Here is a 63,112-nt window from a genome sequence, read left to right on the forward strand (position 1 = left end):
CAAATAATAAAATTGTGTATAATAACAATTATAAAATTATGGAATTGTACAATTTTATATATAATATACAACAACAAGTGCAAGTTGTGCCAATTAAAAGTTAATAGAAATGAGATTCAAGTGCAATGAAAACTAATAATCTAAAAGTCCATAAAAAAATGAATCAAATAGACAGTGCATAGCTGAAACACAAAACCACCAAAAAATTGTGAAAAAATAATGAAAAAAATTTGTGAGTGGTGTTATCCAGATAGGAAATATCAATGCGAGACCCTGGGTCTGAACTTTCACCGCCAGTGCTGCCCGTCACCTGAGAGTAAACAGTGGAGGCTTACCAGAAAGCCTACGACCGCCCTTATTCAGGGGGGTCAATACAGGCTTAGTAGATCAATCGGGAGACACAGGAACACTGTTGGGAACTCCTTAACTTCCTTCCAAGATAGCCAGTCAGCAATAGTGAAGAGCACCTAAACGGCGCATTACCGGGAGACCGTCCCTGCTGAGGAACTTACACAAGACCATGCAAGCTTTCTTTATTACCAGCACTGGGGTCTGGTAACTGGCTGCTCAGGAGTGCTGTCTTCAACTGAGGTAGACAGGGCAGGAATAGTGCCCAGTGTTCGCCCAGGGATCGCCTTTCCTTCTGTGTTCACCTTTTGTTTGCGAAAAGTCATTTCTATTGACTTTTAATTGGCACAACTTGCACTTGTTGTATATTATATATAATTGTACAATTCCATAATTTTATAATTGTTGTTATACACAATTTTATTATTTGTGGTACTTCGCTAGCGCTGCACTCATATTTTTATACTCATATTTTAAAAAGATGCGTTAAACACCGAGTGATATATTTCAAGCATTTCTTTCTTTTCATTTTGATGATTATGGCTTCCAGCTAGTGAAAACCCCAAATTCAGTATCTCAGAAAGTTAGAATATTAAAAAAGACCAATAAAAAAAAAAAAAAGGATTTTTAATACAGAAATGTTGGCTTACTGAACAGTATGCCCATGTACAGTATAGTATGCACTCAATACTTGGGGCTCATTTTGCATGAATTACCGCATCAACGCAGCGTGGCATGGAGGCGATCAGCCTGTGGCACTGCTGAGGTGTTATGGAAGCCCAGGTTTCTTTGATAGCGGCATTCAGCTCATCTGCGTTGTTGGGTCTGGTATCTCTCATCTTCCTCTTGACAATACCCCACAGATTCTCTATAGGGTTTCGGTCAGGCTAGTTTGCTGGCCAATCAAGCACAGCGATACCATGATCATTGAGGCTGGATTCACATATGAACACACAGCGGCTCACAGCAGGAGGACGGTGCTTCCTCGTTCACCGTTTCAGGTCTGATTTCAGTCCGAAATTTTGGCTGAGTTCGGATCTGAAATGGTCCAAAAGACGTACAAGGCTCCTGTGCAAATCGAAGCCGCTGCAGAGATATGTGAACTGGCTCCATAGAGAGCCGATCACCATCTCCTGCTGTGCAAATTGGATGCGGGGAAACCTGCGTCCTATTCGCACTAGTGTGAACCCAGCCTAAACCAAGTGTTAGTACTTTTGGCAGTGTGGGCAGGTGCCAAGTCCTGCTGGAAAATGAAATCAGCATCCCCATAAAGCTGGTCAGCAGAGGGAACCCTGAAGTGCTCTAGAATTTCCTAGTAGAGGGCTGCACTTACTTTGGAGTCAGCACCTGTAACCATGGTGTGAAACGCGTCAGTGATCTTTTTTTTCCTTTGCTGTATGGACGGACACTAATAAACATATTTCATTGGAGTGCGGCCATCCGTATTTTTTCTTTCCTTTGCATGCACTGCCTTTGGACTTGATAAAACACAGTGGACCAACAGCAGCAGATGACATGGCTCCCCAAATCATCGCTGACTGTGGAAACTTCACACTGGATCTGATGCAACTTGGATTCTGTGCCTCACCACTCTTCCTCCAGACTCTGGGACCTTGATTTCCAAATGAAATGCAAAATTTCCCACAGTCCCTGGAGACGTAAAAATATAATTTTTAGGCAGCATAGATGATTCATGAGCTGATTATCCCATCCACTTAATCCTCCCTTGTGCCTTTTGTATCCTGACAGTGAGGTGAGTTCCCCATGCATCAAAAATCCGATAGAACGGTTGTACAGAAGTCAATCAGTAGATCAACTTCTGTATAACCACCCTGCCCTTACATGGATCGAAATTTTCAATCCATGTATGGCCGGCTTTAAACCTCACCTAAAAGATCTAAAAGTTGGGCTGGCTTCTTGCATAGTACAGTGCCTTGCAAAAGTATTCACCCCCCTTGGCATTTTTTGTGTTTTGTTGTCTTACAACCTGGAATTAACATTGATTGTTTGAGGATTTGCATCATTTAATTTACAGAACATGCCCACAACTTTGAAGATTTTTTTTTTTTTATTGTGAAGCAAACGGGCCAAAAATAACAGAAAAAGTCAATATGCATAACTATTTAACCCCCTATAGTCAATACTTTAGAGCTACCTTTTTGAGGCTGTAGAGCCACCTTTTGAGGCTATCACAGCTTCAAGTCGCTTTGGATAAGGCTCTGAGCTTGCCACATCTTACCACGGGGATTTTTGCCCATTCTTCCTTGCAAAACTGCTCCAGCTCCTTCAAGTTGGATGGTTTGCACTTGTGAACAGCAATCTTTAAGTCTGACCACAGATTTTCTATTGGATTGAGGTCTGGGCTTTGACTAGACCATTCCAGCACATTTACACGTTTCCCCTAAACCACTCAAGTGTTGCTTTAGCAGTGTGTTTTGGGTCATTGTCCTGCTGGAAGATGAACCTCCGTCCTAGCCTCAAATCACACAGAGTGGTACAGGTTTTGCTCAAGAATATCCCTGTATTTAGCACCATCCATCTTTCCCTCAACTCTGACCAGTTTCCCAGTCCCGACTGCTGAAAAACATCCCCACAGCATGATGCTGCCACCACCATGTTTCACTGTGGGGATGGTGTTCTTAGGGTGATGTCATGTGTTGAGTTTGTGCCAGACATAGCGTTTTCTTTGACCAAAAAGTTCAATTTTAGTCTCATCAAACCAGAGCACCTTCCTCTATAAATTTTGGGAGTCTCCCACATGCCTTTCCCACATGCCACTCTGCCATAAAGCCCAACTCTGGAGCGTACAGCTTATTGTCGTCCTATGTACAGATACTCCAGTCTCTGCTGTGGAACTCCGCAGCTCCTCCAGGGTTACCTTAGGTCTCTGTGCTGCCTCTCTGATTAATGCTCTCCTTGCCCGGTCCATGAGTTTTGATGTGCGGCCGTCTCTTGGCAGGTTTGCTGTTGTGGCATGTTTCCATTTGGTTATGATAGATTTGATGGTGCTCCTAGGGATCATCAAAGATTTGGATATTTTTTTTATAACCTATCCCTGACTTGTACTTCTCAACAACATTGTCCCTTACTTGTTTGGAGAGTTCCTTGGTCTTCATGGCAGTGTTTGGTTAGTGGCCCCCCTTGCTTAGGTGTTGCAGCCTCTGTTGCCTTTCAAAAAGGTGTGTGTGTGTGTGTGTGTGTGTGTGTATATGTAATGACAGATCATGTGACACTTAGACCACTTTCACACAGAGGGCGTTTTGCAGGCGCTATAGCGTTAAAAATAGCGCCTGCAATCCGCCCTCAAACAGCTGCTCCATTGTTTCCAGTGTGAAAGCCTGAGGGCTTTCACACTGGAGCGGTGCACTGCAGGACGTCAGGAAAAGTCCTGACAACAGCTTCTTTGGAGCGGTGAAGGAGCTGTATGTTTACCGCTGCTCCCCATTGAAATCAATGGGGCAGCGCTGTGATACCGCCGGCAAAATGCCGCTATTGTGGGAGGTTTTAACCCTTTCCCGGCCGCTAGCGGGGGGGGTGAAAGCACCCCGCTGGCGGCCGAAATGCGCCGCAAATCCGATGGTAAAACGCAGCTAAAAATAGCGGGGTTTTACCGCCGATGCTATATGCGGCTCGGTGTAAAAGGGGGTCTTAGATTGCACACGGGTGGACATCATTTCACTAATTATTTGACTTCTGAAGGTAATTGGTTGCACCAGAGCTTTTTATGAGCTTCATAACAAAGGAGGTGAATACATACGCACATGCCAATTATCAGTTTTTTTTACTTCTGAAAAATAGTTTTATGTATATATTTTTCTAATTTTACTTCACCAACTAAGACTATTGTGTTCTGATCCATCACATATTATTCAGATTAAAAAAACATTGAACTAAAGGCTTTAATGTAACAAAATAGGTAAAAAGCCAAGGGGGGTGAATAATTTTGCAAGGCACCGAATGTTGAAGGATAAGTTCACTTTTGGGAACATGTCACATGATCCACATGTTTTTAGGGTGGAAAATTTAACATGTGCCCACCTCTGCAGCCGCCACCCGCTCTGCTGCCTGTAGTGACAGCAAGCAGGAGATCTCCCCCCCACTTTCTGTCACTTTTTTAAAAAAAGACGTGGCCTTGGAGGGCCCCACCTGCCTGGCCGCATCATTCATTCACAGAGTTCTGTGAACGGCAAACTACAAGTACTGACAAACTTTGCAGCTGACAGCTTGTAGTTTCAATTAATTATAATGGCACTGTTGAGCGCTCTGGTAGTTCATTCTCTCTTCTTGTCAGTGTGTATCTGCCTGCCCGTACAAGGTACGAGCAACCTGATACACTGACAAGTCTGCAGGAGTCCTGCATGACAACCGCCTTCAGCAGATCGCAGGTTCCATGCAGGACTCCTGCAGACCTGCTTTACAGGCTCCACGTAAATAAAAATTATACAGTGCCTTGAAAAAGTATTCATATCCCCTTGAAATGTTTCACGTTTTGTCATGTTACAACAAAAACATAAATGTATTTTATTGGGAGATAGACCAACACAAAGTGGCACATAATTGTGAAGTGGAAGCAAAATGATAAATGGTTTTAATTTTTTTTTTTTACAAACATCTGAAAAGTGTGGTGTGCATTTGTATTTAGCCCCCCCCCCAAGTCAATACTTTGTAGAACCACCTTTTTGCTGCAAGTCTTTTTGGGGATGTCTCTACCAGCTTTGCACATCTACAGAGTGACATTTTTGCCCGTTCTTCTTTGCAAAATAGCTCAAGCTCTGTCAGATTGGATGGAGAGCGTCTGTGAACATCAATTTTCAAGTCTTTCCACAGATTCTCAATTGGATTTAGGTCTGAACTTTGACTGGGCCATTCTCACACATGAATATGTTTTGATCTAAACCATTCCATTGTAGCTCTGGCTGTATGTTTAGGGTTGTTATCCTGGAAGGTGAACCTCCTCCCCAGTCTTAAGTCTTTTGCAGACTCTAACAGGTTTTCTTCTAAGATTGCCCTGTATTTGGCTCCATTCATCTTCCCATCAACTCTGACCAGCTTCCTTGTCCCTGCTAAAGAAAGAATCCCCACAACATGATGCTGCTACCACCATGTTTCAGGCTCGGTTCACATATGAGCCACATCCATCGCACAGCATTGGTCCGGTGCGTCGCTGGTTCACCGTTTCAGGTCCAATTTCACCCTGAATTTTGGGCTAAATTCGGACCTGAAAAGGACCAAAAAAGGCACAAGTCTTTGCTGCAAAAGGCACCAGACCTGCTGCGGAGATATGTGAACCGGCTCTTTAGAGAGCCAGTCACATTCTCCTGCTATGCAAATATGATGCGGGGAAACCTGCATTCAATTCGCATAGGTGTGAACCCAGCCTCACAGTGGGGATGGTGTGTTCAGGATGATGTGCAGTGTTAGTTTTCTGCCACACATAGTGTTTTGCTTTTGGGCCAAAAAGTTATTCCTCTGTCCAGTAGTGGCTCCTCCTCTGACCCGCTGTTTACTCACCGACAATCCCATTCACTTTATTGGGACAGCTGGTGATGCGGCAGTGACACAACAAGGTGAGGGAGGTGGCGGAAGCAGGTGAGTGGATGCCCGCTAACAGGCTCTGCCATGAGGGGGACGGGTATGCTAAACTTTGCATCACTTTCTCGCTATTTTATGCCAGGAGGGAGACAATGATCCACTGGAAGTCAGCCGAACCTCCCACACTGCAATCCTGGCAAAAGGCGGTTAACTTGGTACTCCCTCTATACAGGCTCTCCTACGAGAACAGGCAATGTCCGGCTAAATTTGACAAGGTGTGGGCTGCATGGGTGGACGCGAGTGGGTGAGGAGTCGGAGAGGTGGGGGACCAAATGAAGGACCCCCCCCCTTTTCCACAAGGGGGTTATTCCCCCCCCCCTTCCCACCGGGTGACACCCGACCATGCCAAAGAAAATCCTCCTAATGCACTGGCCCAGACGCTGGCCCCCCCAGGGGAGAGGACTTGAGTACCCTAGGGATGAAATGGGCCGGATCTAGAAGGAATGTAACTGGAAATCAACACTGGTTGAGAAATAGTAGAAGAAAATTTTGTATAGTTCTGCAGGATGCTAAATATGGATATTTCAAACAGATACTGTAACTAAGCAAGATTTGGTTGTTGAAAGCTGACTGTATTGTGATACTGATTTGTTCAATAAAAACTTCCCTGTTAAAAAAAAACAGGCGCTGTCATGATGGATCTGAAATGACAGGTGCTCTTTAAATGTAAGGACTTATTCTTGCTGGTAGTTAGAATATTTAATATTTGCAAACAAAATTAAGGTTTCCTATTTAGAATAATAAGCTGTCAGGTTAGTAAAACAGCGATATCAGGACCGATTTAATCATACAGTTTTTAGTGTACATAGATTTGCAAAACAATGGGATAAAGGAATATTCCTGAACTTTGTTTTATCTCGTGGTTACTGTGAAATTGTGTGAATGCATCAATGCAGTGCATGTTATCTCAGCTTGCAGAGCTTGGTTTCATTGAAGGAGTTTATCAAATATGTAAATATTGCAGAATATACAGCCTCATGCTACATAACTAAGCTCCATTTCATGCTGAATAAACTAATTCAATAATGTATCTTAAATAGAAAACTATCTTTAGATACATTTTTACTCCAAAAGCATTCTATTAAAATAAATTGGATAAAAATCTAAAAAAATCAGATTTTTTTTTTTTTTATTTTATTTAAAAAAAAAAAGATTTGTCTTTATCCACCCTGTCCTGTGGACAGATTCTCCCACCTGAGCTGTGGATCTCTGCAGCTCCTCCAGAGTTACCATGGGCCTCTTGGCTGCTTCTCTGATTAATGCTCTCCTTGCCCAGCCTGTCAGTTTGGGTGGACGGCCATGTCTTGGTAGGTTTGCAGTTGTGCCATACTCTTTCCATTTTTGAATGATGGATTGAACAGTGCTCTGTGAGATGTTCAAAGCTTGGGATATGTTTTATAACCTAACCCTGCTTTAAAGATCTCCACATCTTTATTCCTGACCTGTCTGGTGTGTTCCTTGGTCTTTGTGATGCTGTTTGGTCACTAAGGTTCTCTAAAAAACCTCTGAGGGCAGCAAACAACAGCTGCATTTATACTGAGATTAAATTACATACAGGTGGACTCTATTTACTAATTAGGTGACTTCTGAAGGCAATTGGTTCCACTAGATTTTAGTTAGGGATATCGGAGCAAAGGAGGCAGAATACAAATGCACGCCACACTATTCACATATTTGTTTGTAAAACATTTTGAAAATCATTTATTATTTTCTTTCCACTTCACATTTATGTGCAACTTTGTGTTGGTCTATCACATAAAATCCCAATAAAATACATTTATGTTTTTGGTTGTAACATAACAATTTTCCAGGGGTATGAATACTTTTTCAAGGCACTGTAAATGCACATTTTTTTTTTGTGTGCATTTATTATTATTATTTTTTTAAAAGGCGAAGTTATCTTTTTATGAGGGAAAGCTCAAAGTGTAGTTGGGGGTTTTCTCAAATTTGACTGCAAAAGTGGAAATACACTTTAGGTTATTAACCTCTTCCTGATCAGCCACATCGGCTCCTTTAAGAGCCATAGCAGATGCGTGCCCGCTGCACAGTGGGGGACTCAATGCGTGTGGCCGCGATGTCCGCTGGCCACCCGTGATTGCAGGAAAGAGAGCCGGAACGGGGATCTGTCAATGTAAACATATATTTTTGTATTATAGCAAAAAGTAAAAAATAGAGGTTTTTTTCAAAATTGTCGCAGTTTTTTTGTTTATAGCACAAAAAATAAAAGCCGCAGAGATGATCAAATACCAACAAAAGAAAGCTCTATTTGTAGGAAAAAAAGGACATAAATTTTGTTTGGGTAAAGCGTCGCACGACTGCGCAATTGTCAGTTAAAACGACGCAGTGCCATCTCGCAAAAAATGTCCTGGTCATTAAGGGGGTAAATCCTTTCAGACCTTAAAGAGGAGTTCCACACACAAATGGAACTTCCGCTTTTCGGAACCCTCCCCCCCTCCAGTGTCACATTTGGCACCTTTCAGGGGGGAGGGGGGCGCAGATACCTGTCTAAGACAGGTATTTGCATCCGCTTCTGGCATAGACTCCCACGGGAGTCTATGCCTCTTCCTGTCCCTCCGCGCTGTATCCTGGGAAACACACAGGTCCCAGGAGATAGCGGGGACCAGTTACGATGCGCAGAGCGACTTGCGCATGCGCAGTAGGGAACCGGGAAGTGAAGCCGCAACGTTTCACTTCCTGATTCCCTCACCCAGGATGGCGGCGGCAGCTGCCGAGAATTGAGCGGGTTATCGGCGCCGGCTGCCGACATCGCTGGACCCTGGGACAGGTAAGTGGCCATTTATTAAAAGTCAGCAGCTGCAGTATTTGTTGCTGCTGGCTTTTAATATTTTTTTTTTTAGGTGGATTTAGGTGGACTCCCTCTTTAAGTGGTTAAAGAATGGTATACACAATTACTTGGAGTCTGAATTTGTATAGGAGACATCTGGATGTAACAAATATCTCATTAGGTAATAGTGGCCTCAGGCTATTTCCATACTATAGTCTTCTACTCATTCAGTTTCAGAAAATCTTCCGGTATGTTAGGAGCATGTTTTCAGGATAATTTAGATACCCTCTTTAGGCTTTATGCCACATCAAATAATTGAGAAGGCACTTACTCCCCAAAGTTTGCATCATTAAGGCCGGGTCCACACTGGTACAACACGGCAGTCGTACCACTTTGGATCCGACTTTGCCCTGCGACTTGAAGTCCGACATGCGTCGACTTCAATGAACAGGGATCCGACTTTGATCCCTGACAATACCAGGCACTGTGTCTGGTATGTATCTTTAGGGGGAACTCCACGCCAAATTTAAAAAAAAAAAAAAAAACGGCATGGGTTTCCCCTCCAAGAGCATACCAGGCCCTTCGGTCTAGTATGGATTTTAAGGGGAACCACCACGCCCCAAAAAATGGGAAAAACCCAAAAGCACCTTGCCCCCATGTTGATGAGGACAAGGACCTCTTCCCGACAACCCTGGCCGTTGGTTGTCACGGCCTGCGGGTGGAGGGCTTATCGGAATCTGGAAGCCCCCTTTAACAAGGGGGCTCCCAGATCCCGGCCCCCCACCCTATGTAAATGAGTACGGGGTACATTGCACCCTACCCATTCACCTAAAAAAAAAAAAAAAAAGTGTCAAATAAAACACGTACACATGTTTTTAAAGTAATTTATTAAGGCAGCTCCGTCGTCTCTTCCGATCTCTTCCCCCCCCCCCCCGGCTCTTCTGCCTCCTCCGCTGATGTCTTCTGCCTGTGCCGGTTCTTCTTCCCTCTCCAGGTTTACTCCGCTGATGTCTTCTCCCTCTGTCTTCTGCCTCTACTGGGTCTTCTCCGCTATCTTCTTGCTCTTTTGCTGGGTCTTCTCCCTCTGTTCTTCTTCCGATGTTGACTCGACGCTCTCTCCCTCCCTAATGCTGGGTGCGCGGTGTGCCACTACAAGGGTCTGGTTTGGGGGGACCCCATGCTGTTTTTTCAGCATTGGGGGTTCCCCTTAAAATTCATACCAGACCAAAGGGCCTGGTATGCTCCTGGAGGGGGAACCCATGCTGTTTTTTTTTTTTTCTTTTGGAGTGGAATTCCCCTTCAAGATTATCAGAGCACAAGTCGCATGCCTAAATCGGATCAGTTAGGACTTTGATCTGACTTCAGTGAGATTTAACGGGCTGAAGTAGGGGTCAAAGTCAGACCAAAGTAGTACAGGGAGCATTTTCAAAGTAGGACCAACTTGTGTCGGACCAGTTTCCCATAGGGAAGCATTGATTTTCACATGTCATGCGACATGAGCTCCCAACGTCAGAGCGTTTGTCGTATCAGTGTGAACCCGGCCTAATAATGTAAGTTGGCTAATAATAAGCCTGTAACAGCTGTTGTTCCTATCAATAATAAAGATTATGTATTCATTTCCCATTTTTTATAGTCAATTTGTAAATGGGTTCAGTTCTCTTGCTGTTTTGCCAGATGGTTTTAACGCTCTGAAGATTAGGCTATCGGCTTTGTGACATTCCTTACTATATAGAGGAAATGAGCCAGCCTTGTAAATGTATCCTCTGGAATGTGTTTGCTAACTGACCTGTAAGGCCAACTACAGTACAAGTGGTCCCCTAGTTACAAGCATCCAACTTACAAATGACTCCTACTTACAAACAGAGGGAGACAACAGGAAGTGAGAGGAAATCTACCCCTAGGAAGGGAAATTCTCTCCTGGAAGAGCTATTATGGGGAAAAGGGTATCTCACCAATCCTTGTTTCCACAACAACCCAAAATGTTCAAAATCCAATTGCCATTGGGACAGAAAGTGAGGTGAAATCTTGTGAACAGGGGCACAGACAACGAAACAAACATTGGGGAGTGTTAGCCCTTCCCTATGCTATCCAAAAAGCTTAAAAATATTTTTTTTGGCTGGAGCTACACTTACAAAATGTACCTGTTCCGACTTACAAACAAATTCAACTTAAGAACAAACTTACAGACCCTATCATGTTTGTAACCCAGGGGCCGCCTGTAACAGTAATTTCATTAGGTACTGGCAACAGAAATACCCACAGCCTAACAAAACCTAAACGTAAGCCTTGGCTGTTCTGTCACATTGGATAAAGAAAAGCTCTACTAAGGAATATATATACAGTAGGTACCACTGCTTACATTTGCTGTTGAAAATACTAGTTGCCTGACACTTTCTAACCCTAAAGAGGAACGTCAGTCCCCTTTCAATTTGCTCCTCCCTCCCTCTGGCACCGCCATTTTCGTTATTATGGTGACCGCTCAGATATGCTGAAGGACTATGCCCAGTCTTTGGGTCCTGACAGAGTCCTTTTGCCCATCTGCCTATGTGCAGGAGACTTTCTGTGCATATGTAAACATGGCAATGTTTTGGAAACTCCATAACGGCAATCTTTTGTGCATTCATGTGGAGATCTACAGGACTCTGTCAGGACCTGTATGCACAGAATCTGGGGATGCGGGGGGATGGAGCTCACAGAATCTCCATGCAAAGCATTTTTAAATGTCTAAAATATGTTTTATATTGTTTTATGTATTTTTTTTTTACAATCTATCGATTTTCGGTATGGTGCTTTTGACAGCCAATTCAGGTTTTTCGTCCGACAAAAGCTGGATGTGCAGACTATAACATTTTTGTAGGATGTGAACACAACGTCCGATTTTCGTATAATTAGTATAATCCGTATAATTTTTCCTACGAAAAAAATCGTAAGAGCAAGACTACGCATGCTCAAACAAAAGAATGCATACAAAACTGGTCAACACATTACGTCACTTCTGAAGTTGTGTTTTGTCGTATGAGAATTTTGGTATGGTGAGCAACGGTCGTCCGAAAATCTGATCGTATGTACGAGGCTTTCGTTTCTCAAATCATCAAAACAAGGGTAAGTACTGTATGTTTATTTTGGCCATGCGACTGTAAATTTCCAATTTCTTTGGACTCTACCTGAAAATAATTGCCACTTAAAGCGGGATTCCGTCCAGGAAAAAAAAAAAATTTAAAGTCAGCAGCTAAAAACACTGTAGCTGCTGACTTTAAATAAGTAGACTTATCTGTCCTGGTTGCCCGCGATGTCGGCCGCCCGAGGCCGACCCGTCCCTCGGCTCTCAGGTCCCGGCACCGCCATCCTAACTAAGGGAAACAGGCAGTGGAGCCTTGCGGCTTCACTGCCAGTTTCCTACTGCGCACGTGCGGCACTCTGTGAATGGCCCCGTGGTTTTCTGGGAACACATACAGTTCCCAAAAGGCAACGGGGCCGCTCACAGAGGAACAGGACACGCCGTGGAATAGGAAGAGGCAGATTAGGAAGACTGCCTAGCAACAAGGGTTCAGGTAAGTTTAAAAATTGGGGTTTTTTTTCAAATGTTTTTTTTAGGATTTTTGGTGCAATTTTTTTTTTTCAGGGTGGCCCTCCACTTTAACAACTTGCCAACCAGCTCGTGCCGATATACGTCGGCTAAGTGGCACGTTCCCACAAAACAACGTATGGGTTTGTTCTTCCCATTTAAGAGCTGCCGGAGGCACGTGTGCACCCGCTGCAGGGCGCAGGACCCGATGCGTGTGGCCGGGGGGCGAGATCGCCGCGGGCCACCCGCAATCTCGGGCACGAGAGCTCGAAAGGGATTTGTATGTGTAAACACACAAATCCCTGTTCTGTCAGGGGAGAGGAGACAGGTCGTTTGTTCCTACTAAGTAGGACTTAAAGATTGCTGTTCACAAGCACAAACCATCCAACTTGAAGGAGCTGGAGCAGTTTTGCAAGGAAGAATGGGCAAAAATCCCAGTGGTAAGATGTGGCAAGCTCATAGAGACTTATCCAAAGCGACTTGGAGCTGTGATAGGCGCAAAAGGCGGCTCTACTAAGTATTGACTTTAGGGGGGGGTGAATAGTTATGCACATTGACTTTCTGTTATTTTGTCCTATTTGTTTGCTCCACAATAAAAAAAAAAAAATCTTCAAAGTTGTGGGCATGTTCTGTAAATTAAATGATGCAAATCTTCAAACAATTCATGTTAATTCCAGGTTGTGAGCAACAAAACACGTAAAAATGCCAATGGGGGTTGGTGAATACTTTTGCAAGGTATACTGTAAATGTCAGTGGTCCCAAAAATGTGTCAAAAGTGTCCAATCCGTCCACCGCAATCAATGTTGCAGGACCGCTAAAAATCGCAGATCACCGACATTACTAGTAAAAAAAATAAACAATAACAATGGCATAAATCTTTCCCATAGTTTGTAGATGCTATAATTTTTGCGCAAACCAATCAATATACGCTTATTGTGATTTTTTTTTTTTTTTTAACCAAAAGTATGTAGAAGAATATATATTGACCTAAACTGGTGAAGAAATTTGTTTTTTAAAAACATTTTTGGAGATATTTATTAAAGCAAAAAGTAAAAAATATCGTTTTTTTTTTCAAAATTGTCAGTCTTTTTTTGTTTATAGAGCAAAAAATAAAAACCGTAGAGGTGATCAAATACCACCAAAAGAAAGCTCTATTTGTGGGAAAAAAAGAACGTTAATTTTGTTTGGGTACTTTGTCGCACGACCGCGCAATTGTCAATTAAAGCGACTCAGTGCCGTATTGCAAAACATGGCCTGGTCATTAAGCAGGAAAATTTTCTGGTATGTAAGTGGTTAAAAAAAATATGTATCCTTATCCTGGTTTGTTAGCTTTGTGAATTAAGCCTGATATTGTGTTTAACACTCATCACAAAGGAAGAATTAATTAATGTGTAGCACCCAGTAGTCTAGGCAGGGAGCTCTGGGTGGGCATGTGTCATATGGCCCGGGCTGCTAGGCCGGAGATTGGGCCTATCCCGGGCACATCTGGCTGCTAGGCTGTCTGGTAGCCTATCCAGAAGCAAGAGAGCAGCGCAGGGTTGGGATTGCGGCTTGCAGTCCAACCAAAAGTAACGGTTCTGCCGGCCGGAGAACCTGTTGTGGTCGTAGATAGAGGGGAAGCTGTCGCCAGTAAGGGACTATCCGTCTTATTACCAGGGACCACAGTGAGTATCTGAAGCAAGTACCAGAGCAGCATTCTCACCAGGCTGGGACGGTGAAGAATTGGGAAACTTCAGTGGGAATCAAGCCATGGACCCAGCCAGTGGAGGTGACACTTGCAGAGCAGCCTTGTGTGCTAGCGTGGGTGAAGTTTGAGAGGTATCTAGAGTATCAAGCTAGGGACCCAGTGGAGAAGCGGGGGGGTGACACATGAGGAAGATACCACCGTGAAGATTGGAGGAGCTCAAGGGAGTCAGTGGCAGTGAATCAGCGGATCTAGTAAGAGACTGGAAGCTCAGTGTATGAAAGAACTACAAGGAGAAGTTGTAGTGAAACTGAAAGAACTGTTACGCTTTGTGTTAGGAGACTGTTGTCATAGGAGACAGCATTCCTGCACGTGCCGATGTGGCTTCTTGCTGGAAGCCTTTCCCTGCACGGCTGTCCTCCTATTGAAGTCCCGGAGCCTGCTTATTGAGTTTGCAACTATCTAAGGGTATCCTGGCCCAGACCCTCTGTCCCCCCCAAAAATACAAAAAGGACTTAAGAGAAATAAAACCTCTTTTACATCCAAGAAGTTTCTGGCGCCCAATGACTTTCACCATCTTTGCATCCACTATGCCTCACAACCCACTACATACAGAAGGATGTCAGCTATCCCTGACCCTAGAGGTTCTCATCAGACCAAAGGAGGCCTGGGATCTTGCTACAAATGTTCTGCTGGGTGAGTTCATCCAAGACTCTCTTGAGCATAGACAGGTGTCTCTACTCATCAAGCTTGGGGAGATATCTATCCATCTGTAGCCACCCTCCCAGCACTGTGCAGCTTTCTGTACTTTTTTATATTGTTATAGATGTGAAAAAAAAAAAAATATATATATATATAATGTATATACAGTATCTCACAAAAGTGAGTACACCCCTCACATTTTTGTAAATATTTTATTATAACTTTTCATGTGACTACATCAGGGCCGTCTTTAAAGCAGGGCAAAAGGGGCATCTGCCCTGGGCCCCGTCATTATTGTGGGGCCCAAAGCAGCTGCCTCATACTTGCCAACTATCCCAGTTCAAATTCCCTTGTCGCTTGAAGTTTTAGTCCTGTGCTTTGTCCTGATATCTCAGTGTAAAGTTCTGTTACTAATGTTGCTCAGCTCTGCCTATTGTGCACAGATGACTCATCTGCAGTCCCTGTGTTTAAATGTAAATAACCTGCAGTGATATGTAAATAGCGGCAGCATTATTATTTAACTAGCAGTGGAACGGCTACATTGATATGTAAATAATGGTGGCATTCATATGTATATCATGCCCCCCTGAGGTCATATCCACCATCACTTCTGCTGAATGCTGCCCACTGGGGAGGTAAAGGGGCATGCTTGAAAGTCCTGCCTACAACTGTGGTCATTAAACTTATCATTAGCCTGTTCTGCAAGGCAAGCAAATTGGAGGTGGAACCCTTTTTCAAAATAACATGGTGCCACAGCACCCTGATTTTTGGTGCATGTAAATACGCACATCTCAGCAGATGTGTGAGGGTGTCAGTAACAATTAATGGTACTGCTGTCTATCTGCTAAAGGGCAGCACGTTTCTGTGGTGTCAGGAAAGCGATTTTGCATGCGTTCCCGACACACACACAAATGAAAGCAGGCTAAATGTCTGTTACATTGGTGGTCAGTGTAAATCTTCTCATTACATTGGTGCTTGGTGTACAATTCATTCAAACTAGTGACCAATGTGAAGGTCCCCTTTACATCGGTGGTCAGTGTAAATCCCTCCTTACATTTGTGGTTCCTGTGAATGCTCCTATTACATTAGTGGTCAGTGTAAATCCCCATTACACTAGTGGTCAATGTGAATCCCCATTACATTGGAGTTTTCTGTCTATTGATGGGTCCCCTCACCTCCCCAGTCCATGGTGTGCAGGCAGTGAGGAGATAATGTGCTGTAACCTTTAGCAACCAATCAGTGAGCAGTAATGATGTGCACTAACCTCTTGCAACCAATCAGTAACCTCTAGCAACCAATTAGTAAGCAGTAATAATGTGCAGTAACCTCTAGCATCCAATTGGTGAGGGATAATGATGTCCAGTAACCTCTAGCAACCAATCAGTGATCAGTATTGATGTACAGTAATCCATGCAAAAAATCAACAAGCAGAAGTCATGTGCTGTAACCTCTAGAAAATAATAAGTGAGCCATAATGTGTGCTGTAACCTCTGGCAGCCAGTCAGTGAGTGGTAATGATACACTATAACCTTTGGCAACCAATCACAATCACTGCCTGATCTGATTCAGTATACCGATTTTGAGCCTAGCTGCTATTTATTGCAGACTCAGAGCAGGTGGAGAGTGAAATTGTATGGGAGAGGGGGGCCCAAGAAAATGTTTGCACAGGGTCCAATCAATATTAAAGACGGCCCTGGACTACATTCAATGTAAAGTAGTGAGTGTACAGCTTGTATAACAGTGTAAATTTGCTGTCCCCTCAAAATAACTCAACACATAGCCATTAATATCTAAACCGCTGGCAACAACAGTGAGTACACCCCTAAGTGAAAATGTCCAAATTGGGCCCAAAGTGTCAATATTTTGTGTGGCCACTATTATTTTAGAGCACTGTCTTAACCCTCTTGGGCATGGAGTTCACCAGAGCTTCACAGGTTGCCACTGGAGTCCTCTTCCACTCCTCCATGACGACATCACGGAGCTGGTGGATGTTAGAGACCTTGCGCTCCTCCACCTTCCATTTGAGGATGCCCCACAGATGCTCAATAGGGTTTAGGTCTGGAGACATACTTGGCCAGTCCATCACCTTTACCCTCAGCTTAGCAAGACAGTGGTCATCTTGGGGGTGTGTTTGTTGTCGTTATCATGTTGGAATACTGCCCTGCGGCCCAGTCTCCCAGGGAGGGGATCATGCTCTGCTTCAGTATATCACAGTACATCTTGGCATTCATAGTTCCCTCAATGAACTGTAGCTCCCCAGTGCCGGCAGCACTCATGCAGTCCCAGCCCATGACACTCCCACCACCATGCTTGACTGTAGGCAAGACACACTTGTCTTTGTACTCCTCACCTGGCTGCCACCACACACGCTTGACACCATCTGAACCAAATAAGTTTATCTTGGTCTCATCAGACCACAGGACCTGGTTCCAGCAATTCATGACCTTAGTCTGCTTGTCTTCAGCAAACTGTTTGTGGGCTTTCTTGTGCATCATCTTTAGAAGAGGCTTCCTTCTGGGATGACAGCCTTGCAGACCAATTTGATGCAGTGTGCGGCGTATGGTCTGAGCACTGAAAGGCTAACCCCCCCACCCCTTCAACCTCTGCAGCAATGCTTGCAGCATTCATACATCTATTTACCAAAGACAACCTCTGGATATGACGCTGAACACCTGCACTCAACTTCTTTGGTCGACCATGGCGAGGCCTGTTCTGAGTGGAACCTATCCTGTTAAACCACTGTATGGTCTTGGCCACCCTGCTGCAGCTCAGTTTCAGGATTTTGGCAATCTTCTTATAGCCTAGGCCATCTTGATGTAGAGCAACATTTATTTTTTTTTTCAGATCCTCAGAGTGTTCTGTGCCATGTTGAACTTCCAGTGACCAGTATGAGAGAGAGAGCGATAACACCAAATTTAACACACCTGCTCCCCATTCACACCTGCGATCTTATAACACAAATGAGTCATATGATACCGGGGAGGGAAAATGGCTAATTGAGCCCAATTTGAACATTTTTACTTAGGGGTGTACTCACTTTTGTTGCCAGCAGTTTAGACATTAATGGCTGTGTGTTGAGTTATTTTGAGGGGACAGCAAATTTACACTGTTATACAAGCTGTACACTCACTACTTTACATTGTAGCAAAGTGTAATTTCTTCAGTGTTGTCACATGAAAAGATACAATAAAATATTTACAAAAATATGAGGGGTGTACTCACTTTTGTGAGATACTGTATATATATATTGAGTTAAAATATGAAAATAACATTATTTCAAGCCATTATAGTGCTTTAAAACCTTTGAATAAAAAAATCAAATGCCTACTCCCTTCCCTTCACACCATTTATTATCTTCTAGATGACAGGTGCAATTTAAAGTGAACCTGCACTGGCCACAGAAACACAAAGGGGGGGAACACAATAAAGCTGCTGCGTCCCTTTTCTAGCATTAAAGGAGAAGTCCAGCCTGAGCTCGTTTGGCTGGGCTTCTCCTCTGGGTCACAGGAGTCCAATTAGTTTGGCACTCCTGTGACCCGTTTTCAGCAGAGAGGGGTCTGAAGTCCATTCTCTGCTGACATCACACAGATCAGTACAGGCACCACGTCATGACTCTGGGAGTCTGGATCCGCCTGGTGCCTGGATTGATAGCCGTCTGAGCCTCTCAGCGAGCCACTGAGACGGCCGCTCCCCGCCCCTCCACAGTTCAACACTCCAGTGAGTTTGGAAGAGCAGAGCAGGAGAACTGCTGATTAACAGGCAGCAGCTCTCCGCTCAGTGAGATGAGAGACTAGAGCCATTGGCGATGTTCGATGACTCGGTTCTCAGTGCAGAGACACCAGTATCAGTCCGATGCTGCATCCACCTAGGTAAGTATGATTATGGGGAAAAAAAATAGAACAACAAAAATATCCAGAAAAACGCATTTCAAAAAACGTATGAATTGATTTGCATTTTAATGAGTGAAATAAGTATTTGATCCCTCATCAGTCGGCAAGATTTCTGTCTTCTATATAGGTAATGAGCTGAGATTAGGAGCACTCTCTTAAAGGTGGTGCTCCTAATCTCAGCTTGTTACCTGTATTAAAGACACCTGTCCACAGAAACAATCAATCAATCAGATTCCAATCTCTCCACCATGGCCAAGACCAAAGAGCTGTCCAAGGATGTCAGGGACAAGATTGTAGACCTACACAAGGCTGGAATGGGCTACAAGATTATCGCCAAGCAGCTTTATCAGAGGGTGATTGCGATTATTCGCAAATGGAAGAAACACAAAATAACTGTCAATCTCCCTCGGTCTGGGGTTCAATGCAAGATCTCACCTCGTGGAGTTTCAATGATCATGAGAATGGTGAGGAATCAGCCCAGAACTACAGAGAAGAATCTTGTCAATGATCTCAAGGCAGCTGAGAGCATAATCACCAAGAAAACAATTGGTAACACACGGCTCCCTGAAGGACTGAAATCCTGCAGCGCCCACAAGGTCCCGCTGCTCAAGAAAGCACAGGTACATGCCCGTCTGAAGTTTGCTAATGAACATCTCAATGATTCAGAAGAGAACTGGGTGAAAGTGTTGTGGTCAGATGAGACCAAAATCAAGCTCTTTGGCATCAACTCGCCGTGTTTGAGAAGGAGGAGGAACACTGCCTATGACCCCAAGAACACCATCCTCACCGTCAAACATGGAGGTGGAAACATTATGCTTTGGGGGTGTTTTCTGCTAAGGGGACAGAACAACTTCACTGCATCAAAGAGACAAAAGACGGGGCCATGTACCATCAAATCTTGGGTGAGAACCTCCTTCCCTCAGCCAGGGCATTGAAAATGGGTTGTGGATGGGTATTCCAGCATAACAATGACCCAAAACACATGGCCAGTGCAACAAAGGAGTGGCTCAAGAAGAAGCACATTAAGGTCTGGAGTGGCCTAGCCAGTCTCCAGTCCTTAATCCCATAGAAAATATGTGGAGGGAGCTGAAGGTTCGAGTTACCAAACGTCAGCCTCGACTTGGAGAGAATCTGCAAAGAGGAGTGGGACAAAATCCCTCCAGAGATATGTGCAAACCTGGTGGCCAACTACAAGAAACGTCTGACCTCTGTAATTGCCAACAAGAGTTTTTCCACCAAGTACTAAGTTGCGTTTTGCTATTTCACTTATTAAATGCAAACCAATTTATAACTTTTTTGAAATGTGTTTTTAGGATCTTTTTGTTGTTATTCTGTCTCTCCCTGTTAAAATAAACCTACCATTAAAATTATAGACTAATCATTTCTTTGTCAGTGGGCAAACGTACAAAATCAGCAGGGGATCAAATACTTTTTTCCCCTCACTGTATGGGGATGGAGGTGCAGAATGAGGCACCGTGAGACCCCCATTAGAGCACCACTCGATCACCAAAAGTCTAAAAACTGGCAACTGCATGTTCATTGTTACTCTAGAATTCAGGATTTTTTTTTCTTTTGGTGGGTGGAGGGCTCTGCCAGAACACTGCAAGGATTCAGTGTAATAATAATGGTACACTGGCTTCCTTGATGGCCATCTTTTTCAACACTGCATTTTCTGCGACCAGTCTCCAGGTTCTCTTTAAGGGTGTAGACATCAGGCATAGCAGAGAGTGTCACACATCAGCTAAATAAAGCCAGTACGAGTGAGTCAGCAGGGAGGGGACACTACCGACAATCACTAAAACTTCCAGCACAAACACTAAGGTCACCTACCTTTATATAGGTCATGTCTGCTAACACTCCCTGAAAAAGACAGTGCTGTTATAGACAATACACTATGTTCTGTACCACTGAGAAACCTGAAACAATGCTAGAGTGCTGATAAATCAAGTACGGTATATCCTTTATTTGTAGGCAGCTAAAAACTTATATGTGACTAATAAACTGCAAGGTGCAGGAAATAGAGAAGAAACTTACATCATTTAAGGTCAAGCTGATTTATAGAAATTGCCCATAGCAACCAATGCAGTTTAGAGAATAAAACTAAACACCAAGTCACTAGATGTTGCATTACATTTTATCCTTTGATTTTAAACAACTGTACAACCTCCTCATTTGTCCCTCATTTTGATCTGATCTATATAGTTGTATATAAAGTGTTTCCCAGTGCTAAACCTTTCACCCAATTCATAAATTTGTAAATTTCAAAAGCCAGTATAAAGTAATAGTAGTGGTAAAAAAGAAGACACTTGTGAGTTTAGTCAATTGTTTTTTTTTTTGTTTTTTTTTACAATTGTCCTTTAAGGGGCATGGCAGGGGGTGTGTCCTATGCCTACATACGTTTGCTAATAGGTGTCCCTCGTTCCCATCTCAAAACGTTGGAAGGTATGGTTTACATTTGTTTAAAAGCATCACCAAAAGTCAATTTAAAGTGACACTAAAGTAAATTTTTTTTTTTTTTTTTTAAATAATAAACATGTCATACTTACCTCCACTGTGCAGCTCGTTTTGCACAGAGTGGCAAAAGAGTGTCCACGATCCTGGTCTTCTGGGGTCCCTCGGCGGCTCTCTCGGCTCCTCCATACATTAGATAACCCCCTAGGAGAAGCGCTCTCCTGGGGCGTTACCTTGCGGGCGCGCTCCCGAGTCCATTGACGCTGAATGCAGGACTTGACCCCGCCCCCTAGTGGCCACGTCATTGGATTTGATTGACAGCAGCAGGAGCCAATGGCTGCGCTGCTATCAATCTACCCAATCAACAGCCAAGAACCCCCTAGCCGAGAGAAGTCTGAGGGTTCAGGTAAGTAAAACGGGGGGGGGGGGGTGCTGGGGGCCAGTCACTGCCAGGTGTTTTTTCACCCTAATGCATTGGATGCATTGAGATGAAAAAACACTTACCTTTACAACCCCTTTAATGGTGAATTCCAAGCAATAAGCTAATACGCAATTGAAATATGCACATGATCCTGGCTTTAGTGTAGCAAGGTCCTGGGCCTCTTTTAGTCTAATGAGAACTTCCAGAGCCAGGGACAGCTTACATCCTTCTCTATAGAGTGGGTTACAAGGCATGGTGGATGTAGTGCAAGATGGATTCATGGGCACCAGACACTTCTTGAATGCAGAGGTATATTTTCTCTTGAACAGAACTGTGGGAGAGAGGGTTAGGGCCAGAACACCCTTAGGTAATTGCAATGTTAACTGGCAGACTCCAAGACTTCTACAAGTAGACAGCCATGCAGGGAAAGGCATCCAGCAAGACACCATGTCTGCATGTATAGGAGCGCTGTCTCCTTTGGCACAGTCTTATAACAGTTCCTAACACAAGTTGTAACAAACTCCTTTACTTCCTTTACAATCACTTCTTGTAGATTCTCAGCCCAATGAGCTCCCAGTCTCTCTCACTAGACTCTCACCAATACTTAAAAAAGGGCCAAAATACATCCCTGGGAATTACAGACCAGTTAGCCTAACATCAATAGTATGCAAGCTCTTGGAGGGGATGATAAAGAACTATAAACAAGATTTTAGTAATGAAAACTGTATCATTAGTAGTAATCAGCATGGATTCATCTAGATAAAGGAAAGCCAGTAGACGTGGGGTATCTGGATTTTGCAAAAGCATTTGACACAGTTCCCCATAAACTTTTACTGTACAAAATAAGGTCTGTTGGCATGGACCATAGGGTGAGTACATGGATTGAAAACTGGCTACAAGGGCGTGTTCAGGGGGTGGTGATAAATGAAGAATACTCGGAATGGTCAGGGGTGAGACGTGGGGTCCCCCAGGGTTCTGTGCTGGTACCAATCCTGTTTAATTTGTTCATAAATGACCTGGAGGATGGGGTAAACAGTTCAATCTCTGTATTTGCAGACAACACTAAGGGCCTTAGTAGATGATAGGCTCAGCAATGGCATGCAATGCCAAGCTGCTGCTAACAAAGCAAACAGAATATTGGCATGCATTAAAAAGGGGATTACCTCCAGGGATAAAGCGATAATTCTTCCACTCTACAAGACTCTGGTCCGGCCTCACCTGGAGTATGCTGTCCAGTTCTGGGCACCAGTCCTCAGGAAGGATGTACTGGAAATGGAGCGAGTACAATGAAGGGCTACTAATGCCGCGTACACACGAGCAAACTTTCCGGCAGAAAATAGAATCTAAAGAAAGAACTTCTGCGCTACTAAATAGGGCTAAATAAAATGAGCTATGAAGGTGATACGTATTGGTGCTGCAAAAACAGATGTAGTGAACACTCTTCACTACTAATAGACTAAAATGTGTGCAATCGTGTCAGATTGTGAACGTGTTTCTGCGCAAACAACAAATTAATAATCAAGTGAAAAAACTGCTTATTTCAAAATACAGTCCTGACTAAGATAACACAGTTTAAACAAATAAATGCAGAGTGAAAGTCCATAAAAAACGTGCATCAAGGTGACTGAGGTGTTAATAAAATCACACAAATCATAAAATCATAAAGTATAACACTTGTGACTGGTGGGTGAACATGCGTTGCTAGGTGATCTGGTGACTGTTCGTGGAAAAGGACACCCACTCGGGGCTCCCAGAACTCTCACCTTCCTGGCACCATATGAGTGCCTGTAGCTTTCAATAGATATGTAATTGCTCTAGTCCGGTGGTGGTAGTGGCGTCCTGGACCTTCTCCGGAGTGGTGTCACTTCCTCTAATGGATAAGCTCCATATGGTGGTGATAGGAAACAAAAAGGCTCCAATAGTATAGTAGGTTTAAGCCAAGGAGTTTAATAAAATATAATAAAATGGCTGCTTACATCAAAGTAAACGAAAAAAGTGCCAAACAACAGTGGGGACAGCTTGTTTGCGATACTCGCTACATCACTTCCGGTCCGCGTTCTCGTATTACCGGTTACGTGCCTACGCGTTGCGTCATATCACGTGACTTCTTCAGGGCACCCCACGTGATATGACGCAACGCGTAGGCACGTAACCGGAAATACGAGAACGCGGACCGGAAGTGATGTAGCGAGTATCGCAAACAAGCTGTCCCCACTGTTGTTTGGCACTTTTTTCGTTTACTTTGATGTAAGCAGCCATTTTATTATATTTTATTAAACTCCTTGGCTTAAACCTACTATACTATTGGAGCCTTTTTGTTTCCTATCACCACCATATGGAGCTTATCCATTAGAGGAAGTGACACCACTCCGGAGAAGGTCCAGGACGCCACTACCACCACCGGACTAGAGCAATTACATATCTATTGAAAGCTACAGGCACTCATATGGTGCCAGGAAGGTGAGAGTTCTGGGAGCCCCGAGTGGGTGTCCTTTTCCACGAACAGTCACCAGATCACCTAGCAACGCATGTTCACCCACCAGTCACAAGTGTTATACTTTATGATTTTATGATTTGTGTGATTTTATTAACACCTCAGTCACCTTGATGCACGTTTTTTATGGACTTTCACTCTGCATTTATTTGTTTAAACTGTGTTATCTTAGTCAGGACTGTATTTTGAAATAAACTTTCCGGCAGACTTGGTCCGGCGGACCGGATTCCGTCGGACAATTTGATCGTGTGTGGGCTCCAGCGGACTTTTTTTTTCCAAAAGTCCGACGGACCTAGAAATAAAACATGTTTCAAATCTTTCCGATGGACTCGAGTCTGGTCGAAAAATTTCGCTCATCTGTATGCTAGTCCGACGGACTAAAACTGACGCTAGGGCAGCTATTGCCTATTGGCTATCAACTTCCTTATTTTAGTCCGGTCGTACGTCATCACGTACGAATCCGTCGGACTTTGGTGTGATCGTGTGTAGGCAAGTCCGTCGGATAGTCCGTCGGACCAGTCCGGTCAAAAAGTCTGCTTGTGTGTACGCGGCATAAGCTAATAAAGGGTCTGGAGGATATTAGTTATGAAGAAAGTTTATGAGCACTGAACTTATTCTCTCTGGAGAAGAGACGCTTGAGAGGGGATATGATTTCAATATACAAATACCGTACTGGTGACCCTACAATAGGGATAAAACTTTTTGGCGGAAGGGAGTTTAATAAGACATGTGACCACTCATTAAAATTTGAAGAAAAGAGGTTTAACCTTAAACTACGTAGAGGGTTCTTTACTTTGATGCCCCGTACACATGGTTGGACTTTGTTCGAACGTTCCGACAACAAAATCCTAGGATTTTTTCCGACGGATGTTGACTCAAACTTGTCTTGCATACACACGGTCACACAAAGTTGTCGGAAAATCCGATCATTCTGAACGCTGTGACGTAAAACACGTACGTCGGGACTATAAACGGGGCAGTGGCCAATAGCTTTCATCTCTTTATTTATTCTGAGCATGCGTGGCACTTTGTCAGTCGGATTTGTGTACACACAATCGGAATTTCTGACAACGGATTTTGTTGTCGGAAAATTTTATATCCTGCTCTCAAACTTTGTGTGTCGGAAAATCCGATGGAAAATGTCCGATGGAGCCCACACACGGTCGGAATTTCCGACAACACGCTCCGATCGGACATTTTCCATCGGAAAATCCGACCGTGTGTACGGGGCATTAGAGCGGCAAGGATGTAGAATTTCCTTCCACTGGCAGTGGTCTCAGCGGGGAGCATCGATAGTTTCAAAAAACTATTAGATAAGCACCTGAACGACCGCAACATACAGGGATATACAATGTAATACTGACATATAATCACACACGTAGGTTGGACTTGATGGACTTGTGTCTTTTTTCACCCTCACCTACTATGTAACTATGTAACTTATTTATCCGGGGGTGGCTTCCTAAAGTCCGGGACTGTCCCCAGAACCCAGGGACATCTGGTCACCCTATCCAAGCTGGGCTAACAACAGAAATTAATTACAGGCTGCAACTACTTCTTAGCATTTGTCTCTCCATCTCACAATGCATTGCTCAGTGCCCAAATTACTTATTAGGATCCTGGGGGAATGTATTTATATACCTAAAAGGTGTATTTTTAATGTTTTCACAGAAGATTCACATTTTTTAAATTTGCCTTGCTGAAAGTTGTGTTCGTCTAGGCTATGTTGCCAGCACAATGACAAGCTGAAATCCATTTGTTTCCAATATGCTCATGTAAGCAAGTGCAGTTAGCTAGTCTGCCACTAGGTGTCTCTGTTTCAGAATAGTGCCTGGGTATTGAAAATAGTGTCATCAGGTGCTAGGTCCCTCTTAGCTAGTGCCCTCCAGTAGTGATGCAATGGGTGAGTCAGTGCCCACATTTAAGCCAGGTTGGGAGGAGCCCTAGTGGAGTTGGAGCATGGGAGCCAGAGTCCCCCACCATCAGGCAAATGTAGTCAGTAAGAAGAGGCCCTGGACAGGGCTGGAGAACATGGAGAGATAAGCCTGCACCCCGAAGAGCCAGCTGTAGATTTTTATCGTGGAGGAGGCCAATAGGGTTGCAAAATGCCTTTTAGGTGAGCCCAAGTGTTCCCTGGAGTGAGGCTTTCCCCCCCAGAGGACCTGGAAGAAGTGTACCCAAGTCAGAGGTTACTGCAGTGATCCTGTCCCAGAAAGCCTACTTGTAAGGAGCAGTGAGCTGGATACTGACAGCCTAAGGCAAACCAGGAGGACCCTTTGAGTGAGTACTGATGATCCCGGGAGGAGAGAGACTGAATAGGGAAGGTGGCTTGCTAAAATGTACTGTGTGCTGCTGTTTGTCCACTATATGTGATTGACAAAATGCTGTCAAGTGACCCTTGATAGTATGTCTATGTAATGCCATCTTAAAGTAGCATCAGTAAAGATGAACTTCTCTTGAACCCCTCCTTTTTAACCCCTGTTTACCTGATGCTAGATTGCCCTTAATTCAGGTACCCACCCAGCAGATCCAGCATTGTGCTCATGCAATCCGCTTCTCCACTGTCACTGCTCAGGTCCTGCTCCACCTTCTTCCTCTGTGATGTCATAGGGTGAAGGCTGTCTCTTCTGGGTTTAGGCCTCCCAATGATGCGCTGCCTGGCCCGCCCCCTGATAGTTTCATGAATGGGAGTCTATGCTTCCAGAGATATGTGACGTGCATATGCCAGGTGGCTCCAAAAGCACAGAACATCATTCTAGTCTAGGCCAGAATGGAGGAAGGGGGCAGGTCGGAATGTAAACAATAAATAAAAAGGTAAATAAACAGCAAGAAAGTTTTTTTGAATTAAGTTCTGCTTTAATAACAAATTTACTGTGCATAATCCATTGAAAGTTCTGGACAGTACTAGAGTGACATAAGTTAGGGGGCCCATTTACATTGCTGCACATGTTGACGTAGATTGCATTAACACAGCACATTCTGTTTGCAAAGGCCCTTAACAAGCCTCAACACATGAAAACATGATGTCTTAGCTTATGTTGAATCACAATAACTTCTCTGGCGGACTTCAGCCGTAAAATATTCCCTCAAGAATTCAGGTTTATTACCACCTGCCACAGCCATTGCAAAGCTAAATGTTGTCACACTGTTCCGGTGTATTCTATATATTATAAAATAACTAAGAAATCCACCCATAACAGTCACAGCTTTATTGTGACAACTTCATCATGGCCTCGTTCTTGGGGGCAAAGACATAAACTGACAAAGCTTGCCAAAAGAGGTTAAAAAAGACAACAAATGATTCATGTGTAGTGGTCCAAATCATTTGATGGAGGGGGGATTATGGTATGGGGTTATTATTCTGGGGTTGGGCTTGGCCCCTTAGTTCCAGTGAAGGGAACTCTTAAGGCGTCAGCATACCAAGACATTTTGGACAATTTCATGGTCTTAACTTTGTGGGAACAGTTTTGGGGATAGTCCCTTCCTGTTCCAACATGACTGCACACCAGTGCACAAAGCAAGGTCCATAAAGACATGGATGAGCGAGTTTGGGGTGGAGGAACTTGACTGGCCTGCACAGAGTCCTGACCTCAACCCAATAGAACACCTTTGGGATGAATTTGAGCGGAGACTGCGAGCCAGGCCTTCTCATCCAACATCAGTGCCTGACCTCACAAATGTGCTTCTAGAAGAATGGTCAAACATTCCCATACACACACTCCTAAACCTTGTGGACAGCCTTCCCAGAAGAGCTGAAGCTGTTATAGCTGCAAAGGGTGGGCCAAATCAATATTGAACCCTACGGACTAAGACTGGGATGCCATAAAAGTTCATGTGTGTGTAAAGGCAGGCGTCCCAATACTTTTGGTAATATAGTGTATGTTTTTGGATGCAGAGCTCATTCAGAAAACTGGAGTCTGAATCTGGAAATTACATTTGAATGTGATGCTATACCTCTCCTGTGTGTCCTGGCAAAAAAAAACCACATTAATCATATGAAGTTCCATCCAACCATTGGCGGCTCCTCCATAGGGGAGGCCCACCCCCAGGCAGTCACAAAAAAATACAAAATAAAAAAAATTTTAAAAAAAAGGCCCTTTAAAAAAGAAAAAAAAAATAGAAAAAAATGTCCTTTAAGTGCACTGTGTTCGGGCACCAGACACAGTGCACTAAGGGAAGCATGACGTCTATGCAATCACGGGATTGCAGACGAGACGCTTCATTTGCAGGGTTTTGATCTGCCTTGTGGCGCAATGCATTGCGCCGGAATACTTCCGCCCATAGTATCACTATGGGTGCTTTGTTCTTGATTGACATCACTCTAGGACATGGGCGGTGCTTTCCCTCCAAGTTACAACGTCACTTCCGGTTTCCCTGTGCCAGTGATAAACGGGAAGTGATGTTAGCAGCTCCGTGGAATGCACAGCCTGATTGGAGCTTTTTATTCACAGCCCTCCCTCCTCTCTACACTGACACCTCCATCCCAGCCTGGAGCACGGGCAGCTATGGTTGGCAGGCTAGCCTTGCAGGATGTCCCCGAGCTGCTGGACATGAAGAAGAAGGGGGGCAGGGTGCTGGACAGTCCAGACTCAGGACCCCCCCCCCCAAGTCCTTGTCCCAGCAACTGACTCCTCAGCCCCAGCAACAGCAGACAAGTCCTATGATCAGGTGGTGTCCGGCCAGACGGTGCGGGTGGTGAATAGAGTCCTGTCTATGTACTACAGGCCATTGGGCTGTCAAATAAGAGCTGTCAAATAAGAGCCTGTATAGATATAACCTCATGGACTCTAGGGGGCACAAGGTGTACAAGGGCACACTGTGTTCCAGCAATATGATGTTCATTGATGATCTGATCATTGGTGATCAGTAATGGGATGATGATCAGTGATGCAATGTAATGATAATCAATGATGGAAACAGTGATGATCAGTATGCTGTGATTCTGGGCTATACACTCTGCTGTGATTCTGGACTATATACTCTGCTGTGATTCTGGACTGTATACTCTGCTGTGATTCTGGGCTGTACACTCTGCTGTGATTCTGGACTGTATACTCTGCTGTGATTCTGGGCTGTACACTCTGCTGTGATTCTGGACTGTATACTCTGCTGTGATTCTGGACTGTATACTCTGCTGTGATTCTGGACTGTATACTCTGCTGTGATTCTGGACTGTATACTCTGCTGTGATTCTGGACTGTATACTCTGCTGTGATTCTGGACTGTATACTCTGCTGTGATTCATGACTGTATACTCCGCTGTGATTCTGGAGTGTATACTCTGCTGTGATTCTGGACTGTATACTCTGCTGTGATTCTGGGGCTGTATACTCTGCTCTGAGTCTGGGCTGTATACTCTGTCCTGTGAGTCTGGTGCTGTATACTCTGTCCTGTGATGCTGAGCTGTATACTACTGACACTATGGGTGGAAGCAAGTGGAATACAGAGGACACAGTGGGTGGATGCTATAAGGGGTAGGGCTTATAAGTGGGAGGGGTCAAAAAGGAGGGGTGGGTCTGGTGCCCCCCCATCCTAAAACTTTACCAGCCACCACTGCATCCAACAGATTTTACTCCTTTCATCCACAAAATGCGTTAACTGAAAATATACAGTATATGAACAGTTATATGTAATAACACCAGAGATTGTTGATCCAGGAAAAATTTGATTGCCTTGGGGATCAGGAAGGAATTTTTTCCCAATTGGAGCGAATTGGCCTATGCTGTATAGGGTTATTTTTGCCTTCCTTTGGATCAGCTGTGGGTATAGGGCTCTATATATGCAAGTTTTCTATTTATTTATGATTTTTTTTTCTATTAGTTGAACTAGTTTGACTAGATGTGTCTTTTTTTCAGCCCGACTATGTAAAATCGGCACTCATCTGCAGGAAAACTAATTTTAGCTTTTAGTGCAGGTACTGCTTGCAGCCTTGATTATTGAAGGAACCACTATGCAAACATACTAAAATGCAGTTAGCCTGTATTCCTGTGTCACAAAGAAAAATGCCTGTATGATTAGGCACTGATAGAAGCTGCCATTCTTGACTCGTGCTGGGGAAATAGCTTGCTACATTGTGTTAGCTTTGCTGCCCCCGAACTAGTATGCAGCAAATGAGTCAAGGCCTAATCATAGAGGTGTTTGCTTCAAGATGGATTTTCTATACCAAACTAGGGTGCTTGAGAGCACCATCACCTTAATTCCTTGTTGATAAGGAAAGAATAATGATCTGCTTGTACTTTATAGGGGATGACGCCTCTATGCTGACACGCCCAGCACTCCAGTATTCTCATCCTAACACACCTCCGCACCTGGTTGCTGGGAGGGAGGAACATAAGACTAAAAACACCTAGAAGACCGGAGAGAACAGACAGCAAGATGAGTGACTGTACGCAGCAAGGGGAGAGCTCTGACAGCTCAGCTGGAGGCCTGAGTGCAGTGAGAAAGCCTGAGGAGGATGTAAAAGGTGGACAAAAGATGGTTGGGGACTCTGATCTGAGCAACGACACTGGAAAGGATGTAAGTGCTGATGGAGCTCAAAAAGAAGCCACACACAACAAACAGGTGATAAAAGAGGCAACAAAAGAGAAAAATCCAAGCAAACAGACTAGGAACCAAACAGACAGCAATCCTGTATTAGTAGAAAAAAAGGAGACAGCCAAGAAAGAAGCTAAACAGGCAGAAGGAGACCACAAAGTGCTTCCTGAAGAAGAGAGAACTCAGAAAGATACTTCTCCAAAAAAAGACAAAGTGACAGCAGAGGGACCTGGAACAAGTAAAGAGACAGCTAAGAAACATAAAAAAGCATCTCAAGAAAGGAAAAAACATCCAGAGACATCTCAGGACGAAGCCAAGCATAACGAGACAGCTCAGGATCCAGAGACAGCTTACAAACAAGAGAAACACAAAAACACATGCCAGGGGCTAAATGAGCTCAATGAGACAGATGAAAAACTTCAAAAAGGGGTGTGTTTGGAAAATAAGAATCGCAAAGAGACAGCTTGGGAAAAAGAGGACAGTAAAAATACAGCTTATGAACAGGGGGAAACCACAGGCACTTCTCAGGGAAAATGGAAACAAACAGCGACTCAGGATCAAGAGAGGGGCACAGTGAGCCTCCTGGGCCAAGTGAAAGACAAAAAGAGCCTTTATGGGCAAGACAAGAAACAAGAGACATCTCAGGAGCAAACAAAACACTCAGGAAACCTTCAGGAGCAAACACAACACAAAGTGACCTTCGAGATCCAGATGAGACACTCTGAAACCATTCAGGAGCAAGCAAGGTACCCAGAAACCTCTGAGAAGCAGGTGAGACACTCAGACACCCTAGCACAACACATAGCGACCTCCGAGAAGCAAATAAAACACTCAGTGACTCCCCAGGAGCTAGCACAACACATTGCGACCACCGAGAAGCAAATAAAACACTCAGTGACTCCCCAGAAGCTAGCACAACACATAGTGAGCTCCGAGAAGCAAATAAAACACTCAGAGACTCCTCAGGAGCTAGCACAACACATAGTGACCACCGAGGAGCAAATAAAACACTCAGAGACTCCGCAGGAGCTAGCACAACACATAGTGACCTTCAAGAAACAAATAAAACACTCAGGGACACCTCAGGAGCAAATATATCACACAGAGATACCTCAGGAGCAAGCACAACACATAGTGACATCAGAGAAGCAGGTGAAGCGCTCAGAGACCCCTCAGGTGCAATTACAAGACACAGAGACCTTTGAGAAGCAGTTGAGGCATTCAAAGACCCCTCAGGAGAAAGCACAACACACAGTGACTTTGAAGAACCAGGTGAGAAACTCAGATACCTCTCAGGTGCAGGAACAAGACATAGAAACCTTTGAGAGGCAAATAAAACACTCAGATACCCTTCATGAGCAAACACAACACACAGAGACCTCTGAAAAGCAGGTGAAACACTCAGAGACCCCTGAAGAGCAGGCAAAACACATGATGAGCTCTGAGGAGAAAGTACAACTCTCTGAGACCCCTCAAGTGCAAGGAGAACACATAGTGGTCTCTAAAGAGCAGGTACAACACTCTGAGACCCCTCAAGTGCAAGAAAAACACGTTGTGACCTCTGACAAGCAGGAGAAACACTTAAAGACCCCTCAAGAGCAGGCAAAACACATAGTGATCTCTGAAGAGAAAGTACAACTCTCTGAGACACCTCAAGTCCAAGGAAAACACATTGTGGCCCCTGAGAAGCAGCTGAAACACTCTGAGGCCCCTCAAGTGCAAGGAAAACACATAGAGGTCTCTAAAGAGCAGGTACCACACTCTGAGACCCCTCAAGTGCAAGGAAAGCACATTGTATCCCCTAAAGAGCAAGTGAAACACTCTGAGAACCCTCAAGTGCAAGAAAAACATGTTGTGACCTCTGAGAAGCAGGTGAAACACTCTGAGACCCCTCAAGTACAAGGAAAACACATAGTGACCTCTGTAGAGCAGGTAGAACTCTCTGTGACCCCTCAAGTACAAGGAAAACACATAGTGACCTCTGTAGAGCAGGTAGAACTCTCTGCGACCCCTCAAGTTCAAGGAGAACACATGGTGGCCTCTAAAGAGCAGGTACAACACTCTAAAACCCCTCAGGTGCAAGGAAAACCCACAGTGGCCTCTGAAAAGCAGATCCAACACTCTGAGACCCCTCAAGTGCAAGAAAAGCACATCATGGCCTCTGAGGAGCAGGTCCAACACTTAGAGACCTCTCAAGAGCAAGCACAACAAATAGAGACAGTTGGGAAGCAAGTAAAACACTCAGAGACCCATTGGGAGCAAGCATGCCTCACAGAGACATCTGAGATACAGATGAAAAACTCTGCAACCCCTCAGCAGCAAACACTACACACAGAGACCTCTCAGAAGCAGGTGGGAGACTCTGAGACCCCTCAAGAACCAGAAAAAAACAAAGAGACATCTCAAAAGCAGTGGAGACAATCCGAGACAGCTGAGGAGCAGATTATCAAAGGCACTGGAGAAAAGGGTGATCACAAGCAGACCTTGGAAGAAAAACAAATTGACATTGCTCATGTGAAGGAAATTCTTGAACTCCAGAAACTAGTTAAACCACCAAAATTCAAAGATGAAGTGGGGCCTACAGTCCAAGAACAACAGATGGAGAGCCAGGCCTGTCGGCATACTGTGGATCATGTCCCACTGGTAAAGGAACCTGATACTGATGAAGGCTGGCTGGAGCTCTGTGACAGGGAATGGGGTCTCAAGGAGAAGGCAGTGGTCATCCCTGACAACGTCAGCTGGAGAGATGCCTACAAGAAGAAACCCTTTGGAAGGAACTTTTTGAGAAGCCCAAATCCAGAAGGTATGTTGTGTTTAGTTTACTTGACCTTCCAGGCTATATACAAAGCACAGCCATTTCTCCTCTTAATTTCTGTATACTGTGAATTGGATTAAAAATGGGAGGGAGGGTAAAGGTGGGTACACACTATAAGAAAATCAGGCGAACGATCATCCGATTTGATATTTCAACAGCAAGTCGAAAATTCTCGTACAACAAAGGCTTTTTTTTTTGTTTATTGTTTCTGATCATGCGTAGTCTTTCATATCTGATTTTTCTTGTACGTAAACAGTACACATTAAACAAAAATCAGTTGTTCTGTTCAATTACGGTAAACATTTTAAAGTTTGTCCCTTCAGAAATTTTCGTTTGGAAAGTTTGAATCAGATGTCGAAAATTGTGTACACACTTTACGAAAATTGAACGCTCACGCCTCATACAGAATTTATCCTGCAATTTTCTCATAGTGTGTGCCGAGGTTTAGGCTTGAGGCAATGTATATGGTGAAGCCACCAATTACAGCATTTTAGCTTAACGGGAGGGAAAATTTAAAGTATATATATATATATATATATATATATGTTGGGAGGTCTTGATAGGCTGTGCCTGGCTTCAGGATTTTAAAACTATATTCCACAGTTACAAAGGTGTGAGAATATTCAGCAATAAAGCCTAGTACACATGATCAGAAATTCTTAAAAAAATACAGATTTCAAAGCGATTGTACGATAATTCCAAAATTATCCGAAGGGACAAACACAAATTTTTCTCGTACGATACCAGATCATACGATTTTCGTTTATTCAGCACAGTTTTCATCCGAAAATACAATACAAATACATTACATCTCTTCCAATTTTTTTTTTGTCGTGTGGGAATATTCGTACTTTAGTAACCTATTCGTTTTCAAAATGCAGACCAGCATGCAAAAAAAAAATGGATGATCATTCGTCTGATAATCTCATTGTGTGTACTTGGCTTAAGAGGTGAAATCTAGACGTTAAAGGAAGTTATAGTGAATTTTCACACATTTTGAGTAAAGCTTACAAGGCTTTCAATTGTATAGGTAAGAGTTAACACTTCTTTTTAAGTATTTAGTGCTTTGTCCTGATTGTTAAGATTTTCTCTCATTTTCCTGTCCCTGTGACACAAATACAAGAAACAAAGTGTGCAAATGTCACTGTGACAATAAGTCACAGACAGCAATAAAAATATTGTCAGAAGTTCTAACCCTCCCCCAACTCTACTTAAATGTGCTTCTATTTGTGTCCCTATTTAGGGACAAAAAGGGTCTCTTACTCTTCCTTGAACTATCCAAATAGAAAGACGTTTTGGCTGGAGTTGGGCTTTGCAGTCTTTTTAAATGTGACATTTTTACATGTTTGTTCCGGCTTATTTTTATGTTTGGCAAGGTGAACTCCAGATATGAACTTAATTATACTTTTATTGGTTTAGCTGGACACAGTGTAAGTATGCATATTGTGTACGTAAAGGACTGCTGTGAAAATCCTTGCTCACTCACCACCGCCACCAATCGCACAACGCCTTGTATTTCATCAAATTATTACAAGACACTCTCTGGATGAAGTGGAGATCATGACATTACTGCCCTGCCTCTCCTTCTCATCCAATCAGAGAATGCCTTGGAAAAATGTAAAAAAAATACATGGCATTCTGTAAATGACGGCAGTGCCGAGTGAGTGTCCCTCTGTAGTCAGTGTACAGTGGGGCAGTTGCTTGGCACAAGGCCTGGACGATTGCAGTGATCACTGTAGTACAGCTGACTACTACAGTGATTGTCAACTTCCCCAGCAGTCCCTTAGGTATGGGATATGTACAGTATATTTACATTGTGCCAAGCTGGACCAATGTAAGTATGCAATTAGGATCATACTTGTGGTTCAAGTGATTAGCCTCAGAAGCAGGGTAGATAAGCTGGTTGTACCCAAGTCGATCCATCAATCGGCTTGGGTACAACCAGTCTGTCTGACTTTTTACATGCAATTTCTCCTGACGACTGTAGCCGCTAGCAGTAATCATTGTGTTCTGCCGTCCGGGAGGGTCTCTCTGCTGGCAGAACACAATAGCGTTGCAGAAGGGATTCCCCCATCAACACCAACTATGTTGATGGGGTAATCACTCGATCTTCTTTCCTGTCCCCCCCCCCTCCGTGGGAACAGAAAAGATAAATGAAGCATCTATGGCTTGCCTAACTTCTTAGAAACTTTTGTAATAACATATCCACCATACAGCGAGTGCATTGTTTTCAGTGAGTCAGCCGACTCATAGACTTGCATTGTGAGTAGAAGTATAACACAACCGCTGTGTAGCACTGCAAAGCAGGAAGTGGTGTCTGCATATGTAATGAACAAATATGGCTGCTCCCAAGTACATATATTATTTAAAATTAAATATCGAAACAAAAAATTTACACATCAATACGCTTATTTACGATAGCTGACATTTTACACATGTACCTACCTTTTACATATATATAGTATAATTGAAAAGGTTGTGCGTTCCATTTAAAGCATATCTAAATTAGAGGTCGACCGATATGGGTTTTTCTCTGGCCGATGCCGATGCCGATATTTAGAAATCGCGGTGGCCGATGGCCGATATGTGATGCCGATTTTTTTGGGCCGATATATTTGGCCGATTTTTTTTTTTTCCTTTCTTTTTTCCCTTCATCTCATAAAATCTAACAGTTAGACCCCTTTCACACTGGGGCGTTTTTCAGGCGCTTTTGGGCTAAAAATAGCACCTGTAAAGTGCCTGTAAAACGGCTCCCCTGCAGTCTCAGTGTGAGATCCCGAGTGCTTTCACACTGAGGTGATGCGCTGGCAGGATGTAAAAAAAAGTCCTGCAAACGGCATCTTTGGAGCGGTGTATACCACTCCTCCACCACTCCTGCCCATTGAAATGAATGCGCACCGCTGCCGAAGCGCCTGCAAAGCGTTTTGGCAGCGGCGCTTCAGGGGCGCATTTAACCCCTTCCTCAGCCGCTAGCTGGGTTATAAGCGCCCCGCTAGCAGCCGAATAGCGCCTCTAAAATGACGGTAAAGCGCCGCTAAAACTAGCAGCGTTTTACCATCAACGCCTGCCCGCTCCAGTGTGAAAGCAGCCTTAAGTAATACAGAAATTTTTTTTCATTTAAACATTAAACAAAACAAACCTTCAATCAGTTCACTTGTATGTATAATTTAGAAAAAAAAACTAAAAAAAAAAAAAACTATCTTAAATAATAAATACACAAAAACAGGTAATCAAAACTTTTGGACGAAAAAAAATGGGCTAACTTTACTGCTTATTTTTTTTTTTTAATTCATTACTGTATTTTTTTTTTTTTAAATTGCGTTTGAAAGACCGCTGCGCAAATACCGTGTGACATAAAATATTGCAACAATCACCATTTTATTCCTTAGGGTCTCTGCTAAAAAAATATATATAATGTTTGGGGGTTCTAAGTGATTTTCTAGCAGAAAATACAGGATTTTTACTTGTAAGCAACAAGTGTCAGAAAAGATTTAGTCTTTAAATGGTTAAACTGAAAACTTCTCCACGGAGTTCAGTCTATTGATAAAAAGAACCTGAAAGAGATACAAATGTATCTTCTTATCAGACTTGGCAGGCTGCCCAGAGGAGGAGAGAATCCTCTCCACAGATAACTTAGGGAAACTTGCATTAACTTCTATTACAGAAGTCATTTGCAAGTCACGGCTGAAGTTATAATCGGCCTTTTTTATCAGCACAATCGGCCGATGCCGATTAAGTAAAAAACGCCAAATATCGGCCGATATATCGGCCAGCCGATATATCGGTCGACCTCTAATCTAAATGTCAGAAAAAGTCTCAACTTCCTATCAGCATATTTGTTTAAATTCAGTGACTTTGAAGCCAGACAACTAGCATTTTTAGAGGGACGGGTCAACAATGGAAGCCTCAATGTTATTATCATGACTGGTTTCCTTTTACTGCTTAAGGACCCCCCATGTACATATACTGCAGCAGGGTGGCCCTTAAGTGCAAAATCGCATACCTGTATGTGATTTCTTTATCCTGGTCTGGGGCACACGTGCGCGCCACCGGAGACCCGCTCAAGCTGTGATCCGGCGATCGTTCGGAGAGAGAGGCAGAATGGCGTTCTGCCTATGTAAACAAGGCAGACCAGAGAACCACAAGTTCTGCCAGAGGGGAAAATTGAGATCTTGTGTTTCAGCTAAGCATTTCTGTTTTTCTTACATCAAAGTATATCCCCCACAGTTAGAAAGCACCCCCTAGGGACACATTTAACCCTTTGATTGCCCCTGATGTTAACCCCTTCCCTGCCAGTGTCATTAATACAATGACAGTTTTTTTTTTTTTAAGCACTGATCACTGCATTGGTGTCACTGGTCCTCAAAAAGTGTCACTTAGTGTCAGATTTGTCCACCATATGTCGCAGTCCTGCTAAAAATCACTCATCGCCGCCATTACTAGTAAAAAATATATATAAAAAAAGTCCCTAAATCTATCCCATAGTTTGTAGATGCTATAACTTTTGCGCAAATCCATCAATATAAGCTTATTGGGATTTTTTTTTTACCAAAAACATGTAGCAGAATACATATTGGCCAAAATTGATGAAGAAATTAGATTTTTTACAATTTTTTTTTATTGGATATGTTTTATAGCAAAAAATAAAAAAATATTGTTTTTTTCTTATTGTTTATAGCGCAAAAAATAAAAACTGCAGAGGTGATCAAATACAACCAAAAGATAGTTTGGAACAAAAATATATATATATATATACCACCAAAAGAAATCTCTAGTTGTGGAAAAAAAAGGACATCAATTTTATTTGGGTACAGGGGCGCACAACTGCGCAGTTGTCAGTTAAAGTAACGCCGTGCCATATTGCAAAAAATGGCCTGGTCCGGAAGGGGGTAAAACCTTCCGGAGCTGAAGTGGTTAAACATGTAGGCTCCAGGACTGTCACCCTAATCCCTGACTTTCCTACCTAGTAGGTCATTGATCTGGGACAAGTACTGTATGTAGGATGGGAATTCATCCTTGTCAGGCTTCTCTGGTTGGATGCTTCCTCCAGTGCTAGCTAGTAAAGTGAGGATCAGGATGACGGCTTTGAAGTCTGCAGCTTCACAAGTTGTCTATGACACCTTCCATATTTCTGTGAGAAGCTCTTTTTGGTATACTCTCCTCCTCCCCCCGCATCTTTCTCACGCTATGTCTCTTCCATACAGGCAAGCTTTAACCTGTATGTTCATTGATGTGTTGTTCTATCAGGTTTATCCACCAGCCAGCCTCCTCCACAAGAAGAATTTGATCCACCTCCTGAGAAGAAGCCCCTGGAGACATTAGGTCAGTACTATGATTGAAAGACGCAACAAGTTTTACTTCTTTCCAAGTCTCTACCTGACTGTTTGTTCTATGATTGTGCTGCCCACACCCAATGTATCACTGGAGGAACACAAACTGTCAAACTGATTTCCTTTGAATGCATTGGATTGATGAGTAACATCAGCTTGGTCAAATTAGGATAGGAAAGGGGCATTGCTAGGTTCCTAATAGACCCAGGCCAGCCCTGGGCACTGACATTGAAATGTTGCAAGCCTTCCAGCATACCATATCAGTCGGGGTAATCTATACTTTTTCTTGTTGAATATTTTTTATTAGTTTTGTTCAATTATACAAAAAAAAAATGTAACATTGTAAAAGAGCTTCTGCAAAGAGATTGAAGGTACTATGAGAAACCTAGGAGTACATTGTAATAAATATAACTGTACAAACAGGCTTGTTACCCTATTAAACAAAGACACACTTAAAGCCGGCCATAGACAGTTTAAATTGAGATTTGAACCATGTATGGGCAGGCTGATTGTACCCAAGTTGATTGATCGATCAACTTGGGTACAACCAGCCTGTCCAATTTCCCATGAGATTATTGCCAGAGGCTATAGCCGCTGGCTTTTTTTTTGGGGGGGGGGGGGCGGCAAACAGTATGCCAACCCCCCCTCCACTCCGGTCGGTCGGTAGCACTTACCCCATCACCAGCGGCTTACCCCGCTCGGCGGTGGCGGCCACCCGTTCTCCTGCTCTCCACGGGTCATCACAGCGACGGCAGCAGCAGCTTCCGTTTCCTCCCTCCTCCTTGGTGGCCTTCGGGAGTTTTCTCTTTTGGGCCAATCGGAAAACTGGTCTCACACCCACTTCTGATTGGCCGGATTGAGAATCAGTGTTTCAACAACGAATATTCATTCGCTGTTGTAACACACCTGGGTGGAATTGGAGCCCATTCTCTGCAACCCGAGCCCACCCTGTTGTGAAGCCTATTAGAGCCTCTGGCTCTAATCAAGTGCTTAAAAAAAAAAAACCTGGCCGCTGTAATTCATGCGCCTGGTGTCCTAAAAGGGGCCGGATGCATGAATAGGGGGTGGCCATGGATAGATCCATGCTATGCATGAATCTATCCATTGCATATAGGGGGTGGCGTGAAGGGAGTGGGTGGTGCCCGGGTGCCCCTAATGGACGGGCCCCCCCCCGCCGCTGACAATATTCACTGTGTGTTCTCCTGGCCAGGACAACTCCCCATATCCCCTTCACAGGGAGAACACAATAGCTTTGTGGGAGGGATTTCCCCATCAACACAGAACCCATGGTTGCAGGAAAGAAAATCACTCCATCTATGGTTGGCTTAAGGAGTTTAAGAAAATGCTTAAATGTTAGCAGTCAGTGGTGGCACCAATTACACGTGTCCCAAGATAAGGGCAAAGCACACGTAGGGGGATGAAACAGACTATCCAATGGCAACGGAGAGACTGAAGGGGAGTAAAGAGAGATAGAGTAAGAAAAAAAAAGGGGGGGGGGTGTGGAGGGAAAGAAGGACGGTCTGAAATGGAGTGCAAGGTCCTCGTCTGGGTCAGACCAATGAATCAAAGTTTGAGGAGATGACAGTCAAAATTCCCTGGAAGGCAATGGGAAATTTAGAGGTCCCAAACCCACTTCAGTTTCATCATAGTGCCATGTAATTTAGCCATGAGCTTCTCATTAACCAGGGCCCATAACATACGGGCTTTAACTTCATCAATAAAGTTTGTGCCAAAACACAGATCATTAAAGTATGCTTTTTCTGGTGATCTCTGCCGGTTTTAAAGTGTTACTAAACCCACAACAGTAAAATTAATCTGTATATTCAGTAAAGCATATACTCACTGTGGAATCTAATGGGTTAATCCTCCGCATTGTGTAAAAAGGCTGTTTGATTATGTCTCCTCTGATCTTCCCCTTCTTCCACTGTCCCCAATCCATCTCATGATATAACAGAAACTTGGGGGCAAGCTGCACATGCTCAGTTTGGTGTGTTTTGCTAGAGAGTTTTTTTTTTTTTCTTGTGAGAGCGCATGTGATCAGCACAGGCCCAATCAGCACTGTCCAGACAAAGGGTCAGGGGCCTGCAGGCTCATAGGACAGTTAGAGGAGAATGAAAACTCCTCCTACAAGATTTAACCAGACACTGATAGAAGTCATAAGACTGCTCTAACTGCTGATGAAAAAAGGGATTTAGTAGTTTATATTTACTAAAACTATTGCATTTCCACGTTTTGTGTACTGTGGGAGACAAGATATAGTGAATACAGGGTCCTGGATTTAGTAACACTTTAAGTTAAAGCGGAGTTCCACCCATAAATGGAACTTCCGCTGATCGGGTTCCTCCCCCCCTCCGGTGCCACATTTTCCACCTTTCAGGGGGGGAGCAGATACCTGTCAAATCCAGGTATCTGCTCCCACTTCCGGGGGAAAGATCGCCGCAAATTGTGCGGCAAGCTACGTAGTGTCCAGCCCTTCCTCCTCCTCCCCCCGCTGCCTTCTGGGAGACACACAGGTCCCAGAAAACAGCAGGGACCATTCAGAAAGTGCAGTGCGACTCGCGCATTGCGCAGTAGGAAACAGATTGTGAAGCCGTAAGGCTTTACTTTCTGTTTCCCTTAGTAATGATTACGGCGCCTGCACCTGGAGCCGAGGAATGGGTCGGCTTCGGGTGCCGACATCACGGGCTCCCAGGACAGGTAAGTGTCCTTATATTAAATGTCAACAGCTACAGTATGTGTAGCTGCTAACTTTTCATTTTATTTTACCCAGGCGGAACTCCGCTTTAAGAATGGCTTCTCGTGGTAGCATGGGTATTGATTTTTGCAAGAGAGTATATAAAATGCCATCAACTTCAGAATCCAGAATGCATGTGCCATCAGGCAGGACCACTAAATATGAAAATGTGACCCCAGGTCTGGACAGCTGTGAATCTATAATTTTATCCATCATATCTTCTCCCTCCTTTCATAATTTCCTCCAGATGGGTTATATTCCCTTTCCTATTGCACTTTCCTGCCATTAGTTCTTTGGGGCTTTGCTGAAGAAAGGGCAGGAAGCATACCTCCCAACATTTTGAGATGAGAATGAGGGACACCTACTAGCAAATGTATGTAGGCATAGGACACGCCCCCCTGCCACACCCCCTTGAAGGAGAATTAACCCAAAAAAAAAAATTAATCCACAAGTGCTTTTTTTTACCACTACTATTCTTTTATACTGGCTTTTAAAATGTACAAATGCAGCAATTTAGAAATTGGATGAAAAGTTTAGCACTGGGAAACACTTTTTGAAAGATTAAAAGTGCATTTTATATACAACTATATAGATCAGACCACAATGAGGGACAAATGAGGAGGAAAGAGGGACATTGCTCCAAATCGGGGACAGTCCCTCGAAATCAGGGACAGTTGGGAGGTATGCAGGAAGTGTCTAACACTAAACATTTTGCATTCTATTGTATTACTGCATTATAAAAGGTAAACTAAATATATCTTTTCGCCCAGATATTATACTCGAAAACACAGGAAACTTGCCACATAATTCCCATATTACTGTTCATTTTATCCTCCTATCGGTCTGTTCGCTCTCAATCCACCGAGAGGTTGGAGAATCTGAACTCTTGAAGGTGCTGTAGTGAACTGCTTGAGGTTGAAATGACCCCTTTAGGGGGAAAAACATTGTTTTTTTTTAATTTTATGAAAGAAGAAAGAAATTAAAACAAAAATGAAATTAGTAGATATTACACCCATGTGTCGGAATTGTTTTGGGTGGACAGGATGGAGAACGTTTTTAATAATTTATTTAATTATTTTGACTTTGGACTTTGACTACAAAACATATATTTATCTTTCTTTCCATTGCTTAAAGAGAGGCTCCAGTTTGGTTAAGAAGGATGTGATTTACTCCATGCATACTGTACATGGCAAACTTGTAATCATGTTTTAAAGCTGGAAAAAAATACGCTTACAATGGGGGCCCGGAGGGGGGGGGGGGGGGCACACTGTAAGGGTTAAATACTCTTTAAATCTAGTGGGTAGAGGAAGGGGTAAGGAGTAATACTTTCTCTATCCATGTAACCAGTTCAGCACTGCTGCCTCTCTAAGGTGCTCTCAGCCGTGGTCACATGCCCACCTCCTCCACATACAGTACAATGCAGGTTATTAGCCTTACCTTCTTCTGTTCTGTAGATATTTCTGTGGATCTAGTCAGCTTCTTCTAAAACCAACTGGTAAGTCAGAGGGTCTGCCTTTATTATAAACCCCTTATCAGTCTCCATAATAGAAAATACTGCAGCCGAAGCATCCCTACCTAATGGACAGGCTGTGTATCAACTTTCTATTGCAATAAATAGACTGTGCAAGGCCTATGTATGGGAGGTGCAGGGCCCATCTGGGATGACTATAATGGAGGCCGAGCAGCAGGGTCGTCTTTTACACAGGGCAAAAGGGGCAGCTGACCTGGGCCCAGTCATTGTTGTAGGGCCTAAAGCAGCTGCTTCTTCAACCCACACTGTCTGCAAATAGTTGATAAGTGGATTCTGGGGAGGTGGGGTAGGGGGGCAAGAAAATGTTTGCCCAGGGTCCAATCAATATTAAAGAAGGCCCTACTGAGCAGGTCATACATTGACGATCACAGTGAAGTGGGGTCATGGCTAGTAAAGGGTAAGTTTTTTATTTATTTATTTCAGGTACTTATACAGCATATACATTGTACATTCACATCAGTCCCTACCCTCAAGGAGCTTACAATCTAAGGTCCCTAACTCGCATTCACATAGCTCCCAATTGTCCCTGATTTCGAGGGACTGGCCCTGATTTGGAGCAATGTCCCTCTGTCCCTCTTTCCTCCTCATTTGTCCCTCATTTTTGTCTGATCTATATAGATGTATATAAAATGCACTTTCTATCTATCAAAAAGTCTTTCCCAGTGCTAAACCTTTCATCTGATTTGTAAATTGCTGCATTTGTAAATTCTAAAGGTCAATATAAAGGAATAGTAATGGTAAAAAAGCACTTGTGGGTTTAACCCATCTTGTTTTTTTGTACAATTCTCCTTTAAGGGGGCGTGGCAAGGGGTGTGTCCTTTGCCTGCATACCTTTGCTGATAGGTGTCCCTCATTCCCATCTCAAAACGTTTGGAGGTATGCATTCATATACTAGGGCCAATTTTGACAATTTTAACCTACCAGCATGTCTTTGGAGTGTGGGAGGAAACCGGAGTACCGAGAGGAAACCCACGCAGGCACAGGGAGAACATGCAAACTCATACTCACCTGCTTCTGTTCTGTAACTTTACTTACCCTTTAAGGATGATGCATTTTTACAAGTATAAAAGTGAAGAATTCTTTTTATTGAGGGTGTGTCTGTACTTTTTATTTACATAGCTTTATTATGTTTCACAGCACTTTACGATGTGGGGTAATCATAGAATAGACAAACAAGAGTTAACAATAGAATAAGCAATGAAGAAGAACGGGGCTATGACCACAAGAGCTTACAATCTGGGGTACATGAGAATACACCTGCCTATTGCCTATTGCCTGCACACCATTGAAATCAATGCGGACCTTCTTTTGAAAGTGCTAGTAGCCTGGCCGTCATGTTAAGTTCGATGTTTAAACTACTTTCTAAATCACTGACACAAAATACATATGCATATAAGAATGCTTGCTTTACTTGTTGCATACTTGTTCCAGGTCAATGCCCGAATGTATTGAAGCCAGAGGACCAGCATGATAGGCTGACAGCTAGCATTTTCAGAGGGAGAGGTCAGCAATGGCAGATCGTGTGCCTCTCTCATGACAATTTTATAAAGGACTGAGCACCTTCCTGATTTCTCTCTCTCCATATATTTCTCTCCAGGAGATTTTACCGGCTGGCAGATAAGTACAGAGGAGATTCCGGTCGACAGGAGCAATATCCCACCTGGGGTGGTTGTGTGTTATCTGCCTATCTACAGGTCAGTATAGGTAATTGGCAATTAAAAATATTGGCATTATTGGCAACTGAAATCTGACCTATTTGTCAAAATATTTACCAGCATGCTGACAATTTTCAGTTGCTCAAGAGCCTGCACCTTCTGACATTTTTTTTTTCTTTTTTTAAAAATTCATGATGAAATTAATGTTGAATCGTTGTAATTTTTCCTATCCATGTGAATTTTCTATCCTTGGAAAACTTAAACTGTTAGATCCTGGATCACATATTATTTGTAGTGTACAGATGAACATTTCAGCATCTATGTTACTGTGTGGGCTACACATATCACTGTACTGACACCTCGTGGTCAAAAAGTGGTACTGCAGCATGAATTATTATTATTATTATTATACAGGATTTATATAGCACAGTTTGTGCAGCGCTTTACAACATGAGGGCAGACAGTACAGTTAAAATACAATTTAATACAGGAGGAATCAGAGGGCCCTGCTCATTAGATCTTACAATTTAGAAGGGAGGGTCAAGTGATACAAAAGTTAATAACTGTGGGGGATGAGCTGATGGAGAAAATAAAAGTACAGTTGTTAGGTGGAGGCAGGATAGACTTCTCCAAAGAGAAAAGTTTTCAGGATAGTGGATAGAGTTGGCGATAGTCAGGTAGATTGGGGTAGGGAATCCCAAAGGATGGGAGAGCCTTGGGAAAAGAACTAGAGACGAGTATGGGAGGAGGTGACAAGGGAACTAGATAGAGAGCGGGAGGTCTTGGGAGGAACAAAAAGAATGATAAGGTTGGTATTTTGAGACTGGGTGAGTGATGTAGCTGGGGCCAAGTTGTGGGATGGCTTTGTAAATTGTTGTTAGTATTTTGAATTTAATTTGTTGGGTGAGTGGAAGCCAATGGAGGGATTGGCAAAGAGGGGTAGCAGATGCCGAGCGGTTTGTAAGGTGGATGAGTCTGGCAGCAGTATTCATGATGGACTGAAGGGGGGATAGTCTATGTAAAGGTAAGCCAATGAGAAGGGAGTTGCAGTAGTTGAGGCCAAAGATAATCAGAGAGCGAATTAGGAGCTTTGTGGTGTCATTGGTTAGGAAGGGGCAAATTTTGGAGGTGTTGTGGAGGTTGAGGCAACAAACACCCTTGCATGCGGGATGAGTTGTTGGTTGTTCCATTGATCATTATTATTAATAATACTTATTGCTAATAATAATATTAAGTATTATTAATTATTATTAGGGTTGCACCGATACTAGTATCGGTATTGGTATCTGTGCCGATACCGAGTATTTGCACAAGTATCGGTACTGCTGCAAATGCACCGATACCTGAAACCGATACTTTCAGGCTCGGTTCTTTGAGCTGTCAGTGGGTCTCCCCTGTTGACAGCTAAACTGTTAAAGAAGTCTGGAAATTGGAGCTGTCAAAAAAAAAAAAAAAGCAGCCGGCAATGTTTATTAACAGCATTGCTCAGCCGCTGAAACACTAAAATAAAAATAAACGTTTCTTTTTGAATCTTTCTGTTTCTTCATCTGCAGATCAAAGAGATTAACAAATGTTCCTCTGTTTAACCCCTTATAAACCCCTTAATTTACTCTAATCAGCCTTAATTAACTCCCTGTTCTCCTCCATTTTTTTTTTTGTTCACGTCTATTTTATAAACGATAAACAATTAAAACTTTTTTTTGTTTGCTTTGTTAGTGAATATTTTTACACGTATATATTTACATATATTTAAACTTTTCACATTGAAAAAGCCCCAAATGTAAAAAGAAATCTATTTATTTAATTTGTAAATAATTTTTCAATGCTTTGTACCATTGCTGACAGCTGAAGTGAAAGGTAGGTATCGGTAATTGGTATCGGCGAGTACTAAAAAAAAAAAGTATCGGTACTCGTACTCGTTGTAAAAAAAAATGGTATCGTGCATCCCTAATTATTATTAATAATACTTATTGCTAATAATAATATTAAGTATTATTAATTCTTTTTCTTAGTATTATTATTATTAATAATAATAATAATAATAATAGTAGTAGTAGTAGTTGTTATTATTTTCGTTGTAATATTATTATTATTTTCTTTCTTGGCTGGCATGTTGACTTTCTTACTCCTCTTACTCACTGTCCCTGAACAAATATACAGGAAAGAACTTCCGACTGTTCTGTTCTGTAGACTTGTTCCAGGTCAGGGACTGATCCAGAGGTCAGAGTACTGAAAGCAGAGGGTGAAGTATTAACTAGCAAGCAACTAGCATTTTCAGATGAAAGTCATCAGTGACAGCCTCCATGCTTTCATGGCAATTTTGTAGCTTTAGCCTAAAGCGGTGCTGTTAGCAAATGGTTAAATCTCTCAGTAGCATGAAATAGATCAGATTCTTCAATCCAATTATTGCTTCACTAAAGATCATTAAATGTACATGAAGAAATAAACAGCAATGTGAGAAAATCAACTTCTGTTTTCACTGACATGTGACCAATATCTGCAGTTGGTGTGTGAAGGAACAGATGGTGGACCTGCTGTCTGAAGGTCTCTGGCCTGAATTGCTGGACTCCTACCAACCTGATATCTACGTCTTGGACTGGTCAGTATATTAGAGGGATACAAACATCATAAAACATACACCCATTGAAAATTTTAAGTATATTAAATGTATTGCTTATGTTTTTTGTTGTGTTTTTGTTTTTTTTGTTTATGTGTTAATTGCTTAAATGTACCGTGTTTCCCCGAAAATAAGCCCAGGTCTCATATTAATTTTGGCAACAAAAGACACAGTAGGGCTTATTTTTGGGGTAGGTCTTACCATGCAATGTGCTGTCTTCTCTCCCCTTCTCTCCCTGCCTGACAGGAATCCCCAATGTGAAGTGAGTTAAAATGCTTGTAAAATCCTATAATCCACTCTATTACAGTAGTATATAATGAACAATGTGTGTGTTTCTGTAATATAATTGTGCCAAATACCTTCATTATAGCGCCGCTCTGCGCTTCTGTGACCTGCTGGAGCTCATTTCTCCGCAATTATTTTACAGAAACACACACATTGTATATTATATACTACTGTAATAGAGTGGATTATAGGATTTTACAAGCATTTTAACCGCTTGCCGACCAGCAGTTGTCATTTTACTGCGGCAGGTCGGCATGATCCCGCGAACCGTCGTAGCTATACGTTGGCTTGCGGGATCGGGATAGCTGCTGCACAGCGGGGGTGCCGATGCTCGTGGCCGACAGTCGCGATGACCGCTGGCCACGAGCGATCGCCAGCACGAGGGGCAGAACACGGAAGTGTGTGTGTAAACACACAAATCCCTGTTCTGTTCTGGGAGGAGTGACAGATCGTGTTCCTATTAGCTAGGAACCACAATCCGTCACTTCCTGTAGTCAGTCCCCTCCCCCTTCAGTTAGAATTGCCTCCCAGGGAACACAGTTAACCCCTTGATCGCCCCCTAGTGTTAACCTCTTCACTGCCAGTGACATTTGTACAGTAATCAATGCATTTTTATATCACAGATCGCTGTTTTAATGCCAGGGATGCCAAAAATGTGTCAGAATTGTCCGATGTGTCCGCCATAATGTCGCAGTCAAGATAAAAATCGCAGATCGCCGCCATTACTAGTAAAAAAAAAAAATTAAAAAATAAAATTGCTATAAATCTATCCCTTATTTTGTAGACGCTATAACTTTTGCGCAAATTAATCAATATACGCTTATTGCAAATTTTTTTTACCAAAAATATGTAGAAGAATACATATCGGCCTAAACTGAGAAAAAAAATGCTTTTAAAAAAAAAAAATGGGGATATTTATTATAGCAAAAAGTACAAAATATTGTGTTTTTTTTTTTTTCAAAATTGTCGCTCTTTTTTTGTTTGTAGTGCAAAAAATAAAAACCGCAGAGGCGATCAAATACCACTGAAAAAAAAGCTCTATTTGTGGGAAAAAAAGGATGTCAATTTTGTTTGGGTACAACGTCGCACGTCCACGCAATTGTCAGTTAAAGCATCGCAGTGCCGAATCGCAAAAAATTGCACGGTCATTCAGCAGCCAAATCTTCCAGGGGGTGAAATGGTTAAACTAGGGCTTATTTTGGGGGTAGGGCTTATATTGCAGGTCTCCTAAAAAATAACGCTAGGTCTTATTTTCGGGGAAACACGGCTTATGTGTAGCTCCACCTTTGTGACAAAATGATGTGTGGCTCCATAGGCTACACTCATTGGGTATGTGGTGAAAGATGGAGATGTGACAGGAACAGCTGTCATTTGGCCCTTCAGAATATCATTGTGACACTATGACACGAGCCACTTGACTGCCTTGCAGCAACTATATTCGAATGAGAAAGATATATAATCTGGCTGATCCTAATTAAAACATGCGGTGGGGCATAATGGCTACAGAAGGTGGAGTTTAAATAGAGCAATCACTACAAATGTATCATACAATTACTAGAAATGGAAAAATGTGCAAATTTCTGAGAGTTTCTATAACATGAGTCGGGGCAGAGAGGCCTACACACATGTACTGTGTCCCAGCTCCAGAGTGTTCATAACACTATCAAATACTAGTTGTTCATACTTGTCTTAACCACAAGATGTTGCCATTTGATTTGGTTATGTGCATTTAGAAGCTGGGAGACAGTGTGGGAGGTCAGGGAACGGTCAGGGTGGCAATTGTGAGGGTGAAATCTACCCCCTCAAGTTAATAAAAGGAAAAGATAAACAGATTCATTTTAGATAGAGTGCTGAGGATTTATAATCTCTGATGGGCTGTTATTGTTGTCTGTGTCCCCATTAGGGCAATTCTTCCTCTCTATTTGGCTTGGTGACCCCTATCACTGTGACTGAAAGTGATGAGAAATCCAAGATTTTGAGTTGTCACCAGATCAGGGATGGAGGGCAAAATTTCCATTGGGGACACTTGTATCAGTGACAACTGTCTCATTAGTGATTTTAGGTCCTGCAGTGGAATCCTACAGCAAGAATCTCTGAATTCATGTGCCTGAAATCACAGGGGGTTCCAAACAGCTGCAGCCACTCAGTTTGTAAAAAGAAATGACAGGCCGACAAGAGCTGTGGCTGTCTGCCGATCCTCACATGTATCTGCACACCCTGCGGCTAGGAACAGATGACCGTACCCAGACGCAGATAGATTGTGGCTGATCATCTATTCCTAGCTGCAGATGACCACTGGATGTGCCCATATATGAGAAGATTGTCAGCCTGTCATTGCTTTGTACAGATTGTGGGGTTGTTAGACTGAAGCTTCTTTGGTGACAGGCAGGGGCGTCACTAGGTCTGCAAAAGATCTGGGGCTAGAGCCCATAGCAGCGGTCACCTTGCCACTGTCGCCTGTCACCAGATGCAGCTTTTTAACTTGCTACCGTCACCTGCCACTAGATGTGGATTGTCACTTGCCACATCACCTGCCACCATTTGCAGATTGTCACTTGCCACGTCACTTGCCACCATTTGCAGATTGTCACTTGCCACCATTTGCAGATTGTCACTTGCCACATCGCTTGCCACCATTTGTAGATTGACACTTGCCACGTCACCTGACACCATTTGCAGACTGTCACTTGTCACGTCACCTGCCACCATTTGCAGATTGTCACTTGCCACGTCACTTGCCACCATTTGCAGATTGGCACTTGCCACGTCACTTGCCACCATTTGCACATTGGCACTTGCCACCATTTGCAGATTGTCACTTGCCACATCGCTTGCCACCATTTGTAGATTGACACTTGCCACGTCACCTGACACCATTTGCAGACTGTCACTTGCCACGTCACCTGCAACCATTAGCAGATTGTCACTTGCCATGTCACCTGCCACTAGTCACTTGCCACGTCACCTGCCACCATTAGCAGATTGCCATTTGCCACATCACCTGCCACTAGATGTGGGTTGTCACTTGCCATGCCAGCCAGTGCCACCAAATGTGCATTGTCACATTGGTGGCAGGCTGGCAGCACTGGTCCATTTAGTGAGGGCAGGAGAGCGGAGATGCAGGGCGGGCAGTGAGAGATGATGTAATCTCTCTGCTCCCCGCCGTACCTCCGACATTGAAGAGGCCCGCGCTGTGAGGGCGGAAGAGCGCTGATGTGTGGCGGACAGTGACAGATGATGTAATTTCTCTGCTCCCCACCGCACATCACTCCCACGTTGAAGTGGCCCGGCTGTGAGGGCGGAAGAGTGGTGACGTGGAGTGGGTGGAGAGAGATGATGTCATCTTTGCTCGTCCATCCGCTCGTCTCTCTCCTCCACCTCTAATGCAGCCCACCCGCCACAGCCGCGACCCGCTGAGAGCTTTGGGGCTCCAGATTCGGGGCAACAGCCTCAATAGCCACCCCCTAGCGACACCTATGGTGACAGGGAATAATGTGGACAGTTCAGTGTTCTCTGGATAGTGCTCCAGAATATATCCATGTGCTGGAAATTAGTGGCTTAGTGGTTAGTATGTCTGTCTTGCAGCATCGGCATCCTTGGTTCAAATCCTGGTCAGGACACTATCTGCATAGAGTTTGCATGTCCTCCCTGTGCATGCCCTGTGCATGCTTAGGTTTCCTCCCACACTTCAAAGACATGCTGGTGGGTTTATTGGCTCCAGTATGCGTATGCATGCATTGATTAGATTGCAAGCTCCTTGAGGGCAGGGGCTAATGTGACTGTACAGTATGTAAAGCACTGTGTAAATTGTCGGCACAATATTAATACCTGTAATAAATTAGGCATCTCTTGGTGAGGATGCTCTGCTCTGTGCACTTCATTGGATATGTAATAAATTCTGTTTCTCATTGATGTTTGCTCTACAGGTATGAGGATAGTAAACTCCACAAACATGTGTATGAACTGCATGTCAAGTTGCTAGCAGAGGACAAGACGACAGTGCTTTCTCATCTGGACCTGACTCCAGAAAACAACATGAGCGGGCAGCCTGAGGGCTGGAACACGGTGAGAGCAATGAAGTGTAGAGAAGAGCCTACTGCCTTTGCTGTATTAAATACACTATATTGTCAAAAGTATTGGGATGCCTCCCATTACAGGCACATGAACTTTAATGGCATCCCAGTCTTAAGCCTCGTACACACGATCCGATTGTTGGCCAACCAAGCGTCTGATTTTTGACCAAAGGGCATTTGCCAGGAACTTGTCTTGCTTACTAACGGTACACAATTGTCGGCCAACAAACACAAACATAGTGACGTACTATGAGGTATTTCAGCTCTTCAGCGCCACCCTTTGGGCCCCTTCTGCTAATTTCGTGCTTCGTGAGCATTGATTCCGAGCATGCATGTTTGTACTTTCTACTTTTGTGTGACGGACTTGTGTACACATGATAAGAAAATCTGACAACAGACCGTTGTCTGACGAAAATTTACTAGCCTGTCATCCAACATTTGTTGGCTGAAAGTTGGACAATTGTCAGAAGGAGCGTACTAACAGTCAGATTTTAGGACAATCCCCTGCCAACAATCTGATCATGTGTACGAGGCTTTAGTCCGTAGGGTTTAATATTGAGTTGGCCCACCCTTTGCAACTATAACAGCTTCAACTCTTCTAGGAAGGCTGTCCACAAGGTTTAGGAGTGTGTCTATGGGAATGTTTGACCATTCTTCCAGAAGCGAATTTGTGAGGCCAGGCACTGATGTTGGATGAGAAGGCCTGGCTCGCAGTCTCCGCTCTAGTTCATCCCAAAGGTGTTCTATCGGGTTGAGGTCAGGACTCTGTGCAGGCCAGTCAAGTTCCTCAACCCCAAAATCACTCATCCATGTCTTTATGGACCTTGCTTTGTGCACTGGTGCGCAATCATGTTGAAACAGGAAGGGGCCATCTCCAAACTGTTCCCACAAAGTTGGGAGCATGAAATTGTCCAAAGTGCCTCGGTATGCTGATACCTTAAGAGTTCTCTTCACTGGAACTAAGGGGCCAAGCCCAACCCCAGAATAATAACCCCACACCATAATCCCCCCTCCGCCAGATGATTTGGACCCACACACAAAGTTCATAAAGACATGGATGAGTGATTTTGGGGTGGAGGAACTTGACTGGGCTGCACAGAGTCCTGACCTCAACTCCATAGAACACCTTTGGGATGAACTAGAGCAGAGACTGTGAGCCAGGCCTTCTCGTCCAACATCATATGAAATTTGTGCACTGGTCCAAATCATTTGGTGGAGGGGGGATCATGGTGTGGGGTTGTTTTTCAGGGGTTGGGCTTGGTCCCTTAGTTCCAGTGAAGAGAACTCTTAAGACGTCAGCATACCAAGACATTTTGGACAATTTCATGCTCCCAACTTTGTGGGAACAGTTTGGGGATGGCCCCTTCCTGTGCCAACATGACTGTGCACCAGTGCACAAAGCAAGGTCCATAAAGACATGGATGAGCAAATTTGGGGCGGAGGAACTTGACTGGCCTGTACAGAGTCCTGACCTCAACCCGATAGAACACCTTTGGGATGAATAAGAGCGGAGGCTGTGAGCCAGGCCTTCTTGTGCACATCAGTGCCTGACCTCACAAATGCACTTCTGGAAGAATGGTCAAACATTCCCATAGACACACTCCTAAACCTTGTGGACAACCTTCCCAGAAGAGTTTAAGCTGTTATAGCTGCAAAGGGTGGGCCAACTCAATATTAAACCCTACGGACTAAAACTGGGATGCCATTAAAGTTCATGTGCGTGTAAAGGCAGGCGTCCCAATACTTTTGACAATATAGTGTATGTCCCTAAATCATAGATAGCAATCTCTTCCTTTCACATAATGCATATTCCTGCTGTCCCTACTTTGATTGAACATTCCTGAATTGTGGACAACTGAATGGGGACAGCAGACATATTTTTTAAATTATTGTCATAGTGCATGGGGGGGAGGGGCTTTAAACAATCCAACTGTGTGAACAGGCAGGATTTTCATTGTAAAAGAGACATACTATAGGGTGTATTTATTTACGAAAATTGCATACCTGTTCATTCATCGAAAAACTACATGTAAATTCGTTCTGTGCGTATCGAAAAAATCGAATGTTTAGCTATATTATCTGCAGTTCGAATATGTAAATTGATAAAATACAAATTATGGCGCTAACCACCATAGGAAGTATGTATGCTCCTCAGCTCCATCTTGTGGCCATAATGCAGTATCTTCAACATTTTCACTTTCAAATTGCAGAGAATATAGTATAGCCTGATTGTTAACATTTGATTTTGTCCCCAATCACACAAAACGAATTTACAGGCAGTTTAGGTGGAGAAACAGTTTTGTAAATTTTTTGATAAATACAACTCTATGTCTCTAAAGCAAAAGGATTCGGAGAAGCCCAGTGTAAAATGTCAGCATCTGCAGGGATGAATGAACTCGTATGCAGGCATGGGAGTTACTTCATCCCCATGTTGCCAATCAAGATACCAGAAGATCCTGAACCCAGAAGAAGACCAGATACATTTTTTTGCACCGGTGAGGAATCTCTTGCATCACTGGAGTGGAGGTGAGTATATACTGTAGTTCCACTTTGCAGACTTGAGACTTTTACATTTCGGGATATGTGTTCACATATGTGGCATAAAAACTGTGGTCCTTGTAGCTCTTTAGCCGATGATATTAAAGTGTATGTTCAGCCAAAACTTTTTTTGTAGTTTTTGGATAGAGTGGTAAAAGGATTTGAACCCCTGGAAGGTTTTTACTACTATGTAGGGCTCCATAAAGCTAATGAAACAGGTTACGATATGATTGTACAATCTCCTTTAGATCTACAGGCAATCTACAATGTAGTTCAAGGGCCTGCCACATTGTATAAATCGATTCTGTAGTTTAGGTAGGTCCTCGTCTTACATAGTTTTTGGTAAATCTAAAGTTGATTGCACAGTCAGATTGTAATGTGAATGGCGAACTTTACAGAGAGGAGCAATCTAACAGCAACACAGAAAGAAATAAGTGCCACTTTGGGTTATTGAGATGGAGATGATCACTTTGGGTTATTGGGGTGGAGATGGTCACTTTAGATATTGGGGTGGGGGTGGAGATGGTCACTTTGGGGTATTGGGGTGGAGATGGTCACTTTAGATATTGGGGTGGAGATGGTCACTTCGGATTATTGGGGTGGAGATGGTCACTTTGGGTTATTGGGGTGGAGATGGTCACTTTGGGTTATTGGGGTGGAGATGGTCACTTTGGGTTATTGGGGTCGAGATGGTCATTTTGGGTTATTGAGGTTGAGAAGGTCACTTTGGGTTATTTAGGTGGAGGTTGGTAAGTCTAGAGTTGAAGCCCCCAGACTGTAATATTCAAGTCCAAATTTAGATTTATTCCATTAACTAATAGTTTCACAAAGCCAATGTGCAACACAGAAAGAAATAAGTGCCACTTTGGGTTATTGGGGTGGAGATGGTCACTTTAGATATTGGGGTGGGGGTGGAGATGGTCACTTTGGGTTATTGGGGTGGAGATGGTCACTTTGGGTTATTGGGGTGGAGATGGCCACTTTGGGTTATTGGGGTGGAGATGGTCACTTTAGATATTGGAGAGGGGGGAGGGGAGATGGTCACTTTGGGTTATTGGGGTGGAGATGGTCACTTTGGATTATTGGGGTGGAGATGGTCACTTTAGATATTGGGGTGGGGGTGGAGATGGTCACTTTGGGTTATTGGGGTGGGGGTGGTCACTTTAGATATTGGGATGGGGGTGGAGATGGTCACTTTGGATTATTGGGGTGGAGATAGTCACTTTAGATATTGGGGTGGGGGTGGAGATGGTCACTTTGGGTTATTGGGGTGGAGATGGTCACTTTAGATATTGGGATGGGGGTGGAAATGGTCACTTTGGATTATTGGGCTGGAGATGGTCACTTTAGATATTGGGGTGGGGGTGGAGATGGTCACTTTGGGTTATTGAGTTTGAGATGGTCACTTTGGGTTATTTGGGTGGAGATGGGTAAGTCTAGAGCTGAAGCCCCCACACTGTAATATTCAAGTCAGAGGCGGCTCTATAATTAGGCAAAAAAGGCAGCCGCCTAAGGCCTCGCTTTCCCAGGGGCCTCGCAGCCACCTAATTTGCCTGATGTGTGTGAGAGAATGAGATAAAGGATCGCCATCTTTCGTATACTGTGCTGCCTGCTGCAGCGGAATTGTAGAGGAGGTGGAGGCGGAGCTGCCGGGCCGGCCGCTGCTGAACCCGCCAGGACAAAGAGGCGGACTGAGCCAGGGGGCAGGGAGGCCTTGTAAAAATGCCGCTTGCTCCGCAGTCTGCACCGCCGGTACACTGTCTGCAGCAGAGCAGTGTGAGTATGCTGTGTGTCCAATCGACCGACTCATTCACTTCCCTGTCAGGCGAAGTGATCTCCGCCCTGCAGGAGCTTCCTAGTCCCACCCGGCGTGATGTCATTCACAGGCCGGGATGAAAGGGCAGAGGAGAGTGCTGCTGCAAAGACCTGCAAGGAGCCAGTGATGCCCCGTGCAAAAGTGCAGAGGCTTAAAACCTGGAGGGTATTATTGCATTACTATACATTAGTGACCAGTGGCAGTTAAAACCCCTTTGTGCTGCATTAGTGACACCAGTATCAGTGTTTATGAACCCTTTCATGCTGCACCAAATAGGGGTTAATTTAACACTGACACTGGTGCCACTAATGCAGCACAAAGGGGTTAATTAACGAATGCATCAGTGGCCAGTGGTGTATTTGATACTGCCCACCTCCATACACTCTGCACCCCTCTCATGTACATACTACCCACCTATATACACTCGCACCCCTCTCATGTACATACTACCCACCTATATACATTCGCACCCCTCTCATGTACATACTACCCACCTCCATACACTCTGCACCCCTCTCATGTACATACTACCCACCTATATACACTCGCACCCCTCTCATGTACATACTACCCACCTATATACACTCGCACCCCTCTCATGTACATACTACCCACCTCCATACACTCTGCACCCCTCTCATGTACATACTACCCACCTCCATACACTCTGCACACCTCTCATGTACATACTACCCCCACCATACACTCCACACCCCTCTCATGTACATACTACCCCCACCATACACTCCACACCCCTCTCATGTACATACTACCCACCTCCATACACTCCACACCCCTCTCATGTACATACTACCCACCTCCATACACTCTGCACACCTCTCATGTACATACTACCCCCACCATACACTCCACACCCCTCTCATGTACATACTACCCCCACCATACACTCCACACCCCTCTCGTACATACTACCCCCACCATACACTCCGCACCCCTCTCGTACATACTATCCCCACCATACACTCCGCACCCCTCTCATTTACATACTACCCACCGCCATACACTCCACACTCCACACCCCTCTCGTACATACCACCCACCGCCATACACTCTGCACTGCTCTCATGTACATACTACCCACCGTCATACACTCTGCACTCCTCTCATGTACATACTACCCCCCACCATACACTCCACACCCCTCTCCTGTACATATTACCCACCACTCATCTCATGTATATACACTCTGCACCCCTCTCATGTACATACTCCCCACCTCCATACACTCCGCACCCCTCTCCTGTACATACTACTCCCCACCCCTCTCATGTACATATTAGCCACCGCCACACACTCCGCACCCCTCTTATGTACATACTACCCCCCACCATACACTCCACACCCCTCTCATGTACAAACTACCTGCCCACATACCCTCCACTTTCCTCTCCTACTCAAGTTTACCGCCATTGTACAGTAGGGGCCCCTACTAGGGAGAGGGTGATCCATGCCATACAGAAACATTTGTATGTGTGGCTAAATTATGCTACCTATTGGGCATGGCTTTTTAGTTTGATTTTAGTCTTTCTTTTTTTTTTTTTTACATGTTTTTATTTATTTTTTACAATCTTTTTATTTATTTTTTAAGTTTTTTTTGGTGAGAGTTTTTTTGGTTTCTTTGGAGAGATATCAGGGGTCTAAACATACCTCTGAAGTCTCACTTAAGACAGAGAAAGGAAATGAGGAAACACATTTCCCAGTTCCTTTCTCTGTAGCCTCAGCTGCACTGCAGATGAATGAACAGGAGACAGAGGCAAGGGGCCTTTTCCCGGCCTCCATCCTGAAGACCCCCCCCCACAGCAATCAGCGTGAGGGCAGAGGAGGGAAGTCGGCAGCGCTGTGGGGGGGGGGGGGGGGCACACCGTTATTTTCTATCGCTTGAATTATTTTTCCCATTATGAGTTTGAGTGGGGCCTCATGTCTAAGTTTTGCCTAAGGCCTCACAAAGCCTAGAGCCGCCTCTGATTCAAGTCCAAATTTAGGTTGATTCCATTAACTAATAGTTTCACAAAGCCAATGTGTTTTGGGAGCTGTGCTCCACTCCCTTCATCAGGGCTACAAAAAACTGTGTTAAGTGCCAGCGCAGGGGGTCCAGGCAATCTCTTCTGGGAACTGGGGAGGGTCATGGCTGGCTAGCTGGCAGTGCATGCACCAGTTTCCACATTATGATACACAGACGGGCACATCCACTGCCAGCCATATAAAATCATGTAACTAGCCAGATGTGGCCCACGGGCCATCGTTTGGGGTCTCCTACTGCACTTTAAAGGTAAATTATGGTTCATTTTGCTGAGTGTATATTTAGAGTTATTGTTATAAAACCCATGCATAATTTATTTTTGATGTGCTTTCCACATTTTAAGAATAGTAGAATATGATCATCTCTTTATGTTTCAGGTGTCTCATATATTTAAGTCCTATGGACCTGGAGTTCGTTATATTCATTTCTTACACAAGAGTAAGGACCTGTCAGTGCTGGGATTTCACCGCACGCGGGTAGCGGACAGCACTTTATTTGTCCAACTAAAAGAGTGTAGCAAGACTGGAGAATGATGAAAGATGGGGGACGATATAGAGACCTCAGAAGAGTCATGTGTCATAGTCATCTCATGTTCAGTAATGGGGACACAAAGTTGTCCTATCCTCAATAGCTTTATGCACTGGAGGTGAATGTCGGTTGGTGCTGCGTCCAGTTCCTCTGGTTACAACAAGTGGAATTTATTTCAACAAGTGATTCCACTGAAGCTGATATGTGAAAACTAATGCAAAATTAAAATTTGTAAAGTATAGATGTCTTATTTAGGATTCCAGGTACCTACAATGCTTTAAAACCTTTAAACCCCACCCGAGTGTAGTGTTCCAGACCCATATTTACATAATGTTCTGACTGCTGGAGCTATCTCTACCATCCATCCCTGGAGTACAATAGAGAGAAAGGCTCTGTGCTGAGCTATTTAGGGTGAATAATGGTCAGTCTGACGCTGAACTTGTGTCTCCCAACTACACACGAAGGCTGGATTGATGTCTGCAGCAGCCATAGCTGTGGTAGACATGGTATATAGACATGGATTAGCTGCAGTCTTCTAAATAGAAGCTCCTGATGATAAAGTTGAACACCAGACAAACACATATACGAGTGCTGCTTTTCAGCCAGTGCTGAGATTTGCACAGCTCTGTTAGACAGCAAAGTCAGGTTGGTGACTTTTTCTCTGCTACAGTTGAAGCTAAACTCCAGGGATATGTTTTGCATATTAACACTGGGCCAGCTTGGATATGCAATATGTGGTACCTGATAAGCCTCTGTTTAAGTTGTAAGTCAATGTGGTAGCCCAAGCTACGACACAATATCCCTTGTACCAGGCCGAGGATTTGCCCTTCTGCATAATAACCACAGGGGGAAAGAATGTCTTGCATTTGTTTTTTAAATGGAAAGTGTTCTCTGATTGGACACCGCCCCTTATCACAACCTAGTCCAACTCTCACAGTGCCGTGGCCATGGGGCATGTTTGGAACAGCGCCTGGCACACCCCCTTTTCCAATTCCTTAGTCCAAGGGCAGCCGCTCGACATGGCACCTAGAAGATGATGACCATTTACCACTTAGAGGTAGATCACCTATTGCATATGCATATTTACTTTGGACAAAGCTGGTCCAATGTAAATGTGCAAAATATATCAACCCTGGAGTTCAGCTTTAAGCAATACAGCTAGGTCCCCTCTCATCCAGGCTTTCATTGGACAGTGAATGAGCCACATAAGATTAATAAGTTCATCTCTCTGCTCACTCTGCTCTCTCCTCCTGCCAGCACATGTGCACACCTTAACTATTTTTGCTATTTTGAATGAAAATATAGGTCCTTTTTAAAACATCAGACCACCAAAGCAGGTTTGAATTTAGTGTGGATGCCGGTGATTTGAATTCTGTTCAGGCTTTTTACATCCTCTGCAGGCTTTGTAAGAGAGAACTTTTATTTAATATATAAATGTGTTAGTTTATATTGCAGTACCTTATTTCTGGAGTTACCAAGAAATATAAAAATTGTGCATAAAAGCAAAACTGAAATATTTGGGCAAGCCCTGATAAATGGGAGTATTTTTTGGAAAACCGAAACGTGTTGGTGACTTCCTTTATTGTCCTTTTGACTGGAATAAAATTGTATCCGGACTATTGAACAGTGATGCGGAGCTTCAAATCTTCTTCTTGCTGTTTTGCACTGCCAACCAGAAAGTATCGTCTTTATGGTGCCCCTTTGCCCGCACATGAAAGTTAATGTCTGGAGCTGGCTTGGTGTTATGGGTTACTCCTCTTTTTTTTTTTGCACTGGTTTTCATAATTAATCCCCAACAATCATAATATAACTTGTCAAACTGTTATTATTATATTTTAAGTGGTTGTATTGTGCTGTGTTTTAATAAGGTTCTGAAATAAAAGAAATACAGTAGAGAATTGGATCTTTTTTAAATACGTTTTGTATTATGGCTGAATACACAATATTGAAAGAACTCTAAAATATGTGCAAGAGTGCCCATCATAGGAAGCACAGGGGCTTAGTGGTTAGCACTGACCGTAACTTGCCTTGGAGAACTGAGGTCCTTGGATTTAGTCCTGACCAAAGACCCTATCTGCATGGAGTTTGCGTGTTCTCCCTGTGCTTGCATGGGTATCTTCCAGGTACTCCAGCTTCCTTCCACATTCCAAAGACTTGATGGTAGGCTAATTTACTGTTGTCTAAATTGGCCCTAGTATGTGTGTGGGTCTAAAAGATCCAAAGGTAGCCTCCCGGACAAACCCCAGTATCACTTTGTCTGGTACTCATTTCAAACAGGGACCTACAGAAGAATAAGGTTCTACGATTTGAAGTGTACCGAAGATCAAAACATGGTCATGGTGGGTGGATGGACGGGAAAGTAGAGACCCAAGAAATGAGTGAATATACAAATGTGTGTCCAGGAGAGGACTGGGAAGGCAAACAAATGCCAAAACTATAAAAAAAGTGGCCACTGCCCCTACCTATAACTGGTCTTTACAGCAAGAAGCTCTGGAAGGGTGACGTATGTCCAACAAATACAAAGAGATTTCCAAGCTCAAACTTACCAACCACTAAGGACTGGGAAGGCAAAGACAACCACCTAGACATTTCATGTAGGGACAGATTTCTGTGGGCTAAAAAACGTGAAACACACAAGGAGGTGTATTTAAAAAAAGGTCACAGGAATTCCCCCCAGTGAAAGCACATGTACATCCTATCAGTGCGAATGGGGCTACAAAAATTATTTCTTTTGACTATTTATTGTGCTAGTCAAATGCTTTTCAAAGGAAAAATGTTGCATTAGGCCAGGACAATCTAGTGGCCAAATGCAGTATTTTCCATTTAAATGTATAATACTCAGCATGTATCAATAACAAAGGATCCTGCTCTGATTTAAGTCGTAAAGGGGGAATATATATATATATATATATATATATATATATATATATATATATCAGTGCGCTGTTGTTTGGGTGCAGTGCAATTTATGTGCGTTTTCAATACATTTTATTAGAAAGCAAATCCGAACTCTTTACCAATACATTGCAAAGTTGGCCATGGTTCACACAAGGTACCCCTAGGGTTGCCACCCATCAGGGATTGACCCTGGACAGTCTGGGTATTGAATCGTGTGTCCAGGTTTCAGACCTTCTGAAACCCGGACGCAATATTCAGAATGGACTGTGGCTCCCCAAGTAACCAAGTACCCCAAACGCCGAGTGCATAGGTGTGCACACGGGCCCCACCCCCATACACAGACAGGTGAGGAGAAAGGGCTTGATCTGCTCCTCCACCTGCCCCTACCCCTCTGTCTGCCCACCCACACTCCAATCCCTGGCGTTCTGTGCCTCAGGAAAAGGATGTGTGGGCTGGAAGTTTGAATTTCAGCAACTCTGCTCAGATACATTGTGGATGAAAGGTGTCGATGCCTGAGCCTCCATCCTCATGTGAGTAAGCTCACCATCCACTGTCTGTAACTGAAGTTTCCCTCCTCCCTTCTCTCTTCCTCCTCCAAGCAAGTGAGTACAATAAGGTAAGGGGGACTCAGATGTAAGGGGTGCCCTATGGACTCTGATGTAAAAGGGGTTTTAAGGATCCTAATTTAAGGGGGAATGCTGGGAACTCTGATGTAAGTGGGAAGTTTGGTGAGCAGAAACCCCCTTACATCAGAGTTCCCCCTTACACCAGAGTCCTTAAAAAAAATTGCTGTGTGCCACTAAAGTGTTTGGATTTGGCTTGAAGAAAAGGTGACTACCCTAGGTACTCCTACAAATGTTTTTTTTTTCACAATGCAGTCCTGGCCTATATCTTTGCAAGACATAATATTCTATCTAGCAATGATGAGAGGAGGCCAGTGTAGGAGGCACAAAAATAAGAAAAGATTCCATGAATCTTGCCTCAACCCGGTTTCACTTTTTCCTTAGTCAAAAGCATAAGAAGGTGGAGCCATAAGGATACAGAGAAGAATTAGAAGAAGAAAAGAGTAATAATTTGATAATAAAAGGATATGGATTCATAGAGTGCATGAGAAATATGAGGTTCAGTTAGTTATTTCTGTCAGAAATCATATGTCTCACATGAGAGGTTTAAGATATATTCAGTCGGTAGTATCACTTTCAAAGAGAGCCTGTCCCTCATCAGAGATGACAAACAAGTTCCATAAGGTCCAAGTTTTGGAGTATTGGTCGTGTTGATGTCTTGATAAAGCACAAGGTCTTCCATTTTGTTTATTTTCTCTACTTTTCTAAGTCCCTACAAATGGTTTTAGATGTACTCCCATTGGCTTCTGTTAGACCATAGGTTTTCATGAAAGTGCATTAAAGTTCTGCATGCTGCATCTTTGATGGGCTTTCAGAAAAAGTACAGTCTAATAGAAGTCAATGGAAGTACACCCAAAACCATTTGTAGGAGTACCTTGTGTGGACCATGGCCAATTTTGCAATGTATTCATTTTTAAAAAGTTCAAATTTGCTTACAAATAAAATGTTTCCTTTTTTTGTCCATTATCAGTCTCCGATGCTCCACATTTAAAGTTTAGGTCAAGCCAATACTTTTTTTTCTTAGTTTTGGATAGAGTTTGAAGCATTAGGACCTCTATTTGGCTTTTACTACCACCCAAGGCACAGTTAAACATTTCCCATATAAACCCCTGTCTAGTAATATCCCTGGCTGTATAAACCAGACATAGTTTCTAATCCTTTC

At 43.5% G+C, this 63,112-nt stretch overlaps 1 protein-coding gene across 1 annotated transcript; it reads left to right on the forward strand.

The window, feature by feature from the left end:
- The first annotated feature begins 382 nt into the window (after positions 1 to 382).
- On the forward strand, positions 383 to 60,327 carry NCCRP1 (NCCRP1, F-box associated domain containing). Its single transcript, XM_073598773.1, has 7 exons — positions 383 to 591; positions 30,176 to 33,269; positions 38,529 to 38,603; positions 44,474 to 44,570; positions 47,035 to 47,130; positions 51,360 to 51,498; positions 58,279 to 60,327. Exons 2-7 carry the CDS (start codon positions 30,308 to 30,310, stop codon positions 58,432 to 58,434), a joined length of 3,525 nt encoding a protein of 1,174 aa, XP_073454874.1. The 5' UTR covers positions 383 to 591; positions 30,176 to 30,307; the 3' UTR covers positions 58,435 to 60,327.
- Positions 60,328 to 63,112: the final 2,785 nt, after the last annotated feature.

This window comes from Aquarana catesbeiana, linkage group LG09 (assembly GCF_042186555.1).
Source record: "Aquarana catesbeiana isolate 2022-GZ linkage group LG09, ASM4218655v1, whole genome shotgun sequence".
Lineage (NCBI taxonomy): Eukaryota > Metazoa > Chordata > Amphibia > Anura > Ranidae > Aquarana > Aquarana catesbeiana.

Coding starts and splice junctions, on each gene's coding strand:
- NCCRP1 (XM_073598773.1), top strand. CDS start 30,308: ATGAGTGACTGTACGCAGCAAGGGGAGAGCTCTGACAGCTCAGCTGGA. Junction 38,604..44,473: donor GAAGCCCCTGGAGACATTAG/GTCAGTACTATG, acceptor ATTTCTCTCCAG/GAGATTTTACCGGCTGGCAG. Junction 47,131..51,359: donor GATATCTACGTCTTGGACTG/GTCAGTATATTA, acceptor TTTGCTCTACAG/GTATGAGGATAGTAAACTCC.